Below are 72089 nucleotides of genomic sequence, written 5' to 3'. Positions count from 1 at the left end.
TGGGGTGCCTTTTAAATAAAAAGGTTCTAAAACAATTTGTAATTAGTAGAATATTATAAAATTGTTAAATAAAAACAGTTGCTTTTAAATAGTGTTATTTCTTTTTTAGGGTTTTGAAGTTTTGAGGCATCTCATATATGATCTTTGTGTTTATATGTGTGTGTGCATTGGTTAATAATGGTTGTTCTAAGCATTGCCATTTTCTTTGCATACTTTTTCATAAGTTTGAGGTAACTACATGTGCTTGTTCGGGTAAACACTAGTGTCTAAAAATATGTGTTGGGTAATGGATCGGCCACTTTAAGCCTGACAGACCTCTAGCCCCGATCCAGTCCGCAAGCCCAATAGAAACAGGTCCAGGCCGAGACATAGTCGGCCTAGATCGAATCATGGCCAGCCCACCAAGGGCATAACAATCTTTCCACCGAAGGTACAATGGTCTTTCGGCAAGTGAAGGAAACCAACACTCACTAACGAACATGTGATGCGCTCAGTGCCCAAGCTAAAGTCCCATGTTCACCAGAACGTGGCCCAGTTGTCAGTGCCAAACCGAGACACGTACACCTGAGGATAACTTGGGAGCCCACATCCAACACAAGCGTGGCCGAGCCACCCACTAACACACTTCACGATCTCATGATCATGGAGTAACCCACGACCCACTTCGCCAGCATTGCACACGTGGATCCTCGGGAACGTGGGGCCGAGAATTCTGGGGCAACAACTACTACCTGATGGCTATAAATGGGAAGCTCCAATTCATTATTTGGTAATCACAATTCTCTCTCAAGCTGTCATTGCCCCATTTGCTCTCCCTATCTTAAAACAAACATTGGCTTAGGCATCAGAGCTATTTCTTGCCGGCACACCTCGACAGCTCTTATCCTATTTTCTATTTTGCAGACTGACGATTCCTCGAACTTCGTGCCACGTCACTCCTCGAAAAACTGTCATCAACAATTTGGCTTTGTCTTTGGGAACTTTCATTTTTATCAGTTCTCAGTATTCAAAATCTGACATAGTGACTACACGTTCGTATCTTGAGCCAAATGTTCAAGCTGGCATTCCTGGAACATCAAATGATCAGAATGGTTGAATTGCTTCATTGGAAGGTCACATGAAGCGTATGACTGAGACCATGGGTGCCTTGAAGAAGTAGAATGAAGATCTCATAAAGAGAGATGCATAGGGAAGCGAGCTGAAGGTCATGGAGATCACGAGAGTTCTGTTCAGGGTGGCCATGACACAACCGTTCAAGCTGGTGAAGGATATCATCTCGAGAGGTCTCGTCATGGAAGATCTCGTCATGAAGAATCTCAGCATGAGAGATCTCGTCATGAAAGATCTCATTACAAGAGATCCCATCGCGAAAGGCATCATGAGACTAGTGTGGATGCAGAAGTGAGAGACTTAAAGTAGAAGTATGCGGAAATGGCTCATTAAATGGCTAATGGAGAAGATCAATCGATGGCAGAGGACCTGATGCAAAACACGAACTTGTCGTTCATTGATCGGGTGATGAGGTTTCCTCTTCCCAATAAGTTTAAGGTACCCCGTGTCGACAAGTACAATGGCTGTGGAGATCCAACCAATCATATGGAGAGCTTCCAAGCCCACCTCATCGTCCATGACACTTCTGGCGAAATCGCATGTTGAGCCTCCCCTATGACCTTGAAGGGAGTCGTCAAAGAATGGTTCAAGAGGCTGCTTCCCAAGTTTGTTGATAGCTTTAATTCCCTTGGATGACAGTTTTTATGTCAATTTCTGGCTATCCGGAAGAGAAAGAAGTCCCTTGCCTACTTGTTGTCCCTTGTGCAAGGGAAGAATGACTCCTTAAGGGACTTCCTGATTAGGTTCAACTGGGAGAAGTTGAGTGTAGAAAGCCCGAAGGAAGAGACGGTGCTCTCGGCTTTGTTGAATGAGATTAGAACTGGAGGGCCGCTGATGGCCGAGTTAGCCTGGAGACCTACGTTGGTAACTCTTCGTCAGTTTATGAACAAAGCCAAAGAGTTCATAAACCAGGTGGAAACCATCAAAGCCCTGATGTAGTCCAAACGGGAGAGTGGTCAGGGTGGAGCGGCATGGTGGCACCGGAGAGCTATAGGAAGAAGAAAAAGGAGGAAAAATGCCCAAAGAGTTCAGGAAAGAAGATAAAACCTTTCCGCCAGCACGACCAGAGATTGACTCCTAGGAATACCTGTGTCACCGAGGTATTTATGGAAATAAAAAAGGACCCTAACTTCAGATGGCCAACAAAAATGAGGACTCCTTTGAAGAGGCCCAATAACCAGAAGTTTTGCTAATACCATAAGGACCACGGTCAGCTGACCGAGGATTGTATATCCCTGCAGATGGAGATTGAGAACTTAATAAAAAATGGTAGATTGGTGAGGTTCTTGGCCGAAGAAAGAGAGAGGGGGAGGAATCCTCAGGAGCACCAGCGTCTGCGACTGGAGGCGAATAATGAAGGCTTCGAAAGAGGACGAGATCATATAAGAAGACTTGATGAGCCAAGGAGAGATTGAGATGACCACCAAAATCCTCGTAATCAAGATGTGATAGGTGAAATTGACACGATTTCTGGGGGATTAGCTGGTGGAGGAGAGTCCAACTCTGCGTGGAAGGCTCACGCGAGAAAGGTAAACATAGAAGAGGTTCTTCTTCTTGAAAGGCCTCAAAGGCCCAAAAGAAGGACCCGATGATTCTATCATTTTTGGAAGAAGATGCAGAGGGGGTTGGACTACCCCGCGATGATGCATTAGTGGTAACGGTGACGATGGCCAGCGGCGGATATATGTAGAGCTACGCAGGGGTGCCCGCCCCTCCAAAATTTTTGGAAAATTTTTTTCCTAAGGTAAATTTTTTGTTTGTTTAACCTTAGCCCCTGCTCTTACTTCTCCCGACCCTACTAGTTCTCTTCTTGTTGACAGTTTCTTCCTCTTTCTTATCTAGACTCTGGTTCTTTCTTGTTGACAGACCCATTCCAAGATCTACCCTATTCCAAGAGTACCCAGAAACACAAACCCATTCCAAGATCAAGAATCAAAATCAAATAATGATTCGAAACTTAACCATTTATTGTTCAAAAAATCGTCCCCCACTTCCGCTGTCAATGCCCTCCCACTTTCTTTCTCAATCCCGTCTTCTCTGTTCTCTCTCTCTCTCTCAATCTTCCTCTTGATTTTATCTCTCACGCCCATCCTCCCTCTCCATTATGCTTTTCTCCATTTCTAGCCCATTTTTTATTTATCCAATCTATCACGAGATGAGAGATGGTCTGATCAAATTTTTATCCCTACATTTTATGGTCTGATATGAGGAGAGCTTCCCATCTCTAGTTTGACGAGAGAGAGAGAGAGAGAGAGAGAGGAGAAAATGAAGGATAAAAAATATTAAAAATAACAATAAAAAAATAATTTTTTTAAAAAGTGAAGAGTTAGAGGAGGATGTAGTGAAAAATTAGTAGCTAAAACGAAAAAAAGTTGATTTTGAGTGGCTAAAATAGCCATCAACTGCTGGAGATGCTCTTAGACAACAAAATATTGGTTTGCTAACAAAATTTTAAAAATGCTTTTTTCTTTAAAAACTTTGAAAATTGCATTCAAGGAAAAGCTTGAAAATGTTATATTTTCCAACAAGTTCTTTAATGCTTTTTCTATAAACAAAAATTTTATTTCTAAACACAATCACAAATAGGCTCTTAATAGTGCACACTAAAGAGTGCTTTCACAAAACGCAATCACAATTTTATACGCTTTGTATTTTATACTTTTGTACTAGTGCTTTCATGTTAAATTATTGATATATCAATTATGACATATATTTTTGAAGTCTGATATATATACTTTTTGTTACACACATATTGAATTATAATTTTTATTTTGAATTGTGTTTATCATATTTTTATATATTATAATAAAAATAATATATAAAGAGAAAAATTTATTAATTTGGTTCCGCCCCCGGTAAGACAAACTTTTGGATCCGCCAATGATGATGGCTAACCATGCCATCCATTGGATTTTGGTGAACAATGGAAACTTGGCTGACAACTGACCCCAAAAATTTGAGAATGCCTCATCAGCTTTCTTCAGGAAAATATGGAGGTGTTTACTTAGACACACGAAGACATGCCAGGGATTAGCCCCGAGGAGATTGTCCATCAGTTGAATGTAGACTCGGTGATGAAGCCAGTGAAGCAAAAGAGAAGGAAGTTCGCTCCCGAGCAAAACATGGCCATCACTGAAGAGGTAGAGAAGTTGCTCAAAGTTGGGTTCATCGAAGAGGTGTACTATCCCGATTGGTTGGCCAACGTAGTATTGGTAAAGAAGTACAATGGAAAATTTAGGATGTGTGTGGACTTCATTGACCTGAACAAGGCATGCCCGAAGGACAGCTTTCCACTACCGTGAATTGATGTGTTGGTGGATTCAATAGCTGGATATGGGTTACTCGATTTCATGGATGCTTTTTTTAGTTACAACCTGATTTACACGCATGAGGTTGGCCGACAAGAAGAAAGCAGTCTAGCTGAGGACTAAGGCTGCTTGGTTTACCATGGTAAATGGAAACCTCTACAAACAAGGTTTCATGTTACCCATTCTCAAGTGTATCTCTAAGGAGGAAGGCGATTACATCCTCCGAGAGATTCATGAAGGAATCTACGGCAGCCTTTTAGAAGCAAGAGTATTGGCACACAAAGTTGTTCGAGTAGGGTTCTACTGGCCAAACATGAGTTGGGACTCGATGAAAATGGTCAGAACTTGCGACAATTGCCAACACTTTGCAAATGTTTCCAAGCAATCCTCTGAGGAGCTAAGTTCCATTTCCTCACCTTGGCCCTTCTCTCAATGGGGGGTGGTTATAGTAGGACCATTGCTTCGAGGAAAGGGGGGGTGTTCGGTTCGCAGTGGTAGCTATGGATTACTTCACCAAATGGGCAGAAGTGGAAGCATTAGTGAACATAACAACCAAATGCATGGAGTGGTTATTCTGGAAGAATGTCATTTGTTAGTATGGCATTTCACACGCATTTATCACTGACAATGGAAAGCAATTTGATTGTGATTCATTCCAAGAACGGTGTTCGAAGCTCCATGTCAGAAACTATTTTTCATCTCCGGGACATCCCCAAGCGAATGGGCAAGTTGAAGCCACCAACAAGACCATCTTCAAAATTCTGAAGAAAAAACTTGGTGAGTGCAAAGGAGACTAGGCCGAGGATCTCTTGGAAGTTCTGTGGGCATATCGAACCATGAAGAGGACTCCAACTGAATAAACTCCATACGCTCTAGCCTTTGGGACTGAAGTAGTTATCCTCGCCGAGGTTGGCTTGGGAAGCTTTCGCGTGGGGAGACCTTTCGACCAGAAAGCAACGATGTAGGCATCAGGCTACACCTTGACTTGCTGTAGGAGAAACAGAACCAGGTCCAAGTAACCATGGTAGCATACCAAGAAAATGTGTTCTCGGTACTTCAACCAAAAGGTCAAGCACCGAAGCTTCAAGCTAGGAGGCATGGTCTTGTGAAAAATCACCATCGCCACAAAAGACCCAGTCGAGGGGAAGCTAGCTCCAAAATGGGAAGGACCTTACAAGGTAGTTGGATGCCGTAGAGCGAGAGCCTATCATCTTGAATATGGCGAGGGAAAAACACTCTTGAGGCCATGGAACGCCGAGCATCTGAAGAAGTACTTTCCCTAAAACTACTTTGCTTCAATATCAATTTAATTTGATTTTGATTATAAAAGCATCGTATCAATCAAAAAAATCTTGAAAAATTCTTGCGTTTAAAAATACCTCGGTGAAATATAGCACTAGAGGCGCTTTCCCGAGCCCAAGTATTTGAGAAAAATAGCCGTAAAGGCGCTTTCCAAACTTAGCCTAATTAAAGAACTAAAAACCTTTTGACGTAGGCTAATTCTAAGGCTAAAATACCTCGGTGAAATATAGCCAATAAGGCACTTTTCCGAGGCCAACGTTAGTGAAATATAGCCGTAAAGGCGCTTTCCGAACTTAACCCATTTTAAGAACAAAAGCCTCTGAAGATGGATTGTTCAAACGTTAAACTACTTTGGAGAAATATAGCCAATAAGGTGCTTTCCCAAGGCCAACGTTCAAGAAAAATAGCCGTAAAGACGCTTTCTGAACTTAGCCCATTTTAAGAATGAAAAGCCTCGGAAGAAGGCTAATTTGAAAGTTAAAATACCCCGGCGAAATACAACCGCAAGGGTGCTTTCCCAAGGCCAAGCATTCGTCCAAGCATTCAAAAAATTAAACTTTGTAGGTTTATATTTAAAGATTGCAAAAAGAAAGTGAAAAATACGCAAGGCAAAGTGATAAGCGCCGAATGTTGCACATTCAAGCCCCTTAATTTCCATATATTAATTCCTTAGCATTGTTATTTGTTTGATTTTTGTTTTGTTTTTGTGTTTCAGGTTTTATTTGGCAAACCATTGAAAATTAGGCTTAAAAGGCAAAAGCTAGAGGCATTCTGGACTTAGGATCGAGTGCAGCTGCTCTTGAGATCGAGCACGCTTGCGCTCGAGCCCCTGCGGCTCAGGATCGAGCGCACGCCTACGCTCGTGCACACATCAGCTAAGCTCGAGCGTACTGCGCTCGAACGCACATCCTTCGGATCGAGTGCACACGGGCGTACAATGCACGGCAAGAATCCTTTTCCAGCTTGGAATTGGTTTTCGGTCTCCCATTTGGACTGGGAGACTGACCTCTGGTTTTCCTTGGGATTTTAGGGTTTTTAGGGTTCTCCTAATCCCTATAAATAGGCCTCTAAACATTGTAAACAGACACACCGCATCCTAGAGCTAGAAATCAGATAATTGTCTTTGGAGGTTAGATGATCATGAGCGGCTAAACTCCTTCGTGGGGTGTTTATGTAACCCTATCCAAACACAATGGTTTGATTCTTTTTAATTTCTAGATTTTCAATTTATGGATGTTGATTGTATAACTATGAGAATTGCTACCTTTTGATTCTATTCTTAATTATTAAATGCAATTGTTCTAAAATTCCAAAATCAATATTTGTGAAATTCTTCTCTTGTCTTAGAAAGTATTTTACTTTTGTTTATCTCAAATCATTCTTGTTTTCTGTGATTATGAGGATGATGGTTATACAATAGGTTTAATTGACATATGATCAATAGGATTTGATAGGCCATGCCTAGAGAAGACGGATTGTACTACACCCTAATTTAGTGTAATTTAGGTAGACAGTCCGTGCCAACCGAAGATGGGTTACACCTATTCATTGATTGTATGTATCCTGTTAAAGAATTTGATAATTTATACCTAGGAAAGACGGGGTCATACCGCATCTTAGTGGTTAGGTGGACGATCCGTGCCAACCGAAGATAGATTATGCTTATTCTTTAATAAGGTAGTTTCTTGTTTATTTATAACATGCATATAATGAATTTCTGGGATTAATTATGATTAGCCATTGTTGTGCGGATAGAGGTGAAGTCAATACCCTACTCTCTCTCTCTCATATATTTTTTCTTTCTTTTCGTTTATTTCATGCACTTTGAATTGACACAAACAAATCAAATCTCTTTTAATTAAGTTAATTTTAATCTTTCGAATTTCAATAATAAAACCCATACAGTCCTTGAGGTTCGACACCTTCAATATAGCCCTATCTTACGGGATTCGTCCTATTGCGAGTGGTAATTTTATAATTGATATTTTGGTCACAAAAATACCACATCACAAAGTGTCATGCAAAATACATTTTTCTCATTAAAAGAGTTATAAAAGTTTACAAGTCTTTAGCATCGGAAGGGCCAGCATTACCGGACAAGTCCTTTACCCGACAATCAAGAGTTACATTTTGTTTTGGAGCTTCCTCAGTAGGCTGATAGCCGAATGCAGTAAGGCCGGAGCATCCAGCATCTACTCTTGACCTAGGCGAACCAGCTCTTCAGTAGCCTCAGCTTCGGGAGGAAAGGCTTCGGGTTAGACGATGTCTAGGTTGAAAAAACTTGAAGGGTTAAAAGCCAGATTTTGGAAAGTCTCGAAATCCATTGCATATCCACGGGCCTAGCCTTGATCTCGTGTCCAAGAGGCAAAGGATAGCTGCTTGAAGTAGTTCTGAGCCTTCTCCTTAGCATGTCGTAGTTGCTTCTTCATGCGGTAAAATTTCTCCTTGAAACCCTCGGCCCTAGTCTCAGCAGCTTTTTGCTTTACAGCTGACTCCTCGTCCTTTCATCGTTCAGCCAAGGCTTTACCTTGGGCCCCTTGAAGCTGTTTCGATAGTATAGTACACCGAAGATCAACCTTGGTGAACTTCTTTTCCAACTGCTTTAGATCCTCCTTAACAGTGGAATGATCTTCTTCAAGTCACCAGTAATCTTCCTAAAGAGCCTTCAGTTTAGCTTCCAAGCCCAAGATTTGAGAGTTAGCTTTGGTGTTGGACTCGGTGGCTTGGGTGGCTTTAGTTTGCAACAAAGATTGTTGTTGATCCACGAGGATGAGGTCATTGTCCTGTTGAGCCATGAGTTCTCTCAACTTGGCGTTCTCAGCCTCGGACTCCTCCAGTTTCTTCTTCAACTCCTCGGTCTCCAGAGCCTAGCTTTGTAAAAATTTTCTGAAGTCACAGTATAGACATATTCTCTTCATAACACTCTGTAAAAAAGAAGCATAATGAGCCAAGTTATGAAAAAGCATAAGCCGAGGAAAAGAAAAGTGATAAGTGCCAAATATTGTATACTTGGACCCCTTTATTTACATTAGTTAATCCTTTAGTTATGTCGTTATTTAATGTTTTGTGTTAATTTTGTGTTTTTAATATTTTGTAGGTCTTTAAAGAAAAATTACAGCTTTAAAGGGAAAAATGTAAAATTTGGAAGAAATCATACTTTGAGAAGACCTAGATGATATGATTAAGTTTAATCAAATCCAAGAAAATGTTAAATCGGATTAAAAGATCAGATTGGATTAAAGATTAGATTGGATAAAATTTCGGATTGGATTCAAATTCAGATTTTGCACCTGCCTTAGTATTTTGACCATAACTTTCCACTCAAATATTGGACTGAAGTTATTCAAGCTACATTGGAAAGCTAACTCAAAATACTACAATTTGTTGTGAAATAGGATTTTCCTAATTCGGAAGGTTACTATGCCAAAATCGCCCCGCAATAAAAGGACACAAATCTGGACGAATCCTATTCCAGACTTCTATTTTGACTGGAGACTGACCTCCGAATTATCTAGGTTTACTTGGGCTTCTAGGACTTCCCAAAGCCTATAAATAGACCTCTTTGTATTCAAGAAAAGACACAATTCCAGAGACTAGTTTTGGGATACAATTTCGGAGACAGAATGTAATCCACAACTTTTCTTTTAGTGTAGTTTTTCTTTAGGTTTAGGTTTAGGGTTTAGTTTCATAGTCATGTGGAGCTAAATTCTCAACTAAGGTTGGGTATGAAGCCTCACCGATGAAGAACAACATTGCTTTATTGTAAGGTTTTATTATTCCGATTTTATTGGTTTATTATTTCAATTGTTTTACTTCTAATCAATTGTGTGGAGTGATTCTTGGATATCTATTTTGATTCAAGGATACTTGTGATGATTTGAGACAGTTTCATATGATTGATTGCTTGGTTTTTAACTCATAAAATTGGATATCCCTTGTGATTTGTTCTACGGATACATCTAATGTTTCAATTGAATTGGATTCCTTCTGTGATTTTGTTAATGAGTGGATACAGGGGATGATTTTGATTAATTATTTGAAGCATAGTAAAACATACATAAGATTTAAATTGTGAGAACTTCGGATTAATATTGATGAATATAAAATATGTTGTTATGATTTGGTGAGTGTAGATTCTGCATCCTTAGTGCCTTTATCTATTGATTTACTTAGTTTATTTAGTTTATGTTTAGTCTTTTAATTTTCAAAACCAAAATCAAAACCCTTTTGGAACTAGGTTAGGGTAAAATTAATTTAGATATAAGTTGATCTTTAAAAAATACAATTTTTTGTGGGTTCGACCTCGCACTTGCAATCCATTAAACTACAATCGATTCGTGCACTTGCGAGTTAAATAAATTTGTACAACAAAAAGCACTTACGATGAGCTCGTAGAAAATCATCCGCTCCATTATTTCCTTGGGAGACTTGTCACCAACACCCTTAGGCGATCCAATGGGATCAAACCCACTAAAGTACTAAAGGGATTCCCCAAGAAATCCTCGCCCAAATCTGAGTGGGGTCTCCCAAATGTCCAGCTGATCGTGTTGGGATTCGCTGAGGGGCCTAGTTGCGATGCTTCGGCAGTATTACTTGCAGTTGGGATAGTGGTGTGATCCCAGGTCGAATGAAGTGCCTCTACAGTATCAGTCTCACGAGACAACCCCTCGGAACAAGACCCAGCCTCAGGTTGGCAAGGCGTCTTTTCGATACCTTCGGCAGGCTCTTCAGCAGGCTCGGTGTCCATAGCCTTGGGGGCCACTGGGGAACTTCTAGACCGAATTTGTTCCGGGATCAGCGTGGTCGCCCTATCGCTCTCAACTATCCCTATAACTGGCTCCTCTACCGAGGCTTCAGTTCCGAGCGTTTAGGGTTGTGAGTAGTGACTTCCTTAAGGAGGTGCTCCACGTGACCCAGAGACTCCTCGTCTGAGCCAGAAACCAAAGGAGTCATGAGCTCCCTGGGCACCTCAGAAACCGGGATAGCATCAATCAACCGAGCTTCTAACGGTCTTTTAGATCTGATTCCGAGGGTAGTCTCAAAATTCGCCACAATTCGAACCTTCGGCCTCAAAGGAAAATTCTTCTTGGAGCCATCCTTAACTTGGGCAAAAGCATTAAGAAATGGGGCAGGCTTCGCCACCCCCGAGTCGACCTCAGGCTTCTCGGACTTCTTCCTCTTCAGTGAAGGGACATTTGGATCCTTGGGTTCATCCGCTAGCCTCAGCGGAGTTGCGGAAAAGGCTTGATTTTTGACTGCTACAGGAATTCTCGGAGAAGCCTCGGTCACTTCATTTTACCCAGATCTGCGGCAGATTTCTTGGAGGAGTTGCCGGCCTTGTCTTTGCCCCTCTTGGCGACATCTCCCCTCGGAGGCTCAGCAATTACCCTCCTCGAAGGTTCGATAGGGGCTCTCTTCTTCAGCAAGGCATTTTTCCCTGACCGACCAGCTGGGGGGTACCCCAAGTACTTCTCCAAATTGGAAATAGTGTCCAGAAGACCGAAGTCTAGTCTGGTTCTTCTTATTCCGAGCAAAGGCTAGGATTCTTGCCACTCTGTCCTCCTCCTCGTCGGTCAGGTCGGGACGTTTGTATGCTGAAGAAAACACAAGGGTTATTAGCATGATATGAACATGTGTGGTATAAGATCAATATCAACAAGTATTTCCCTTCGGCAGAGGCAATGCTGGTAAAAGTAGTAATATTGATGAAAGTAGTAATATTGATGAAAGAAAATTCCAATCATTTAATTTAAAAACAATGACTTGGATTTATGAAATTCTATATATATATATAATGGAATAATTAACCTAATTCTAAAAGATTCTGATCCTGGTAAACTATTTAGATTACTTTTTGTTGTTCAGTCCAAGCCCTATCTTGTTTGAGTAGAATGAAAAGGTTTTGGTGGTTGTTGAGTCCAACACACAAAGCATGCATGGGAAGAATACAAAAGAGACCACAAAATTAAGAAGCCAAAAAGTAAATTTGCTTCTCTCTCAAGTAATGTTCTTAATTTGGTCTACAAAATCGACAAAGTCTCATCTCCAATTTTGAATTCTACATGCCTTGAATTCAAGAAACTTGTAAGCCAAAGAACAATTCGAATCTGATTCTGTGATAGTTATGCTTATGATTTTCTGACAATTGAATCTTCGTTGAAGTTTCCCATATAAATGAGATTCCTTTTTATATACCACTTGCAAGAATCCTAGCTTTTCACAAATATCTTGCTTTGCTTCTTCCTGGAAGTAACAGTTGATATTCAGCTGCTTTATCCATAAACACCCCTTGACTAAGCTGATGGGCAGTTAGGTCTTTACTTGACTAGTTTGCTTTCCTTTCTCTGCTTTTCTTGGGTGCAAAGTTTGGGATAAACTTTAAACCCATTTGTCATGACTTATAGAATTGATAAATTAGAAAAAATTACCACTTAATATTCCTTAGTTTGGTGTTATAAAAGATGTTCAAAAAGGTTTCTTGAGAGTGGTCCTCCTAGGCAGCATTCTTTGAAGTGTTACGTTACCAAATGGTTAGCAGTATGTAGAATGTTTAAGGGAAAGTAATTTCCATTAACAAAATATGGTCCACCAAAAGAAAAAGAATATGCTAATAAAAAAAAAAAAATCATCAGTACATAAAGTTACAATAATATTATTCAACTCTGAGAAGAAAAAAGATGGCGTGCTTTGTATCCAATGAGCAACGTAGTAGTTATATATATATACAGGATTTGCATCCAATGGGCAAGAATAATCTTGTAGTGTTAGAGTCAGAAAAAAAAAAAAAAAAACCTCAGAAAAATCTAGTAGTATTAGAATTAGGCGAGAGGATAAGTACATCAGAGCAACTTCCACGAAGTAATGGTTTTTAAATAGGAGTTTTAATGTATCTTCATCTCCTATTAAATTAACTATTTCAAATAATAAAATAAGAGTAATTTAACGACATAATTGGGCGTGGTGAATTTTGGTATGGTGGACCAATGTAAATAAAATAAGAGGTTTGAGGTTTGTCTTTATGAAACTTTCATAATTTACAATTGAATAAAAAAAAATAAAAAAATTGAACTAGATCGAATTGGGGAAAGGGAAAGGCCGCCAGTTGAATAGATCAAGTTAAACTAAGATGCTGCTGTAGTCAACAAATAGAAAAAAAGAAAAAAAGAAAAAAAGAAAAAATGTAGATGGGCGTGAGGAGCTCAAGATTACGAAGGAGATGTGTTGGCATCGATGTGCACGATTAAGCCTTATATTACTGATCTGGCGGTCACAGAGGCTCTAGCGGTGTGGAAGGTGGTAAAATTTAGTAGAGATTTGTGATTCTAGAAAATTATTATGGAGGGAGATGTGTTGGAGATCGTTCATGCTCTGTGGAAAGAATGGTGTTTTTGTAATAGATATAGGCATTTGATGGAAGTGTTGACCGGATCGCTCGCCTGATTTGTTAGCCCATTCATATATCTTGTATATATATACAAATATATATTAATATATTACTAAAAAATAGTTATATAAATTTAAGTATGTATATTAGTAATTAAGTAATATATGTTGTTTAGGCTACTTAATATTTATATATGTGTATTAGTTAACATACTACTTTTGGTTTTTTTTTTTGAAAGGAGTAGAGCGACTTTTATATATAGCAAAACAAACATTAAGCACAACGCTCTACAGAGATAATATCTGAAAAACAATGGGGGATTTCCTCAATAAAACCTTGCTCCACGAAGAGGGAAAGCACTTCTTTTGCAAGGCGATGGGCTGTTTCATCGAGGTGTCGTCTAACATGATTAACCTTCCATCTTTGTAGACAATTTAATACCCCTCAGGCTTCCTCAATAAGATGTCCATACTGACGCCAACTCCTTTCATCTTTCCTGAGGGCCTGCACCACTTGGAGAGCTTCGCCTTTCAGAACCACTCTATAAAATCATAGCTCACAACATAGGTGGGCTGCTCTCAAAGCCGCAAAAGCCTCTGGTATATCTGGTTCAGTGATGTGATCTCTTGGCGAAGACAGAATTGCCAAAACCTTTCCATTCTCATCTCTAACTATCACCCCAATCCCCATCTTCATTCTATTTTTTTCCACAGCGGCATCCCAATTTACTTTAACAAAGTCATTATTAGGGGCTTCCCATCTAAGATCATTTGTACACACCTTTGTGACTGCTTCATCTTTTTGAGAATTTGCTTGTTGATATGCCTCTAGCGAATCCACGGCACCCTCGACCACATTGATAAAGGGATTGATCTTATTACCATGAACAAAAGCGTTTTGACGAAGCCATAATTGTCGTGCAACCATCGCCATAAATTCCATGTCCTCTATGTTCAGGCATCGTTGAAGCTCCTCCCATATGAACCAAAATTCGTCGTGATTTAAGCTCCTTTTTGTATTTGACCATTGCACCTACTCCATATGTCCTTTGCTGCCGGACAGCTCCATAGAACATGCCCCGTAGGTTCTGCCTCTATACCACAAATGGGACATAAAGGATCCTATGTAATCCTCCTTTGATACAAATCTGACTTCGTTGCTAGAGCATTGCGAGATGCTCGCCACATAAACACCTTCACGGCATTGGGAGTATTCATCTGCCAGATCTGTTTCCACAAAGTACTATTTTGTCGTGCCCGGGAACATTCCCCTTTTGTAGATGTGATTAACTCTCTCTGTAGGTGGTAGGTACTCCTTACCATGAACTCTCCATGAGATGAAGCATTCCAAGTTAGCATGTCACTATTATTGATAGAGCTAATAGAAATTTGGTATATAGCCTCAACCGTACCCACATCAAATAGCTCCCGCAGATGATTGGTCTGTCACCGTTGAGAGGTCCAATCAATGAGTTTAGCTACCCGTGCCTCCTTGTTGAGCTCTTTTCTTGGTTGCAGGCTGACAATATCCTTTTTGTGTGGTAACCACTTATCTTTCCGAATACATATTTGACATCCATTACCGGCCAGCTAGTATAAATCCCACATTAAGGAGACCTTGTGCCGACCAAATGCTTCTCCAAACATAGGATGGATTTCGGCCCAATTTTGCATTTAGGATTGTACCTTGTTGGAAATACTTTGCTTTGAGGATCCTAGTAGGGAGAGAATCAGGCTTCTGTAGAATACGCCAACACTGCTTCGCCAATAAGGCTTTATTGAAACTCTCCAGGTCAAGAAAGCCCATCCCACCTTGGCTTTTTGACATACCCATTTCCTCCCACCTAATCCAATGAATTTTCGAGTCTCTTTCGTAATGGCCCCACCAAAAGTGCTGCATCATGGCATTGATATCTCTGCCTAGATTCTTTGGAAGAAGGAAAATGCTCATAGTATAAGTAGGAATACCTGAGCCACTACTTTTAGTAAAATTTCTTTCCTTGCCTAGGAGAGGAATTTATTCTTCCAAGTACAAATGTTGCTCCAAATGTTATCTTTCACAAAAGTAAACGCCTTTCTTCGAGATCTTCCTACTATAACTAGCAAACCCAAATATTTCTCATCACATTGAGTGACTTGTAGCCCTGAAGCTAGCAAAATTTGCCTTTTTATACTTTCCTATGTGTTTTGGCTAAAAAAGAGCGAGGTTTTCTCTTTATTTTATCGTTGCACCGATGCTTTTTCATATTTTTCTAACACATTCTGTAGTTGAGACCATTCATGGAAGGTTGCCTTGTAGAAAAGAAGACTATCATCTGCAAAGAACAAGTGATGAGTTTTCACCCTTCCACGAGCAATAGGGAAGCCTGTAATTTCCCAATTCCTTTCGGCCATTTGCAACATGGCACTAAAAGCCTCTGCACAAATAATGAATAGGTAACGGGATATGGGGGTCACCCTGGCTAATACCACATGATGGGTTGATATGACCATTTGGGCTCCCATTGATTAGGATTGAGTACGAGACTGAGCTTATGCACTTCATTATTAAAGAAACCCATCTGCTTGAAAAACCCAATCTATTCATAACACATTCTAAAAAGCTCCATTCCACTCGGTCATATACTTTACTCATATCGAGTTTCAGCACCATGAAACATGTCTTCCCTTTCATGCGAGTTTTCATAGTGTGCATGAGCTCATAGGTAACTATAACATTGTCAGTAATATGTCTACCAACAACAAATGCACTTTGGTTTGGAGCGATAATATAAGGTAAAAACCCGTTTGAGTCTATTAGCAATCACTTTAGCCACCAATTTGTAGATTACATTACACAAGCTAATAGGTCTAAAATCCGTAACCCTAGTGATGAGTGCTAAAATATACATATTTTAGCCCCTTAATTTATATGTGTTAATCTATTAGTTGTGCTATTTTGTGTTGTTTTACTTCCTTTTTGTGTTTATGTCTATTTTTAGGTGTTTGAAGGAAAATGAAGCGTTTTTGTAAGTTTTGAGCATAAAAGATCAAATTTGGGAAAAACTGGAGCATGGGATTGATCACACTAGAAATAGGCTTGAGCGTATCTGCGATCGAGCGCATCAGACATAGGATCGAGCGCAAGGCAGTGATCGAGCATACCCCATGCGATTGAGCGGATTCGGGCGACCCAGATGCGGAAAGACCTATTTTCCACTTAAAATTAGGTTTTACAAAACCTAATTGGATTAGGGTTTTGTCCTCCGATTTTATTAGGTTTCACAAGAGCCTATAAATAGACCTCTAAGCCTCACAATTTATATATTTAATTTTGGATAGAGGAAAATGAGGCTACTTCATGAGCGTTTTTTCGGTTTCTTCTTTCCCTTTTCTTTTTTAGTTTTAGTTTAATTATGTGTAACTAAACTCTTTGCTAGGGCTAGATTGAAGCTCTAAACATGTCTTTTTAACTTTAATAGTAGTGCCTTTGTTTCAATTATATTGTGGTTTATTTTAATTGATTATGTCTATGTGATTGAGTTCCTTATATTTTATGGTATGGATTTATTGATTAAGTCAATTTAGATGACATAATCTTGGGCTTAATAAAGTGACAAAAGAACCTCATCATGGGTTCTTGGCTTAATCAACATGGGAACTAGGAGTAGATACCATGCCCTAGAACTCATGTGTTTGTCGATCTCCATAGAATTATGTTTCCCTAAGGAACAACTTACTAGTTACCATGCTAAGTCCTTTAGGGAAGAAACGAATTAGAGTAGATACCATGCCTAATTCATTGCTTAGGGAGATCAATAACTTAAGGTGTAGATACCATGCCCTTAGGTTGACAAGCATTAATTATACCATATGATGGGAACATTGGCTTAGTTTTTTCTTAATTAGTCGGATTAGTAGTAGATATCAAAACCTTAACCTTTTCATTATCTTTATCTTTTTCAACATTACGAATCTGTGACAATTTGGCAATTTAATTTGCAAAATTAGTTTGAAACAAAATCATCAATCCTTGAGGGAATGATCTTGTATTTGCCGCACTATATTATCGTTTGATCTTGTGCACTTGCGAGTAAAACATACAAAGTATTTTCCTATTAATGTAGGTGGATATTTGGCACAACACCTAGCACACACTTTCTTTTTAGGAATGAGCACAATATTTGTATCATTTATCGACTTAAGAGATCTACCCGAAGTTAAACAAAATATGAACCACCGGCCAAAATTTCTGGTAGAAGCACGGAGCAAACCCATCTTGGCTTGGGGACTTATACGGCGCCATCTGCGATATAGCAATGCAAACTTCCTCTATTGTAAAGTCCAATGCAAGCTGACCATTCATCTCGGCCGTGACTTTTTTCATCCAACACCCCAGGTACTTATCCCCTCTTGTCGGATCTGAGGACGTGAAAAGAGACTGGTAGTATTCCAGTAAAGCACTACATATATTGTCTGGATTACTACATTTAACCCCTTCCGCATTCATGACTTCATCTATGTGGTTTCTTTTCCTTTGTTGGTTTGCATGCATATGGGAAAAACTTGGTATTTCTATCCCCCTTCTGTACCCAGTGGATTTTCGCCCTTTGCTTCCATTTTAAATCTTCTCTTTCGAGCTTATCATCTATAGCTTTCTGAAGCAATTTTATCTCACCCACAGTCTCTGGATCAGTTTGACCCTGAAGCAGCTCAATTATGTCTGTTTTCTTTTTTACCCAGTCAGCCGTCCTCCTATAACCTTGCCGTTTACTCTATCTCATCAATTGAAGTTTACATTGTTTGAGCTTACTCAAAACAATATTTGGTGGATCCCCCTCGTTCACTCCTCCTTCCCACGCATCCTTAACCAATTGACAGCAAGAATCATTGACCATCCAGCTAGCTTGAAATTTAAAAGCCTCTTCCCTCCCTGAATCCCCACTTTTCCTCTCCCATAACTTACAAGAAAAGGAGAATGGTCAGAGTTAGTGGGAGCGAGAACGAAGACATCCGCCTCCCTGAACTTCTCACACTAGTCCAAGTTAGCCACAACTCTATCAAGCCTCTCTCTTGTAAAGTATGCATCCTCTCTATTATTGCACCAAGTGAATTTGGACCCAATAAATCTGAGATCACTAAGCTGACATGCCTCTAGTACTTCTCTAAACCCTTCCATCTGTCTATTAGGCCTAAGCACTGCACCGAATTTTTTCAAAATTTTTGTGATCTCATTAAAGTCCCCTTCACATAACCACGGTAGTGGGGTAAAGTCACGAAGATGACGTAGTAGGCTCCACCCTTCCTTTCTGCAGGTTGTTTCCGAATTGCCATAGAATCTTGTCAATTTGCATTGAAAGTCCCTGCCCACCTCTTTTATTACCGTATTGATGTGTCGAAGAAAGGAGCGGCAAACCACCACTGCGCCCAATACAATCAACCACGAACACACAATCAAAGCCTAATTTCCCTTGTAAATATGATATTTTATTTCTCTGCATTTTTGTCTCCATGAGAAATAACATATTAACCAGTTAATTAAGATGAATGCTACACTTACTCCAATTTTTTTAAACAATTTTTCACACTCACAGGTGGCCTTTAAAACCACAATTTGATCAAAATCCAATAAAGATCTATCTCATATCCAATGATGGTTTTAAAAGTCATTTATGAGTGTGAAAAAATTGTGTAAAGAAGTGGAAGTATATCATTATTTGTTAATTAATATATACTAAGTAAATATAATTAACCACAGGTTACTCAATATTCCTATGTATGTTAATTATGTTATTATATGTGTGTGTGTGTGTTTAATATTAACATACTAATTAGTGGAGTATCTCTAAGAGACACTACAAAAATATTAGGGTGTAGTGACGTGGCAACTGTTCATACGAATGGTGCCACGTCACTATATTGTAACGTGTTAAAAGATAACACGTTACCATAATTTATAGTAACGTGGTATTTTTTACACGTTACAATATAGTGACGTGCAAAAATAGCACGTTACCATAATAGTAACGTGGCAAAATGCCACGTTACCATATTGTAACGTGGTAAAATGCCACGTTACCATATGCTAACGTGGCATTTTACCACGTTACCATATTGTAACGTGGCATTTTACCACGTTACAATATGGTAACGTGGCATTTTACCACGTTACAATATGGTAACGTGGCATTTTGCCACGTTACTATATTGTAACGTGGTAAAATGCCACGTTACAATTTGTCCAAAAATAATTACTATAGTTGTAATTGTAATTATTTGTCCAAAAAATAATTACAATTTGTCCAAAAAATAATTTTACCACGTTATCTTGATAAAAAAATTATTTATTTACCAAGATAAATATTAATAATAATTTGTCCAAAAAATTATTTAAAAAAATATTAATAATAATTTTGATTAAAAAAATATTGGGGCTTACAACTTTGTGATAATTGCCCTAGAAAGATCTCATGCTAAATATTAATATTGTGAGTCCCCAGAGAAAGATCAAAACTTAAAAAATATATAGCTAAGATATGCCTCTACAACAGAATATGCATTAGTGGTTGTGTTTTACAACACTAAATGCATCATTACTACTTCTTATGTGTCAAGCATGGTAGACGCTATCAGTTCTATAATATTAACACTATGCTTTATTTCATAGGATATGCAGTAATTGATAAGATTAACCCTATCAATTAATTAACCAAATTAAGGAATTGGCAAATGTATATCAATCCCTTAATTAAGCATGGTGAAAATATATATATATATATCAATTTGATTATGTGTAATCAAGTTGATAATTATCAATTAATTAACTTAAAATAAATTTAGTTTAATTTCATAATTGCAAGTATTATGTAATATGATGTTTAAATATATCAAGAACTATGATTATATATTAAGCTTGATTAGTAATTTGCAAGTATATATATTAATATAAATTACAGGTTTATATCAAATAATTATATATATATATATATATATATATATATATATATATATATATATATTAAGAGTTATAATATATATATATATATATATATTAAGCTTAATTATCAACTTAATATCATATATTTATATCAATTAATTATATATATATATATATATATATAATATATATTAAGAGTTATAATATATATATATTAAGCTTAATAATCAACTTAATATCATATATTTATATCAATTAATTATATATATATATATATATATAATATATATTAAGAGTTATAATATATATATATTAAGCTTAATTATATCAACTTAATATCATATATTTAAATCAATTAATTATATATATATATAATATATATTAAGAGTTATAATATATATATATTAAGCTTAATTATATCAACTTAATATCATATATTTAAATCAATTAATTATATATGTATATATATATATATATCTATTATTAATATATATATATATAATTTTAGTAACGTGCCACATAGGCACGTTACAATTTGGTAACGTGCTTATGTGGCACGTTACCATTTGGTAACGTGTCTATGTGACACGTTACCATTGTTTCATCGGGACCATGCGCTTCGATCTGGCCTGCAGCTGTTTCAATTTTTTTTTCTTTTTTCCCTGCGCGCCCCTCTTTCTTCTTCTCCTTCTCTGGTTTTGTTCTTCTTTTCTCTGGTTTTTTTCAGAGAGGGAGAAGCATCGTCACGAAATGGATGAGCGGCTGACGCAGCAGAGTGAGGAAATTACTGCTTCGGTGACTGCGGCGGTGTCTGCACGGGTTGCTGAGCAGGTGGCTGCTCAGATGGCTACTCAGATGGCTGCTCAGATGGCAGCGTATGAGGCCCGGATTCGCAGCCTTGAGGGGTCGAGACGTATGGGCTCCGATTTGGAGGTGACGACTACCCGGAATCCGCAAGATGCGGAGTCCCCAGCCCGAGTGATTGTGAGATCCTCAGTTGATAGCAGATCAGGTAACAATATATTTTTATTGTTTTTATTTGATTAACACAGTTATCTTATGAGTCAAATAAACTTTGTTCGCATTTAACACAATTGCAACGTAATATGTGTAGATGACGTAAGAGTAGAAGCTGAGGACGATCATAATGACACCACACTTCAGACGCCGGTTGGTCAGAAGTCTCGTTTGTCAATACATTATACCCGTCGTTCAGGCACCCCGTAAGTATATATATATATATATAGATATATATGTGCATGGAGCATGAAGCTTTGTATAGTTACCATATTTGTTGAAGTTGTCTCATTGAATAAACATGTATTGTTCGTACAGTTAATATGTGTTTGTGCTTTGTATAATTAATATGTGTTTGTGCATACATAGTTAATATGTATGTCGAGGTTGTATATGCATGTGATAATTATTTATTAGGAGTTTAAAGTTACAAATGTTCACTAATTAGCTAATTGATTGTTCGTTTTATCTTTTTGCAGTTAATGCGGCGCAGATGATTGATCACGATGATTTGTGTATTATGATGTTGTATTGATCACGTTAGTTGTATTGTATTTTACTTTTTATTACAAATTTGTACGTTAGTTGTTTGTATAAAGTTATAATTACTTAGTTACACGATGTTAGTTATGATTATGCATGGGTTGATTATTGATGTTGGATGTGGGTTATATATGTTGGATGTTGGGTCGTTGGTTGGATGCAGGAGAGTAGAAATGTATGCTGGTTGGTTGGATTTTTGGTTGGTTGGATGCAAGAGAGTAAAAATGTATGCTGGAGAAAAATTACAAAAAAAAAAAATTTTCTTCCCTGTAAATTTTAGTGACGTGGCATACATGCCACGTCACAAAAGATTGTAACGTGGCACATATGCCACGTTACTACTAGTGGTAACGTGGCTGCATGTGCCACGTTACTACCAGTAGTAACGTGGCACATGCAGCCACGTTACCACTAGTTGTAACGTGGGAAATCTGCCACGTTACAACCAGTAGTAACGTGGCACATGTGCCACGTTACTACTAGTGGTAACGTGGCTGCATGTGCCACGTTACTACTGGTTGTAACGTGGCAGATTTCCCACGTTACAACTCGTAGTAACGTGGCATTAACCACGTTATAACCAGTAGTAACGTGTAATTTTACTAAACGTTACCAAATAGTAACGTGTTGTTTCTGACACGTTACAAAATTTCATTTTGTTACGTCCAATTTCACTACGCCCCAGACACGTTACAAACAACACGTTACAATACTTTAGTAACGTGGTAACCCCATATACACGTTACTACTTGTCCGTAACTAAAAAAATAAATTTTTGTAGTGAGAGTAGCGCCAAATGACTCTTAATAGTCAAATTTGAGCCAAATTTGACTATTATGAGCCATTTTTCATCTCCAACAGAATAGCCAAGTATAGTTATATATTATATTTGTACTATAGTTAATTAGTTATACATAGTATACTATACTTATAACTTGCTCACATTATACATATACTATAGTTTCTATTATCTAGTTATATATAGTAACATATTGTTAATTTGCTACCTATCGACTATAGTTATATGCTACATTGTATAATATGTCTTAATAGTTACGTATTATATATTTGTACTATAGATAAATGCATAGAGGTTGTTAAAAAATTCGGACTGCTCAGATCATACATTAAAGAATTTAATAGCCTAGCTCAAGCTCGAGTTGAGCATGACTTAGCTCCAATAGCATTCTCAACGAGCTCAAGTTTGAGCTGAAGCTCACTCGAGCTTGCAATAAGTTGAGCTTGAACACACATTTCATAGCTCGGCTCGAACTTGAACTTGGCTCGAATATGCATCACCATAAATGAGTTAGTCTTGAAATCCTAAAGCTCGGCTCGGCTTGGCTTGATTACTGCCCTAGATGATGCCAAAGTTCTTTTGAATAGTTTGAAGTCAAGGTCTTTGTATCACGTCAAAAGGTCTACTAATGCAACAACTCATAGTTTAGCAAAGATGACTATATTATCTCAATCTCTAAAGCAGGTTTGGATGGATGACTTTCCTATTATTATTCGTGACATTGTACTTGTTGAGCAAGACTTTATTTGATTAATGAAAGCGTCTAAAATTTCTTTTAAAAAATCAGATTGAGGCATCTAAATGTTGTTTTTTTTTTTTTTTTAAGGAGATTCAAGTCCTTTGTGATTTGCTACAGGTAGTACCAACGATTAAAGCCAACATACAAAATTGGAGTAGATATGGGCAGATTGTAGAGGATACTAAATGAGTGTTAAATAACCTAAGGAGCGAGCAAATATGTTATACCAAGAGAGAGGCTAACTACGCTACACATGGAGTAGCAAAGGCCATAGTCAAACGCGTTATGGATTGTGTATGGATGGAAGAAATTCATATTTGTATCTATGACGTTGTGATTTTAGATAGGGGTGTCAAAAAATACTGGGAAACCATGACCGGAATTGGGAAACCGGGAAACTGGGGAACCGGTTGGAAAAAACCAAAAACTGAAGACCCCGGTTTCGATTCCTGTTCAAGTTCTTGGCACCCGGTTATAACTGGATAACCGGGTGCATATATATATATATATTTACTTTTTAGTGTTTAGTTTAGTTTTTAGTTTAGGTTTTTATTTTAGTTTTTAGTTTTGGTTGCATTGTGTTTGTAATATGTTTATGAACTATTTTTATTGCAAGTGAGTATTTCTTTTGGTTGGTAGTTTATTTAAATACTTGTTTTATTGATTTTTTTTTTTTTTTGGGGGGGGGGGGGGGGGGTAGTTTAAATTGTTGTAGTAAAGGGGTATTTCTTGTGGTTGTTGGTTTGTTTAAATACTTGTTTTTATTATTTTCTTTAGGTTTGTAGTTGTGACGAGATATCTCTTTTTGTTGTTGGTTTGTTTACATATATTATGTATTAGCCTATTAGGTATGCTTTTAAAATGATTTTTAGGGCATTAAAAAAAATTAGATTTTTATTTTAAAGGCCCCAATAGGCAAAAACATTGATATTGTCATGATTTTTGGGCTTTTTAAAGTTTTTACTTTATTTTTTTTATTATTATTTGGAACAATCACAACAAAGCCCAATTTAGTGGGACAAAAAGGCTAAAAGTTTTTTTAAAAAAATGGGCCAATTGTGTGCAAAAAATGGGCTTATTTTAGGCCCAATACCTAAAATAAGCCCAAAATACAATTTTTTTTTAAAAAAAAAACAGTTACTCGGTCCGAATAACCGGGTACAAATCAGAACCGGCCGGTTAACCGGGAATCAATTACCCAGTTCTGGTTTCCCGATTCCCAGTTTTGGCCAATAACTGGGAACTGGGACTAGGTTGACACCCCTAATTTAGAACAATTTTGTAACACCCCAACTTTAAGGCCATAACAAATTTACATGTTATGATGTTAGCCTCGAGGATGGGTTAGAGTTGCAGGCTCGACTTGTTGGGCCTAAGATAGCTTAGTAAAATGGATCAAAAGCCCAAGAATGAATTAATAAAATTTATTTGTCATTATAATTTTCAAATATTTTATTTGCTAATTTAACTTTAGATAATTACAAAAAATTTAAAAGATTCCACAAATCTTGCAAATTTTCGGTAATGCAATTTGTTGACAGTTTCTTACTTTAAAATTTGAGTTTAAATCTATAAATTAAAGACTGCATTATTTATAGGAATTCAAAATTTTATAAAATCTCCTAAGGCTTAATAAAACCCACGTATGCACTATTTGAAAATATCTTATTCTCATTATCTCACCTATTATCTACATGATTTTAAATTTAAATTCCTAGAAGTTATCTAAATGAATTAAACCACCTACACTCAAAACACTCCTTCTATCATTCACTCAAAATACACGTTTTCTTTCTCATTTATCAAAACAAATGTACAAGCTCTCTCATTTACCAAAGCACAAGTTCTCCTTCCCTTATCAAAATACACCTATACGTTCTCGCACCCAACCCCATACCATATTCTTATTTTTTCTCTCAACCATCTTTGAAAAGAAAATCGCAGAGAATCTTCTCTCCCAAGTTTCTTGATCCAAGTAAGTATTATTGGAAACTTTTATTTTCTTTTGTTCTCTTTTTGTTCTTTAGATCTATCAACTGGTGTAATTTTGAACATTTTTCTTGTTAATCATAGAAAAGTTAAATGTTTTGAATTGTACAAAAATATTCTTCATGACTGTAGCATTTAGAGTTGAAATATCTTTGTTACACATAAATTTGGGACTTAGATCCATGGGCCTAGACCTGGCAAGGTCTACTCTACATATCATTTAGTACGATAGCTACAAGAATAAAACATACTGATCACATCGACGGTTACATGTATTCTCGGATACTCATTGATTACGGTTACAATTCATCATTGGATTGACATTGAATGCAATAACAGTTACGTGCTACTCTCGGGATATGTATCAATTGCAGGAACCATCAAATTGATATTGATCGCAGTAGTAGTTACGCGCCATTCTCGAGACTCATATTGATTGCAGGAGTAGTTTCACATTAACCATAACAGTCAGGGAACAGTAATATCAGCCTTCCCGTTCATCACGGTCAAATCCCGGATCCTCCGTTCAGTCACCACAACTACGTGTGCAAATTCAATCTATAAAAGGGCCAGGATATCAAGAAGACAGGTACATGATTCCTTCTCATTAAACACGAAAGGAGCTAACTTTAGTATCGGAGGAGGATTCACCGGAACACTCCTGGCATATTCTCTTAGCCCCGTTTTTGTTTTTGCCTTGCAGATTGAAGGAGAAGAAGCATCTAGAATTACAATTTCACCCCTTGGGTCCACCATACCGGAAAATGTACCAACACATACCATCTATGAAAGCACACGCTTAATAATTGAATGTTACAAAATGTTCCTTAAGACTCATTGCAAACTTAATAGTTGGTTTTGTTTTTTAAATTGGAAGCCAAAAGAACTATTGTCGAAAAACATATTTTGATTCCTCTAGCAGCTGTCGATTTTGTAGCTGTTTCACATGTTTTTGATGGAGATCGAAAGAGAAGCCATTGAACCCACCAAAACCACCATAGTCGTTGTTGACAGCAAAATATGACCAACTTCCTGATCACAAATGGATCAAATAATAAGTAGCTGAAAATGATGATGAGAATCTCCCTGTAAATAGATATTCATACAAGTTATGTGTAGAACATGATTCGAAATTCAAAGATAATTTTTCTTTTAAGATATCAATGAAACTCACAATTTGTTTTTATTTATTTATTTTTTTTTGCTTTACAGATTATTAATTCCCATGCACGTTTATCATATTAACCCTCTACTAATTTTGATTCGTTTTGCTTTACAATATATTTGGCCTTTCTTCTTCATCAAGTAACCAGGCCGGCCACACAACCCAGACAACCCTCGCATGTTAAAATCATTACAGACAATTTTATATATATATATATATATATATATATATATATATAAGTAGAATATATTTGACGTCTTCATCATATCCTTATTTGTCATAATAAGCTATGGGGTTTGTCGTTGTATCAATTTTTTTTTTTTTTGGTATGTCCACACGAGAAGGGATAAATGATTCAAATTAGTGATCTCTGCTTTATGAAACGTAATCCCCAACCAATTGAGTCCGCAAATCTTCAATTCCCTGTTGAATAACTTTTAATTGGTTCAACGCACGGCTGCACATAGAAATGCAAAAAAGGGGTATTTGATGTAATACTCTTTCCAAGTGTTGATCACAACATCTCTTTTTATATTTCATGTAGACCGGTACCACAACCACATTGTTGTCCAATTGCAATCAGAGGTTTTTGGTCCGGCTTTCACATACAATTAATGTGGACGTAAGCTTTCTTTCTTCTTCTTGTGGTTGATATATACTAGGCCTGGTCAAATCACCTTTTATATATCCCATGCCGACCAAAAACAAAAGAAAGGATAAACTCATAAAGACTAACAAAGAAACAAAGGTCAAATTTTAGATAGTCTGGAAACATGAGGAAAATTATGGAAAGTGCTTTAAGGAACATAGTTTTTAAAGGACTTACCTATAAGAAACATAGTTGCTTTAAGGAACAGAGTTTTTAAAGGACCGTTCAGCTGAGTAAGTCTAAATGGCCTACTTGTGTCCTACTAAAAATGATGTGGCTATTAAAATTACTATTGGGTTTGTGATTGATCATTATTGAGTTTTGATCCAAGAGTAATTTTAATAGTCACATCATTCTTAGTATAACACAAGTAGGCCTCTTAGAATTACTCTCATTCAACTATCTTGCCACCCTTCATCTCCGTTCAGCTATCTCATTTTTTATGGCAAGTGGTGATAACCAACATGGGGAAGAGCCTCATAATTTCAACAGGGTTGTCATCATGGGCCCTGTCCAACTCGTTGTTCACCAAGGAAGTTCATGGCGTTCAAAGACAACACCACAATTGATGGAATCATTACGGCGTGAGTATAGCAATCTAGATTCGATCAAGCATTGGGTTCCTGAGCTCGACGAGGGTGCCCTCGCTCCTAAGGGGAGGTACGAAGTTTGCATTTACGAAGAAATGAAGAGGGTTGATCTTAGATTTCTAGCCAAGTTCAAGAGGTACTATCTTTCCTCAACCTCGATCCCTCCAAATTAAGTTGGAGGATGTTTATAGCTTATTGCGTTCTTGGAAAGATGGTGTTCAAGAAAGATAAACACGATTTGACTGTGAAGGAGTTCCTGTACTTTTGTCGTCCGAGTTGGAGGAAGTGAGCATTATGAAGGCCAAGATGGGGGAAGCGTTCAACTCTTGCCAAGGCCAAGTTGGAGTCCATCGAGAAGGAAGTTTGTGTTCTGAAGGCTAGCTTGTTCCGTACGACCAAAGTAGTTGCGGCTTGCAACGAGCTAAAGGACGTCTGTAAGGATCTTTTCAACTACTAGGTGGAGGTTGATCTAGCCTAAGCTCAATTGGAGAGCACCTTCAAGGAGTTGGAGGATGAATAGGCCTCTCCATGGGCCCTCAAGAATCAATTGAAGCCTGAGAAGGATGAGTTGAAAAGTCTGCAAGCGGTCCGATTGATTTTTAGAATTCAGCCTCACAAAAGTTTGGACCAAAAGCTTAGGCTATTTGGGAGCTCGACGATTTTGGAAGAGACATCACTACAAACACCTTTTCGAGATCGATGAGCGTCTTGCGGTTTAAGGGTGCCTTTTGAAGGTATTGCCAGGGCAGAGGATCCATTCCTTGATGAGCATGACGAGGTAGAAGATCCGTTGTGAATAAAACTTTCTTTAGTTATCATCTATCAAGATGGGTGATCATGGGATTGTCGAGGGGTTGGTTTGTGGAATCTAAGGAGTTTGAAGTGACAGTGAAGGATGGAGATACGGTGTTGAAGCTACAAGAGCGGTGCAGAGGCAAGACGCGATCGATACGATTGGATTGGACAGAAGCGGTATGGCTCTTGAGGATTTTTGACGAGTTGATGGCTGTGGAGGATTCAAGGGTCTTTAGGGACGAGTCCATTAGAAGCTTTCCGAGTGTGTTAGTCCAGAAATGCTTCAATAGGCACGGGAGTTTTCTGGTTTTGGAGGAGAACGATGACAGAGAAAGACGAGGGAGAGTTTTCGTGCCTGAAGGATGGAATAGGAAGGGATGGAACCGGTTACAGTCAGAGCTTCGGATTGCTGTGGATTTTGTACAGCCATTCGTAGGGGATGCTAGGAAGCTTTTATCAGGGAAACAACGACGGAGTTTCTCGGAGGTTCTGATGTCTAAAGCCAACCAGGAAGAGGAACTCTTCGGGTCCTTCGAAGAACCTATTGCAAGAGTCCCCAAATGGCTGTTGGGGGGAGCCATTGAGAATGGTAAGACAATGGGGCCAACTTTCTATGCACTTTGCCAAGCCAAGGAAGTCGAAGCTGGCCCGGAGGTTCAGAAGCCTGCTCCGACGGTAGTACCGGTGGAGAGAACTGTAGTGAACAGTGATGTCAGAATTGAGGCAGTGCAGAAGAAACTTTCAAGTCCCGAGGAGCAAGAGTACGAAGCGGGTTGTTCTGGAGCGTGCTGTCCAGGTTGCGTGTCGGCGGGAGGAAAGGAAAAGCTGAAGATATCTTTGTTGAAGTTACAGGAGGAGATCAGGATCTGCCTCGAAGGATTCGAAGCTATCTCTCGCTCCTCTTGTAGCGGTGAGGCCAGACACACTGGGCCTACAAGGATGAGGATTTCAAAGGAGGCCCAACCCATGTACCTGTCTGATAGTCAGTTCAAAAGTCAGCCCAAGGTTCCCTTCAAGATATCGATAGGCTGAAAGGATAAGGCCCCAGTTGTGGGTTCTAGGCCCAGTAGAACAATGAAGTTTTATAGGAGGAAGGCTGTGAAGCCAAGTATTCCTGGGCCATCGGGTCCTTCTTCCCTCTCGAGCTTGTCGCTTCAAGCTACGCCGGTCACCCTTTCGTCGCCGGTAGAGGTGCCGGTGAAGGAATCGTTGAGAATTCAGGGGCCGAGGAAGATAGTGTCGTCGAGGGAAGGCGTGCGGGAAGTGGACAAAACTGAGGGGTCTTCTCCGGCGAGCGATTCTGAAGAGCCACGGGAAGGCCAGTGGGGAGCTGACAGATTCGATGGGTCTATTCCGGCGATCGTTTCTGTGGAACCTTCAGACTTGTCGGAGCAGCGGCGAGATCTAGCCCGGGGTATTTTGGGCATAGCGCCGATAGCTCTTCTTGCATGCGCCGGCAAGGAGGGTTCGTCCAAACCTGTGATGCCGGCTCCTTCGAGGTCTACTATCGATGATCGTGAGAAGTTGAAGAGGTCGATGAGCGGGAGGGGGATGGAAAAAGGGGAGAGAAGTGGGTCAGGTCAATCAGTCCCAGTCACGCAGGGGCAATTGGAGCTATCGCCTGATAAGGAGGGGCCCGATACTCAGGGAGAACTCTCGCCGGGGCTCGAGAAATGGGATATGCCGAGCTTGGGGCAGGAGATGGTGGGGAAGGTTTTGGAGGATGGAACAGATGCTGGGCAGAGGATTCTCGAGGAGCAGGGGGAGATCCCTCCGGGGTTTGAGAAGTGGGAGATGGCAGGCTCGTTTCATTCTTTGAGGTCGATTGGGGGTGTGGTTAGCGTGCATGAGGAGAGTCCATTGTCTGCTTCAGAATCACTAGCGGTGGTACCCTTTGAAGCTCAGGAGCCGATTACGGTGGAATTTGTTACTGAATTCAGCAAGCTTGTGGGCGTCTCTTGTGATGGAGAAGATAGGAAGCTGTCAGAAGTTTTTGGGTTTATCATGGCTGAAACTGAGGACAATGGCAAGGAAGAGGGAGAGGTAGTGGAAGAGGGAGTGGGTTTGGCAGCCCTCTCGGGTAAAAAAGGTAAGCGAGAGCTCAACAATCTTAATTTTTCCATTAATTATGAGGGGCACAATGGTAGCTCTTCGAGGGGCAGACGCACAGGGAGGGGTCTTCGAGTTATTAAATGAAGCCTAAGATTCTTTCCTGGAACGTGAGAGGGTTGAATGAAAGGGGCAAAAGGCTGAGGGTTAGAAGTCTTCTTAGAAATTGGAAGGTGGATATAGTGTGCTTCCAGGAGACTAAGGTGGATTTTATTTCTTATCACTTTGTGAGGAGTTTGTGGGGATGTTCTTATGTGGAGTGGTGCTATGTTCCGTACAGAGGGGCCTCGGGAGGAATTCTGGTTATGTGGGATAGAAGGGTTGTTACGAAGGTTGAGGTTGCTTTGGGCAGGTTTGTGGCAGCTGTTTCCTTTAGGAATGTTGATGATGGGTTTGTGTGGGCTTTTGGGGGGGTGTATGGTCCAAACAAAGACAACATTAGCCGTTATCTTTGGGAGGAACTGGTGGGCCTTATGAGTTGGTGGGACATGCCTTGGTGTATTGGAGGGGACTTTAATGTTACTCTTCTCCTTAGTGAAAGGTCGAGGGGACTTCATTCTCGCCCCGCTATGAGGGAATTTGCAGATTTCATTGCGGAGCAGGGTCTTATGGATCTTCCTTTAGCTGGGGGGGTTTCTACTTGGTCTAATAATCACTCTTGGTCAAGGCTAGATCGATTCCTAGTCTCTACTGATTGGGAAGTTCATTACCCAGGTGTGCGACAAAAAAGGATGCTTCGTGTTTGTTCGGATCATGCTCCTATTGTTCTTGATTGTAACTGTTTTTTGGGCGGCAAGAGACCATTCAAGTTTGAAAATATGTGGCTTAAAGCGGAGGGGTTTGTGGACAAAGTTAGAAGCTGGTGGGGTTCTTATCATTTCCTTGGTACTCCAAGTTTTATCTTGGCAAAAAAGATGCGGGCTCTCAAGGAGGATATTAAGAGATGGAATAATCAGGTTTTTGGCAATGTGGAAGGGCACATCAAGGCTCGGATGGAGGATTTAAAGATTCTTGATAGGGTGGAGGAAGAGGGAGGTTTATCCTCTGAAGATATTGAGAGGAAGGAGTCACTAATAAGAGAATTGGAGACCTTACTGTTACAAGAAGAAATTAGTTGGAGGCAAAAATCTAGGGTCCGGTGGTTGAAAGAGGGAGATAAATGTACGAAATTTTTTCATCGGATGGCCAATGCAAATCGAAGACATAATACTATAGAGACGTTAATTGTGGATGGCTCAACCACTTCAGATCAAGAGGTTATTAGTGACCATGTTACCCATTTCTACGAGGCCCTCTTCAAAGAGAGTCTCACTTGGAGACCGAGGCTAGATGACCTTGATTTTGACATGTTGGATGTTGGGGAGGCCACTAGGTTGGGGGCCCCGTTTGAGGAAAGGGAGGTATGAGAGGTAGTAAAAGGGATGGATAGGGACAAGGCTCCAGGTCCGGACGGCTTCTCTATGGCTTTCTTCCAGGATTGTTGGGATGTGATCAAGGGGGACATTATGGCGGTCTTTGCGGAGTTTCATGATCGAGGTAAATTTGAAAAAAGTTTAAATGCCACTTTCATCTCTCTTATTCCGAAGTCTCATGGAGCTAATGTTATTAAGGATTTTCGTCCAATTAGCCTTGTGGGAGGGACATACAAGATTATTGCCAAGGTCTTGGCCAATAGAATGAAGAGAGTAATGAACATGGTTATCTCTGAACCCCAGAATGCTTTTGTTAAAGGCAGGCAAATACTAGACTCAGTTCTCATCGCCAATGAGTGTCTGGATAGTCGTATCAGATCAGGGGAACCCGGCTTATTGTGCAAATTGGACATGGAAAAGGCCTATGATCATATGAATTGGAAGTTCCTCCTTTATCTTCTGAGAAGGTGCGGTTTTGGAGATAAATGGTGCTCCTGGATCGAGCATTGCATTTCGTCTATGAGATTCTCGGTCTTGATTAATGGATCTCCTTCCGGATTCTTTGATAGTTCACGTGGAGTGAGGCAAGGCGACCCTCTTTCTCCATTCCTATTTGTTTTGGTCATGGAGGCCTTCAGCAGGTTGATTGATGCCTCGATAGATAGGGGTCTCATTTCTGGGTTTTCTGTGGGGGCTAGAGAAGCGGATCAGGTAATCGTCTCTCATCTCCTCTTTGCTGATGATACTCTGGTTTTTTGTGGGGCAGACCCTACTCAAGTAAGAAATATTGGTGCCTTACTTGTATGCTTTGAAGCTGTCTCTGGGTTAAAGGTGAACTTGGCCAAATCCGTTCTGGTCCCTGTAGGCACTACGGAAAATGCGGACATGTTGGCTGGTATTTTGGGATGTGGTACAGCTACTATGCCGTTAAAGTATTTGGGTCTCCCTCTGGGGGCCTCGTTCAAGGTCAAGACCATTTGGGAGGATGTGTTGGAGAAATATGTCAGAAGGTTGGCCTCTTGGAAACGATTGTATTTATCTAAGGGGGGGAGGATCACTCTTATTAAGAGCACCTTATCCAATCTCCCCACCTACTTTCTGTCTCTGTTTCCTATTCCGGCATCAGTGGTGAAGCGCATTGAGAAGATTCAACGTGATTTCTTATGGGGTGGGATTGATGAAGAGTTTAAGTTTCATCTGGTCAGTTGGGATAAGGTTTGTTCTCCGATCACTGAGGGAGGTTTAGGCATTCGGAATTTGCGTTTGATGAATCAAGCTTTATTGGGAAAATGGTTGTGGAGATTTGCTCATGAGAAAGAGGCTTGGTGGAGAAAGATCCTAGTGGCAAAGTATGGTGTGGCTTGGGGTGGTTGGTGCTCCAGGGTTCCCAGAGGATCGCACGGGGTAGGGTTATGGAAGCACATTTGTAGGGGGTGGAGGTCGTTCCAAGGCCACATTAGATTTGTCCCAGGTCTTGGGTCCAATATCAGTTTTTGGGAGGATATCTGGTGCGGTGACATGCCTTTCAAGGAGGTTTTTCCGGGACTTTTCAGTATTGCCGCTAATAAGGATGCGTCTATTGCAGACAATAGGGAATGCTCAAATGGCTCTGTTCAGTGGAATGTTTCCTTCACTCGCAGGGTACATGATTGGGAAGTGCAGGTTTTGGCCTCTTTTTATTCGCTATTGTATTCGCATCCATTTGGTGGGGAAGGGGAGGATAGAATAAGTTGGATTTCTTCTCGGAAAGGTAATTTCGAAGTAAGATCTTATTATAGGATCCTTGCACCTAAAGATCCCACTCCTTTCCCTTGGAAAAGCATTTGGCGCACCAAGGCTCCCTCGAAAGTGGCTTTTTTTGCTTGGACGACCACGCTTGGAAAGATTCTTACTTTGGACAATGTTCGGAAGAGAGGTATTGTGGTGATAAATCGTTGTTGCATGTGTGAATCAGATGGGGAGTCTGTTGATCACCTCTTTCTACACTGTGGGGTGGCGCGTACCTTATGGAACGCCATTTTCATTCGGTTTGGTTTGTGTTGGGTTATGCCGGGTAACGTTAAGGAGATGTTCGATTCTTGGTGGACGGGTGGTAAAACTAGCAGCGCCGTCGTGTGGAAGATGGTACCTCTTTGCCTCATGTGGTGCATTTGGAACGAGATAAATGCAAAAAGTTTCGAAGACTTGGCTTGGAATTTAGAGGACCTTATGCATTTTTTCTTGTACACTCTCTTTACTTGGACTGCTGGTTGGCTTGCGCCTATAGTAATCAGCTTCCAAGATTTTCTTGTTATGTTCTCTTCTTCTTTCTCTTCTTCTTAGTCGCTCTCTTGTATACTCCCGGTGTACTAGGGTTGCGCCCCTCTGCGCCTTTGATATATATATCTTTATTTATCAAAAAAAAAATAAAACTTTCTTTTGTGATTTTTTGAGTTTTCTTCCACTTTTTTGGTCTCTCTTGTATGCTTCCATCTATTATTCATGTTAGTAGAAATTGTGTGGAAATTCTTTTTTAAGTGTGGGTGACCTTCGACTCGAGAGTGATTCGATGGAGACTATTTTAGAAAAAAGTTTGGAACTATAAGCTCCCTCAAAATTTATCTGAGGGAGGTTCTTTAAGAAAAATCTCTCATTAGCTCCCTCGGTAGTCATCTGAGGGAGGCCTTTTAGGACAGCTTAGCTCGAGTTATCTTATAGCCTTCCTTGGATTGCTGTCAATCATTGGGTATTGTGTTGGTTTTCAACTATTGTACCATGTCTGTTCGTAATTGAGGCAAAGTCTTGGGCCATTGTCGTTCGTGCTCGAGGCAAGGTATTTGTGCCTTGTCGGTTCGTGAATAAGGTAAGGTCTTCTTGCCCAGCTGGTCCATGCCTGAGGCAAGGTCTTTGTTTCTAGTTAGTTCATGCTCGAGGCAAGGTCTTTGTGAATTGTTGGTTCGTGCCCGAGCCAAGGTTTCCGTGCCTTGTCTGTAACACCCCACCCCATTGACACACAATATTGTCCGTTTTTGGCTCCCCCAAACCAGATTTCTCAGGAGGTCACCAATCTTCATATTACAAGAAGCTCACTTAACTGCGGAGTTCTGATGGGATCATGACCATCACGGCTTTAAAAAACGTTGTTGTCATGAAGTCTGTAAGTATACATATAAGCATATATCTCTATCTACATACCCAGGAGATGTGGGACCTCACATTGTCAGTTGTCATTAAGGTAAGGTCTTCGTGTTCTATTAGTTTGTGCCTAAGGCAGAGTCTTTGTGCCCAAAGAAAGGTCTTTGTGACATCAGTTCATGCTCGTGGCAATGTCTTTGTACCTTGTTGGTTCATGCTCGAGGCAAGGTCTTTGTGCCTTGTTGGTTCATGCCTGAGGCAGGGTCTTTGTGCCATTTCAGTTCATGCTCGAGGCGATGTCTTCGTACCTTGTCAGTTTGTGACCAAGGTAAGGTCTTCGTGCCTTGTCGGTTCATGCGCAAGGTCTTCATGCCTTGTTGGTTCTAGCCCGAGGAAGGGCAGGGTTACTCAACGATGACATGTAGCATTTTCGAGTAGTCACCTGGTCACCCATTACTTCCCCGCTCTCGATCAATAATAATTTCACTTTTAGGTCATAGGTGGAAGTAATGGCCCTTGTGTTGTTCAGTGTTGTGTAACCTATGATGGCATTGTAGGCTAAATGGCAGTCTACCACTAAGAAATTGACCAATGTGGTGATCTACATAAGGTGGCTCTGATCAACCCCACAAGGTATACCTTGTCACCTGCGAAACCAACCAATGGTGAACTCACGGACTGAAGCTTCTCTTATCTGAGCCTCATCTATAAAATGTAGGTTGAGTTGCCATTATCTACCAAAATTTGTCGCATGGTGTAATTAGCGACAAGCATCGATACTACCAAGGCATCGTCATGTGGATATTGCACACCTCTGGCATCCTCTTTTGTGAAAGTGAAGGGCTCAAATTTCGATTTAAGTGCCTTCGTGAAACTCTCAAAAGCGAAGACATCACCCATTAAGGTTCTTCTTGCATGGGCCTTTCAAGACGAACTGGACTGTCTGCCTTTAGCGAATCCCCTGGCAATTGTTGGGATCTCTCCGAAGAGTACCAAGTTTCTTAGGGCGCTCGTTGTCTGTATTCCAGTCGGGGCTCTCAGTGATCCTATTGTAGTTTTAGTGGTGTTGTTGATTGGCCACGAACTTTAGCAGCTTTCCATGTTAGATCAAAGCTCTAGCTAACTTCGAAGGTCATTGGACTCTTCAGTGTCATGTCCATGATCCTAGAGAGATTGGTAGTACTTGTCTCAAGGTCTAGTGTGGGAGGGTGATTTCAACCTTTCGAGCAATTGTTGGTTTGGATCATCTCGAAGATGCATAAGCACTTTTACCACTGGGGTATTAAGCGGCGTCAAATCGAATGGCAGATGGAGAGGCAGTCCCTACCTTTGTTGCTGGGCCTATGTTGCTCCTCAACCTTCCTCGGCCTACTCTCTACTCCATGCCCCTCCAATTGAGAAGGCTCTTTGCTCTTTTTGTTCAAGTTGTTGCTTCCTCTCTAACTTTGATATGTAAAGGCTTTGATTGTATCCTCAGCATTCATGAACTCCTTTGCTTTGTCCATAAAATACTGCAGGGTGGAAGGAGTTCTTCTAGGAAGGGCTCTATGAAGAAGTTGTGCGGCCACAAGGACTACACTCTTGTAATGGTCATCTACAGATAGTTTCTCTCGATTGAAGTAGACCATGAAGTCTCTAAAAGGCTCTATTTCGCCTTGCTTGAGAGTGAGAAGATAAATCAATGGTCTCCTACACTTTTGTCCTTTGATGAATTGTTTACAAATCTTTGAAATGAGTTGATTGAACCAGGTTGTAGGCTCTTGAACCACTGCCGAGTTGGCCCTTTAAGCATGATGGGAAACGCCTGTCACATGATCTTGTTCGGGGTTCCATGTAGAAGCATGTGGCCTTATAAGTATTAATGTGGTCCACGAGATCCTTCGAGCCATCATACATTTTGATCCGAGGCATTTTGAACTTAAGGGTAAGTGTCAGCTCCATAACTTCGGTAGTGACAAAGAGGTTTGTGCCCCAAGGAAGGCTCTCAATGGTAGAGGAGTGTTTACTGTTCATCATTTTAACCATCTCGTCAAACTTGGCTTGGAAATCATGTAGACGGACATTCACACTGCTTGCCTCTTAGTGCTCTACACATTTCCCTTTCGAGTTTTGATGGTTCCCCCTCCTTGGTCAAGAATGGCTCTTGCTCGCAGTGACCTGACGCCTGACGCCTTCATGTTCTGCCATTGAAATTGCTGCATTATCCATGATTTTGTTGAATGATGATGTTCATATTCTCAAAGAGTTACAGTAACTTCTTGTATTATAACTCATTGTTCCCGAGGGTTTGGCTAGTTGGCTGTGCTAGCATTGTTGCCCCCGACACTTATCAACCTCGTGTTCAACATACAATCATTGTCCAAGGGATTTATGAATCAATTTCCCATTGATGGCACCAATTAATGGTATAGATGACCGCACATCGAGATCCAAATCAAGAGTACCTACAAAAGAGTTAATGGTAAGTTAGGAAAGCTTGTCAGGTATACTAGCAGGAAATGCCTTCAATAGCTGCGTCAGTTGGGGTATTCTTTGAGAGTAGAGAGCAAAAAGAATTTATGTGAAATGGATATTCAAAGAGTGTCCTTACCTACGATGGGTGTGGCTTCTTTCTCAGATAATCATTTTGCCCAGATGTCACCCTTGGATTGTTTCATCTCTAGTTGTACGAGGCGTGTCATGTCATGTATTCTTGCCCTTTGCCACACATCCGTAATCATGGGAGGGCAACAAAAATGCCCTGTGTTCCTTGTGTTTTAGTGAACTGTTATGGTGACATGGCCAGGCAATGATCCTCTTTAGTGCATCACCTACTAGTCTTAGAATGGCCAATGGGTCAAGATACAGCGTTTACTGGGCCCTTTGCCCTAGGCATCTACAATGGTTAGAGGCCATCGCAGTCTTTATTGAACAATCACATCTATTACTTTTTTATGCCATTTTGCACCAACGCCTCAAAGGATTTTGCAACACAATGAACATTTACTATGATAAGAATTTATATAAAAGTATTCATTCTGTTATACGACTTATCTCATACAATACTTCTGCTATATTACAAACTAAAAGATCCCCCATTATCATTAACTTACAATATTTGACAGTACAAGCATGATAAAAATAAGTCCCAGAAATACTAATATAGTATGATATCATAACAACACAATATCACTAGTGTCAAACAACTAATCTATAAATATTGTCCTAATTTGAAAATCATTATATGCCTGCCTACTTTTACACAAACAATCTCTTAACATGATGAAGGGAGCAAGACATTTGCTTCAGGGTTTCAAGTTTGTCTCAAACCACAAATTTGGTGACCACTAATTCAACTCAGCTATCAACCAATATGTTCATGCACATTATTAATGCATACAAACCCAAAAACAAAAAAAAAAAAAAACAAAAAAACAAATTAGAAACACACTGAAAAAATCAATCAGTACCTATTTTGTACTTCACATATGATATCTTGAAGAAATTCATCATCAATGCCATTGAATTGGTGCACCATACAACTGTGAGTGTCGGCCAACAATTGATATATTATTCTTAAGCTGTCCCTGACAAGCCAAAATAGTTATGTCACTTTTGCTTTTACTATGGTAATTGTACCTCATAAATCCTGTATGCAACATAGTTAAAACCTAGCTACTAAAATTTCATAGTGATATGCATGACCAGGCAAATTAAGGTTTCAAAATGGTAGCAGTTTATCGATTTAAATGGCTGCTTTACTTTTCTTAGCATTGCAGTCAGAGATATATTATAACATCAGGCACTCCCAAAACTGAAAATCGCAGACACCGAAATGGCATATATGAGCTATAAAGTGCAAACATCAGCCAGATAATCAACCACATCTCATGAACGTAAGAAAGCTTGAATATTATTTATCAAAGGAGTATTCACTCACATCATTAAAGATAATTTCTGTGAATCTCACCAGTTTGGTAACAAAAAAATAACATTAAAAATGTGTTTATCCAGCCAAATATTCAAATAATAATTAATCAAACTGCAAAATTACTTTGTTTTAAGATGATTCGAAGAATATATTTTTACATTGTATTTTAGTATCATACTGTCCTCAAGCTACAAAGCTTCTAATCTAGTAGTTGAAAATATGAGAATTGATATCCAAAAACCAGGAGGATGAAGTTGCAGCTATAAATGCAGCCAACTATGAAACCCCAGAAAATGTCCTTCCCTAGTACCATTTAGTTTACATGAATTACATAGCCTGCCCGGCAATGGACTAGGCCATTGATCTTGATAGCACAACGTTATAAAATGATGGTCACCAATCCATATTATTTATAGCGAGTAAAAATAAGTTAAAGAACCAAGTTATGCAGAAGAATGTTTATATTTACATTTATTCGGAAAGACATCCACAATGACAACCATTTGAACTTGGAATTTTAGAATGTTTGACACAATATGCCCATAAAAGAAATAACATTAGGAACTCTGTTATTTATTTTTCAGTAGTTGTTGGGTATTGTCAAGATTATTGTTTTTCACAAAAGAGGCACAGTATCTCCATCTCCGACCCTCCTCATTCATATATATATATATATATATATATATATATATATATATATATATATTTTAAAATATGGATACCTCACCAAAAGAAAAGTCATAAGGATACCACATATGGACACCTCACCACCTTCTAGAATAGAGGCACTTGTCCCTTTCTTTCTATCTGGTATCAAGTAATCATAGGAGACCTCATTTCTGATTCTTAGTTTCCTTCATTTAGTCCATGAGTTTTGAACATTCATTGCCATCCAGAAATGGCAGAATAAAAAAAGAAACAGTTCTACCACCAATAATAGCAGGAGTTTAGAATTGACCTAAATGAGATTCATAAGTATACCTTGAGCACTTTGAGCTTCCAATACTTTTTGCATTGCATAATGACATCTGAAAAATATTAAACCAGATAAGTAAATGGCATCAGAGCAACTTCTCAAACATTCCATATCAAGTATAGAGACTAAGCGATTAAGAAAGAATCAAAGAACTCAGTTGTAATACCTCCAAGGGAGATGGTCGAGAAACATAGATGGTGACACAATAATATCTTTGAAGCTTTCTCTGTTTGCTATGTAAGCTTTGTAACTTGCCTTCTCTGGCATGGTATAGCCTTCACGCAAAGATATATGTAAGCTTCTTTGATGTGGTACTATATGAATTACAAGGCCTGGTAGAAACATTTCTGGTGGATCCTCAGCTGAAGTGTTTTCAGATCTTCGGACAGTCTCCATAAACTGAGAAATGGGGTCATCTAATGTATTTATATTGGTTGCAAAAGGAACAGTGAATTCATGATGATCAACTTTAATAACAACATCCTTCTTGTCAGCCTCATTCCAGAGGGAAAACCCTTGCTCCTCTCCCTCGCTCCCTGCAGTGGAAGTCAAAATCATTTTGTTAAACAAGCAAGTATAGTGACAGTGCTAATTGTGTGAAAGTGATAATTATGCATTTTTTCAGCATGAAAAAAATTAAATTAGAAACAAAGAAGGCTATCTCGAGAATCATTCTGATACTGACTTCCATAATTGGGGTGGCTGAGATCTTCGGCCATGATGGTCCCAGAGTACGCATCCTTGACCTCAGTCCTGTTTCTCTGGTACTTGCTCACATACAGAAACCGACGTGCAAGTCGGAAAATCATGGCTGTATCAGTTTTGGTATCTTGTGACAGTGCAGTAATTGCAGCTGCACGAAGACGCAGGATTGATCCAACTGAAAGGCGAGAAGAAAATTCACTGTTGTGTACAATGCTGCAGAAAATTCGAAGACTTAAAACATAGACATAGAAAACCAATAACAAAAGGGCATCATTTGCCTCAAAACTATCAGTGGCATGATTCACAATTACATTTACCTTGTAACAAATTCTGAACAAGCATTTGCTACAACTGAATCCACACATGGAAGGGGCCCATATGCGTAGACGTGTAAATTTTTGTATTGGCGATAAAGCTGACCACAAAAGATCAGGAAAAAAAAAATCAAAACAAAGGAATTAAGGATTTCCAAAGCAATTATAACAGAGATGGCATTATGGCCTTTAAGACTGATTTAAGTAAGCACTTTCACCTGAAGGACTTGAAGAGTTGCAATACATTCTTAGTATTGTGATAAGGAGATCAAACAAGGGTATTTATTTTTCATTGAGGAAGCATGTCACCAGTATCCTTATGGAGACAGGCATGTTGTGTGTCAAACGAGTCAACGTCCAAGTAAATTTAGTACAGAAAGGGGTAAGAATTTAACAATCCTATAATGACGATAATACTTGAAGGGAAGTTGATCGACTTGACTGTGACTAGGCGTGACATCACTTTTGTTGTTGAAATAGTAAGTTCATGCAAGCCCCAAGGTCACAACATCGAATTGCTATGTAAGGTGCTTCTGGTAAGGGTTTAATGTTCAAATCCTCCAAGGATCTTGACTTTGTCACATTTTTAGTGCAGCATGGACCATCGATCATCTTGATAGAAGTTCCATGCTTGACTTTCGGACTTCGAATAAGGTAATCTTGTTACTAGGAAAAGTGAGAAGCAAAATATGGTCACATGGTTCAGTGCAAAAGAAGAGTACAAGACTATGCCCCATATAGCTTATGAGATGTTAATAGTGGTATCTCTCCTAGGGGAGGTGGGTTTTCTTATCTATAAAAATAAAAAAATAAAAAAAAACCTAAGCAGCAATTTATAAGCCATTCATGTGAGATGCATGAAAAAGAAAACAGCAACACCCTATGTCGCACAAAATCAATTAAAAGATACTATTAGCAAGGAATTAAGGAAGAATCTTTGTAAAAAGCCTGGGATGACAGATATCTTCACTCCAGCTTGAGGAGGTATGCTCTGTGGTAAGTAATGATATATAGAGTAACTAAATGCTCTGTGGTATGCTCTATCATTCTATCTTTTCTCATCTGACAATCTTTTAGTAGCCATGAAATACAGTACATGCCAAACTAAAGGTAAACAACTCCATTGCTTTCAAGTAAGAAAGGCCATACTTTGATTCCTAGCAATGCACCAATAGCACCTCCAAGAGAATGCCCCACTATGCGAACATCGTAACCATCACACTCACATCCAGCTCCAAGCAATGAGGAAAGAAAGCCACTTGATTTAGACTCTGCATCTCAATTAAACCATTGTCCAAAGAGGAAAAGAAGTTAGGCAGAAATGTTAAATGATATAAGCCATCCCATATCATAATTATCACAAGATATCAGCACCTTAAACTTTACAGTTAAGATAACACAATTTGAAATATTTAACTTCTACAAATTAGAACAAAACAATCTATAACCCAGCATTCTCATTCCTCTCATATACCTCTTTGGAAGACAGCATAAACACACCAAACAGGGAGCAAGTGACTAATAGTCCAATTCAAGGAATACGTTTATTTTAAGGAACTACCATTAAATTATTTTCAACAACTTGTTTTCTACTAGAGATACAACTTTGCACTTACTTTCATACTTCAAAGAGAAAACTTATATTACATGACATGTGATAAATGCAGGGCTAAAGCAAGGGTACTATGGGCTAAAGCAGAGGTACTATGGGAAAGTAGATAAAAATAATATTTGACTTTTAACTATGGACAAACAATTTGGGTAATGTATGAAACGATTTGGCTACAAGTACTTCAGCATAATCTTTTTGGAGCTTCTAAATGATATCTTATTTCTAGAAGATTGTGAGAGAACAGTGATAGAGTGAAAAACTATTTGTTAGCGTGTGTTTTCTCAATGGGGTTTTTGAGTTGGTTTTTTGTTCAGTCCAAAACTTTTGAGTTATCGGTAGTGGAAGGGGGTCTTTACTTCAGTTGGTTGAAAATAGTCCTGGTTTATCCAGTAACACCATATTGGGGAAGGAGAGTGCGGCGCGGTTGTATTCCACAGTGGAGGATCTAATTCATAAGGCCGAGGTTTAGGAATTCTGTAAGTCGACTAGGGAGGGGAGTAAGGTGCTTATAGCCCAACGACGAATGAATAAGTATGGTTGTTTCTTGGTGGTGGAGGCGTATGGGGGTGGTGGTCGCCAAGGCTCCATTGGAGATTTTTCGCTGCGGAACTAGGTATGGTGGTGGCTTTCTTCGATTCCATCCACAATGAGGAGATTTCTCGGCAGCCAAGAGGTGGAAGGCATGTTAATGGAATAGATCAAGCCTTAGTGGCACCTCAGTATAAGTAGTTTAAGGAAGATGGCCCTTCCTTCACAGAAATGCTAGGCAGAGCATGGAATATCCCAAAGTGTTCAACGGTGACTAAGCAAAAGAATAAGGAGTTTAAGGAAGATGGCCCTTCCATCACGGCGGTGCTAGGCGGAGAGGGGAAGATCACAAAGTATTCAGTTAAAATGTGCGTTTTGGCTGAAGACTTCTCGGAAATGGGCTAAGAAGCCCACTCATGCTACAACTATTCCGCATGAAGTCACATTTATGGTTTTTGACTCAACTAGGGATACAAGTCGAAGATTTGAGTCAGATCCCAATAGCGACGTCCTTGATCCAGTGGGTCACCTAGACATGACGGCTATGGGCTTCTATTTCAGCACGCTGCCGTGTGGAGAGCGCAGCTCGGCTCCCTCTCGTCGTGACCCAGTCCACACTAAGAAGGATGGGAGGGTGAAAAGGGGGTCAGGCTTCTCACAGCCAGGCAATCCTCTGGCGGGTTGCCCAGACTGGGAGGTGCTGCAATTGGATGGGAAGGCTAGACTTCGACGGTGGTCCTCTCCAACAAGTAGCGTGGTCTCATAAGTTGCCAGATTTTGACAAGTGATTGTCACAACAATTTTTCTACCTGCCAAGGCCAATGTTCTCGCCGGTAGTAGCCCAGAACTCGCCGACAGAATGATATCTCTCCCAAAACTCGTCGGCGATGGCATCAGCATCCTTTTAGCATCCTTCATCTTCAAGGGGTGTGATTACGGCTATGTGGCACTGGCTTTGGGCTCTTATTCGGGTGTCTTTTAGTTCAATGGACCTACTCCGACTAGTGTGATATGGTTAGTTGTTACTGGTGGCCTTCCCAGCTCTCGCCAAGGCCAGTGTCATTTTTGCCGATTGATCAGGCCTCTCAGCACCCGCCAATGCATCTTTCCCAAGCATCTCTAGTCTATTCAATGGTGCCTGATAGCTTTCCATATTTGGTTGTGATTCCTAAGGGGGTGAACAACAAGAGGGAGAGATAGGGAAAGATTCTGCCCTCAGTGCCCTGTGCCTCTTGGATTGGTTAGATGGGGCTGGTGTTGGTGAGGTTAGAGAGGAGGTCGTGTAATGTGTGAAGGAGATCTATCCTATTGTGGGGATCTCATGTGCATGGCCTCCTAGCACCCGCTAGTGCATCTTTCCCAAGAATCCTCAGTCTTCTCAATGGTGCCTGATAGCTTGCCATATTTGGTTGTGATTGCTAAGGGGGTGAACAACAAGAGGGAGAGATAGGGAAAGATGCTGCCCTTAGAGTTGTGTGCCTCTTGGATGGGTTGTATGGGGCTCGTGTTGGTGAGGTTGGAGAGGAGGTCATGCAATGTGTGAAGGAGATCTATCCTATTGTGGGGATCTCATATGCATGTCATGAGAAATAGCTTTTGGCTCTTTTGACAGTTCATGAAGAGGAACACCGTCGTAAGGATTGGGCGTCTCCATCTAAACTTGGTACGAAAGGTAGTATTGGGGTTTCAAGGGGTTTTTTTTGTTTTTTGTGGGACTTAAGGGTGGTGGATTAGTGTGTGGGGGATTTCGTGGAGGATTTCGTCTCAGGTGTCTTAGGTTGGGTTTTCCTTGTTCTTTTTTCTCCTTCTTTGGTGGTCCTTTTGTATACTTCTCGTATACATGGGGTCGCCATATGCTTTTAATGATATTTGTCGATTAGTTATCTGTTAGAAGAGTTAGGGTTTGAGTCATTACGGTTTTGGGGGTAGTTTAGTCTTTATGGTATTTCCCTAATCCTATATAATAGGATTCTTGTAATAAGTTGAATAAGTTGAATAATATAGTAGCCTCCACCTTTTGTATCTAAACCGTTCATACAAACTATAAGGTTTAAATCCTTGGCCCTTTGTTTGTAGTAGTTGTTTTCCGCTCTATTTGTTCTTTTTTTTGTGAATATTGTTCTAGTGGCTGCACTGCCCATGTGGGCTGAGTGCCCTGAAAGAAGAGCTGTTCATGGTTGTTTTTTTTTTTTTTTTGAAGAAAAAAAAATTGTCGTCAATCAGTCACGGCTTCTTGGTGTGTTGGTCTCTGACGGCGTCTGGGTGTGTTGGCCGGAGTGTTCTGTGGTGACCGGCGTAGTCTATAGCGGTTGGTGTAAGGTGGTCGGCATGGTGCAGTGGCCATCGGAAAAAAAAAAAAGTTGCTGGCGTGAGTGTTTGTGTAGTTGAAACGTTGATTTGTGGTCATCGTTTGATTCTGTTGTTGTTTTTGGAGTGGCCAGAGATTTTTGTCTTCTTCAGCAAGTTCCGGTGAGCTTCGGTGATACTCTGGCAAGTCTACGGCAAAGCTCCAGTGACAGTTCTGTTTGGTTTTTCAGCAGTTTTTCAAATTAGTTTTTGTGTCTCCGGCGTGTTCTGCCTGCCGCTGGCATGTTCAGTCTGGCTCCTACAATTTCCGGCTAGTTTAGGAGCTCCGATGAAGTTTTTTTTTTCCCAGTAGTTGTTTTGTCGCAAAACTCGTTGGTTGATCACATGAAATGTGATTGTTGTTGTTAATGATCGTTGTATCCAACCGACCTTGGTGTTTTGCAGCAAGATTCGATCAAATCTTGGTTGTTGGCGATCGATGTATCCGACCGGCCTTGGTGTTTTGTAGTGAGACCCGATCACATCTGTTGTTAGTGATCGTTGTATCCGATCGACCTTGGTGTTTAGCGGTGAGATCCGATCGAGTTTCCAACGAGTTTTCGACCGGCCTTGAAGTTTTATTGAATTATCTTGTTATTTGTATCAGTCTTTGTGTTGTGTGTTCCAAGCTGTTCTAGCTTGAGAGAGAGTGTTAGAAGAGTTAGGGTTTGAGTCATTAGGGTTTTGGGGGTAGTTTAGTCTTTATGGTATTTCCCTAATCCTATATAATAGGATCCTTGTAATAAGTTGAATAAGTTGAATAATATAATAGCCTCCACGTTTTGTGTCTAAACCATTCATACAAACTATAATATTATCAAAAAAAAAAAATGTGTGAGAAGATTGTGATACAATTTGCCAACATGTATTGTAATGTGAATTAAGCTACAATATGATTAGGTAAACATTGTGCTCTTTTTTTAAATGCCCTTCCTTTTTGGTGTAAGATTAATTGAAGAAAGAAAACTCTAATGATGAGTTGTCATTGTACCAAATGAAGGTCGAGTAACCATTGCCAGCATAATTCTATGCAGGCCACGTAAGATCAAGTAATTATATGCACGCATCCGTTTTCTTGCTGGATGAACACAAATAGAACAAATCTATGTCAACTTAGAGAGTTACCAATTCTTCACCCAACACCTAAGTTGCACAAGAAAGGTCCAAAGCCAATCCTAGGGAACAGTGAAGCTTTAACAGGTCTTTTTGTCCTAGTGCATTGGGCCTTTTCTTGCATAATGTAGGATGTTGGGTGCACAGTAACGCCAAACCTATCCATGGGGTTTCCACCTTCATTTGGTCTTGCTGCTATGATGTAACTGGTCATCCCAAGGCAGCAAGATTTATGGTATAGGGCCTGCATTTTCTCTCCCTTAAAGTCCTTTATAGATTTCAAGTCAGAAATAGAGCAACAACTTATTCAACGCTATATCACAACGAGTATAGCTATTCATGAAAAGTGGGATGGGACATATGTCGATGGCGAGACTCTAGCATCTGAGCGAGAGGTCAATCCCATTCATCCTAGTCTAATCCGAACAGATCTTGTTGAATGAATTGATCCATTGTTGTATGCCCTACCTTTTAGTGATTTTTTTCTTACTTGGAGCCATCATACTTCCATTGACTACTCTTGAGATATAGTGGAAACATTTTGTCGTGGTGGAGAGTGGGGAGCGAGAACACCAATGCAGCAAAGAACGACTGCATGAATAAGATCCATTTATATCAAGGAAGACGACTGAGAAAGAAAGGCTCCACGCTTTCCAAGTGGTTAATCTTAGCATGCTAGTCGCTGCTTCATTTCGTTTAGTGATAACGCTTTCTCTTTCTTGCGCTCCTCTTCTTTAGTAAGGGGAACTCTGCTTGCGCGGCTTTCTCTTATTGGGGTCTATTTTCTCTGACTTGACACGGGCACTACTTCATCCCACACATAATTGGTCTAAGTCGATCTTAAGAAAAATCCCACAAGATAGAACTTTCGATCAACCTGCACCTCTACGCTGGTTGAAGGGTTGCATGAAGGTAAGATCTTATGATTTATCTTTTGCAACTGACCGCTTTCCTCTTTTCTTAAGTTCCAAAGGACAATCATTGAGTCTTTGTTTAACAAGGTAGTTGTTAGAGAAGAGAAGAATGCCCACAGGAGTGGAGCTCCCTTTTTTTACATAAATCAAAATGGCAAATTGGAGTATTGTTAGTAGGAAATGGTGATGGATGCAAGAAAGGTATTTCTTACTTACTGGATTCCTTTTTCATGCCGGTCCAAATAGGAGGTAGCAGAACAATCAACACACAGGAGGTGTCTCAAGATCAAACTATCTCAAGGTTAGCAGCCATAAGTAAGCTCTCACTAGCAAGAATCTGATCTTCAAACCTGTTAGAGTAGGTTTTTATATGTGTTTTTTGTTTGCTTGTTTCTTCCAAGCTGGATTTATATGATCCAGCTTGAGGGGAAGTGTTAGAAGAGTCATTAGGGTTAGTAAGTCATTAGGGTTTGAGGGTAGTTTGGTCATTGAGATATTTCCACAATCCTATATATTAGGATGTTTGTATTAGGTAAAGAATAAGCTGAATAATACAGCAGCCTCCTTTTCTCCCTCTAATCTTCTTATTACAAAACTCTTAGCATAGTATCAAAGCCTTAGGGTTTAGATCCGTGTTCCTTTGATTGTAGTCTTAGTTTTCCACTATTTTTTTATTTTTGGTAAGTGTTCTTCTGGTGGCAGCACTACCCATAGAGCCCACATGGGTAGTGCCTTGAAAGATGTTGTCCGTAGTTGAGTTTGAATAAAAATAAAAATTAAAAAAAAAAAAAAAAAGTTTGTCATGTGCTTTCACGGTCGGTTTTGTGGTGTTTTCTACTAGTTTTCTAAATTTTTGGTATTTTCTGTGATGTTTGGTGCCATCTGTGGTGGCTGGCATGTTGCAGTGGCCATCGGAAAAATAAAATAAAAATAAAAATTCTATTAGTGTTGGCGTAGTCTGTGTTGTTGAGAAGTTGCTCTGTAGTCGTCGATTGATTATGTGGCTGCTGTGTTTGGAGTCGCTAGCATGTTTTATCTATCTCTAGCGAAGTTTCGGTGAGCTCCGACGAAGTCTGATTTTTCAGTAGTATTTTGACTTGGTTTTGGTGTCTCCGACGTGTTCTGCATATATCCTGCGAGATTTGTTGGTTGATCACATGAAATGTGATTGTTGTTAATTGTTGAGATCTGACCGGCCTTGGTGTTTTGCACTGAGATCCAACCAGCCTTGGTGTTTTGCGGTGGTTTCCGACCCGTTGTTGTTGTCCAGCGAGATTCTACTGGCCTTGATGTTTTGCGGTGAGATCCAACCGGCCTTGATGTTTAACGGTGAGATCCAATCTACCCTTGGTGTTTTGCGGCGAGATCCGACAAGCCTTGGTGTTTTGCGATGGGTTCCGACCGGTCCTTGTTGTTTTCTGGCAATATCCTTTCGGCCTTGGTGTTTTTCGGCGAGATCTGACCGCTTGTTGCAGTTTTCAACCGGCATTGAAGTTTTAGCAAATTTCAGATTTTCTTGTTATTGTTATGGGTCTTTGTATTGTGTGCTCCAAGCTTATCCAGCTTGAGGGAGAGTGTTTTTCGTTTGCTTGTTTCTTCCAAGTTGGATTTATATGATCCAACTTGAGGGGGAGTGTTAGAAGAGTCATTAGGGTTAGTAAGTCATTAGGGTTTGAGGGTAGTTTGGTCAGTGTGATATTTCCATAATCCTATATATTAAGATGTGTGTATTATTAGTTTAAGAATAAGCTGAACAATACAGCAGCCTCCTCTTCTCCCTCTAATCTTCTTACTACAAAACTCTTAACAGAACCCAAGTAGATTAGAGTCTAAACTAGATAGCTAGGAAGCAATCATAAATTACTCCCAATGCCTTCTATTGCTCCAAATCAATAGTAAAGGGATGATATTGCAATAATTGATCCAAAAAAACTGTAAGAGTACTATAGTATTCAGGCAATGGTCTCCCAAACTGCTTAGTTAAAATATTCTTATATATCTCATATACCCGAGACACATTACTCTGATGCCAATAAAAAATAAAAATAAAAAGATTCTGCAATAAATTCCCAAATCTTTTTATAAGAATAACAAAATTCAACCCTGGTAGCAATGTGGGGTTCCAAACTATGCCACAATCATCCCATAACAGCGAAATCCTCGCCCATCAAATCCTCATAAATTGGATCACTCTTATCAAGTGAGTTATCTATTAAATATTTTAATTTTCGTTTTCCACTAACGGAAAATTTTCACACCATGTGCCACAGCTAGATAATTTAGACCATTCTATTTTTTTCAAGGTAATTGATTTAGGTATGTCATCATCATGGAGTAGTGGTGTTTTTCCCTCAGCCAGAACAACCAATTTTTCTTCAGCCATACCAAACACAACTAAGCCAAACTAGAACAATAACAAAATTCAATCAACCAACAGGGAATCAACAAGAACCACAAAAAAAATTCCACAAACCAACAAAAGAACTTGCACCAAAACTTCAACAAAACGAACCCCATGTAAGATCTAAAGTCCCAAATTCATAGAAAAAGAAAAGAAAAAACACCAACAAATCATCAAACCAGCCTTCCTACACTCCTAACCCAAACAGCTCCAGATTTACAAACCAAAAAAAAAGTTTGAAGTTCCAGAAAAATATTGAAAAGTAGAAGACTAACATTTCAAAAAATTCCGGAAAAAAAAATCACCATAATTACCAGGAGGCTCCATCGACTCAAACCATATGGATGCCAGAGTTCGGGTGCTGACATCAGTGTATGGATGCTGATGTCAGCACACCTCTGTCAGCCGACGACCACCTTCAGATCAAGTTGACACCTTTTATGAGTGGATCGGACACTCTGATACCAAGTTCGATTGTAAAGTTTAAGAGATTAGGGTTAGGAAAGAGGGAACAAGAAGAAAAGAGAAGACGGAGACATTCTAGAAAATTTAAATGTATAGGACTGTATTTTAGTCCCTTCACCATAGCATATATTTATGTTAGGGTAAATATAACATGATTACAAGAATTCCCTTATGCGTAATTACATTTCAGCCATGTTTTACACATAGGGCTAGCTGCTTTCTTTATCTCACTTGCCTTTAGTTCATGTAGTGCCTTTCAGTTGGGGTCCGCCCCGGGGGGTATAAGAATAACAAGCTAAAATATAACAACTCGAACAATATATAGATTAAATTTAAGACATAAAAGGGTAATTTTGTTGAAGCAAAGAAATAACCAGTAGTCATAAAATGGTAACTTTGTTGAATCTAAGAATGACTCAAAGGATTGTCAAAAATTAAAATAATCAGCAAAACAAAGCACAATAAGTTTGAACGAAAATAAGTCATCTCTTTACCAGTGTCACCAGGATTCCCATCAATTTGCATGAAAAGCTCTCGTGCAGCCTCTAGTATACCTGAGTGCCCATAGTGTGGGAGAGATGAGTCCACACTATGCTTCACATCTGGGTGAACATGACTGCTACTGCGAGCAAGAAAAAAAAAAGTTTTAAATCCAATGCCACTACGTGCAGAACCGAAAACCGCAACAGAGGCAAAAGGAGCAAATAAACACATATATCCAGCAAATGGGAAATCTAGTTGAGAACGATCATGTAATAAATCAAGTTAGAGAATGTTGAAAAGCCTTATTTGACTTTGGTCCATTAACTCAATTGCAAAATCCAAAGTAAGCAGAGGAGAGGTTGCTTTAGCAGCAGATACTAGCCCCTTTCTCTATATGCGGCTCCTCCTAGTTCATTTTCCAATTAAACACTTACTCTCCTCTTCTCTTATACTAAAGGTGACAAACCAGACGCATGAAGAATGTAAAGTATCTCCATATTCCTGGATGTTGAAAGATTGCATTAACCAGGCATTTGGTTCAGGAAATCCAACATTACCCGCTAAAATCAAAAGTTCTGGGAATGTAATGCCATGGAATTTGAATGCCCAGAAATATAATGATGTGAATGTTTGGTTTGACAAGGACTCTTATCAGATTCCTAAATTTGAGATTCTAATATTTGGCTTATTCCCATGAATCCAGGAAGAATTTCTTCTGATCCCAAAATACCCTTATATAAGGGTCATTTGAATATCTTTTCATCTTCTTGTATAAATAACTCGCTTTAAAATAAATTTCTATAGAAGACCACCAATAGATTATCTATTTGTAAATAAAATATGGGGATTGTTTGATTATTATTCGTTCCAAAATGATCAGAGTTGAGTGTTACTTGGTATACATCGAGCTAAATTAATGATTAGACTGCAGAGGTAAAAACTAACATACAAACTGACTGCAACAAGAAGTTACAACGTAGAATATATAATCAAGAAATGTTTGTAGTTGTAGAAGTTATGCACATGTATGAAGTAATTGGTAGAGTTCCTAACTCGGCCAATTATTGCAGAAGTTCATAAGCCCATTGGTTAGAGAGACCTGAAAAAATAAATAAAATAAAATAAAATAAAAAGCGCTACCCCAAGGAATATAGGAACATCCCTAGTCATGTATATTTCTATGTTATATATTCTGAATAAAATAGAACATATTATAAGGGCCAGCTATAATATCTTGTGTGTTGCCAATTTACCAACAATTAATTTCTTATTTTGCTATTTTTCTTCTACATTAATGCCAGGCATCTAGATTCCCCGTAAAGGAAGCAAGAGTTTCCTCTAATAAAATAAATGATAGAAACTCTTGACGTGAGAACACCTGGAAATGAAAAGGAAAACAGGAATGAAGCAGCTGGTGAAGGCAGAGCAAGCAGTAGCTAAAGTTGTTGGCGTGGCACTCAGCTTTAATGGGGGTGATAAAGAGAGAATAAGGAAGAAAGTATATTACCCAAAGCTAATACTGCCATTTTACCAAGAATTAAACTTTCTCAAGCCCAGGGAATGTAGATACCCATCTGTTTTAAAGGGAATCCATGTAGCCACAAACTGACAATTTCAAGGGCAGCCAGCTTCCCTTGAGCAATTGGCAATTACCTTGCGCAATTGGCGACTAAACAATGGTATCCCGGAATCACTGCCAAACAATGTGATTCCCACCATTCTTAAAATATGACCTGAACCACACCACCTACGTTCATAGACCACTAAAATGTGATGAAATACAAATCCCATTTTTGAAACTTTTGAAATTTTATTGATTTGTTGAGGTCAAGGTTATAAAGAATCCAAGAATTGAGCTTTCAGTCAATTGATATGGAAATTGAAACAGTTGATTAGTGCCAGATATACTGCAAGAATTTTGATGGCTGTTACTTTTTCCCCTTTCCGTTTATTTTACATATGCCTTGGAGGTGCATTAGCCTTACTGTAATAGAGCCAATAAGTATGACCTTCAATTAGAACGCCTCATATCTCGTAAAGAATTTTGATTGCCAATATTTTTTCCCCCTTTCTGATTATTTTACATATGCCTTAGCAGGATCCTGATTTATGTGGATGTTGAAACAATCTAGTATTGTCGTAGAAGCTAATAGAATACAAGTCTCAAATTTCGAACTCTTTAAATTCATCAGGGTTGAGGCCCAGAAAGATTTAGGACAATATAATTTTACATTTAGTATATGCTTTCAGAAATTGAAACAGCAGATTAATGCCAGATTTGAAGCAAGAACTTTAATCAGCTTCCTGATTTCTCTACTTCTTAAATGCTGCCCTTGTATGAGCTAGGTGAGCAGAGTAAGATACTCAGATAAGATTTTAAAAAATGCATAACAGGATTAAATACAAGTCCATATCTTATCTATTTGTAATTCAGAACAAAAATTGACACTAAAAGCTCTAAGAAAGGCAGGTTTGATTTAACCTTGTCTACAGTGCAATATTCAATTGCTGAAGTTTTGAGGATCACCTAAGCAATGAATCATCACCCACACAGACACTACCATAAACACACATAAGTCAAGATAAATTAATAGAGAGAGAGAGAGAGAGAAAGAGAGAGATACTTCATCAATCCATCCAAGTCTTCTGAAGAAAGGATGCATTCCTTACATAACCCATCGGTGATGAGATCTTCAGGGGTCTCAGTTCCTCTTACAGCAATCACTACCAATCTTAACTGATGCAGAACCACAATGAAGTATGCAGCTTCACATTTTGCCTGGAACAGAAAGGGAAGAGAAAGAACAAAATTAAAAATGTAAATTGGGCTAGTGAGCATAAGAAACCTGAGAGTGACATACTTAAGAACAAAGAGGGAATATATAATTGTAACATGAATAGAGACTTCGGGATTTCAAAACCACAAACTTCAAAGAAATTAAGCACCATTTAAGACCATAAACTCAAGAAACTCTCAATTAGAGCCAACTTGAATAGAAGACATAACGTTGTGGATACCCTTATGATTGGGGATAACACTTCGTTCGATCCCTCAGAGATTAGTGAGCACATTGTTGAGTTCTATTAGAAACTTTTTTCGGAGCAAAGCCGATGGAGACTTGTGGTTGACGGCATTTCCTTTGATTCCATTTCAGAGGAGGAGGCTAGTTGGTTGGAGAGAGGTTTCGAAGAGGAGGAGGTTAGGAAGGTAGTTTTTAAAATGAATGGCAACAAGGCGTCGGGCCCCGATGGGTTTTCTATGGCTTTTTTCCAATCTTGCTTGGAGGTTGTGAAGGAGGACGTTATGAAGGTTTTTAGCGCTTTTCATGCAGGAGGGCTGTTTGAGAAAAGTCTCAATGCCTCTTTCATCTCGCTTATTCCGAAGGTGCCCGGTGCTATCAATCTCAAAGATTTTCGGCCAATTAGCCTTGTGGGAAGTATCTACAAAATCATAGCCAAGGTATTAGTGAATAGATTAAAGGTAGTTTTGGATAAGATTATTTCTCAGTCCCAAAGTGCTTTTATCAAGGGTAGGCAGATTCTAGACCCTATTTCTAATGAATGCCTTGATAGTCGGCTGAGATCGGGGGAGCCGGGGGTTATCTGCAAAATGGATTTGGAAAAAGCATATGACCATGTGAAATGGGACTTCTTGTTATACATGCTTAAGAGGTGTGGTTTTGGTGGGATTTGGTGCTCTTGGATAGAACATTGCATTTCCTCGGTGAGGTTCTCAGTTATGATCAATGGGTCTCCTAATGGCTTCTTTAGCAGTTCCAGGGGTTTGAGAAAAGGGGATCCCCTGTCTTTTTTGCTGTTTGTTTTTGTGATGGAAGCTTTAAGTAGGATGATCTCGGCGGCAGTTAATGGGGGGCTTTTAGAAGGTTTCCAAGTCGGCAATTTTATGCTCTCTCATCTTTTGTTTGCGGATGATACCTTGATTTTTTGCAAGGCATTGCCCAGTCAGCTTCGTTATTTGCGGAGTTTATTCTTGCTCTTTGAAGCTGCATCTGGGTTGAAGGTTAATTTGGCCAAGTCGGTGTTAATCCCAGTGGGGAATGTGGAACAAGTGGATAGGTTAGCCAGTATCCTAGGGTGTGATGTTGCTTCTTTGCCAGTAAAGTACCTTGGGTTGCCGCTGGCGGCCTCTTGTAAGGCTAAACATATTTGGGATGGAGTTATTGAGAAAGTAGAACATCGGTTGGCCGAGTGGAAAAGGTTGTATTTGTCGAAGGGGGTTCGAGTCACGTTGATCAAGAGCACTCTTGCCAATTTGCTTACATATTTTCTGTATCTTTTCCCCATTCCGGTTAGCGTTGCTAAGCGGATTGAGAAGCTACAGCGGGATTTCCTTTGGAGAGGTCTAAACGATGAGTGCAAGTACCATCTGGTGAAGTGGTCAAAGGTATGTACTCTGATTAAGGAGGGAGGCTTGGTTATCAGAAACTTATTGATGTTCAATCGCGCCCTGTTAGGGAAATGGTTGTGGCGCTATGGAGTTGAGAGATTCTTGGTGGAGGCGAAGTTTGGAAGTGTTTGGGGAGGGAGGGGCACATTGGAGTCGGGAGGATCTTTTGGGGTGGGGTTATGGAAAAACATTTGGAAAGGTTGGGACATCTTCAAAAGGTTTATTCGGTTTGAGGTGGGGGCTGGGACTAGGGTTAGATTCTGGCATGATTTGTGGTGTGGTAATACAGCCCTCAAGATTGCTTTCCCAGGCTTATTCAGTATTGCTTGTGCCAAGGACGCCTCAGTTGCGGATCAATTGGAGGTGTTGGGTGGCTCTATTCAGTGGAATGTTAGTTTTGCGAGAGAGGCTCACGATTGGGAGGTGGATGTTTTGGCCTACTTTTTTCAGGTGTTACATTCTGCTAGAGTAAGTCGAGGGTGTAAAGATAGGTTGTGGTGGAACTCTTCCAAAAGAGGTGGCTTTGAGGTCAAACTCTTATACACTTCACTGGCGTGCACCGAAGGGAGGGGTTTTCCTTGGAAGAGTGTGTGGCAAACACAAGCGCCGCCGAGGGCGAGCTTCTTTGTATGGTCGGCGGCTTTGGGCAAAATTCTAACCCTAGATAACCTCAGGGAGTGTCAGGTGATTGTAACGAACAGATGTTATATGTGCAAAAGGAGTGAGGAGACGGTGGATCATCTTCTCCTTCATTGCGAGGTTGCCTATGCCCTATGGTGTACTTTTTTTGGTTGGTTTGGGTTGTCTTGGGTGATGCCGAGGCGGATTTCAGACCTACTCGCTTGTTGGTGGTCCTCGGGGAGGAGGGGGAGTGTCGCGGTTTGGAAGATGGTGCCCACTTGCTTTTTCTGGTGTTTATGGAGAGAAAGGAATAGAAGGTGTTTTGAGGATTTAGAGGGGACTTTGGAAGACATCCTCGCCTCTCGTTTTCATACTTTGTATCTCTGGACTGTGGCACATGTCTTTCCGGTGTCGATTACTTATGATGATTTTCTTTTTTGCTTTTCTTCTTCTCGTTAGGTGATTCCGCTGTATACTCCCAGTGTACTTTGGGGCGCCTATACGCTTTTAATAAAACTTTTTATTACCTATCAAAAAAGAGATGTATGTATATGCATGCCTGTGTGCATACCCATTATAGTACTCTGAGGAATCAAAACTACATCCCATAGAGGTTTCCTTTTTTGCGTCTTAAAGAAAAGAAGAAAAAAAAAAAAAAAAAAGTAAACCGACTTTAGCAACTACCAAGAGTCACATTCGTGTGCAGGTGGCTGCTGTCCAGCAATATTCTTACACCTAATAATTCGATTATAAGAGGGAAGAGCAATCTTTCAAAAATTACAATCGAATCAGAAAATTGAGAAGGTCAAGGGTAAGAGATCAAACATCAACCCGACCAGCGTCGAATAATGACATCCGAAATATTTAAAAATATTTACCTTCTTTGAAACACTTAGGAAGTGCTGCTTTTTCTTGGAATCAAATACTAAATAAAAGCATACAACTTATCATCTCTCTGTCAAGAAAAAAAATGGCTAACTGATATGTATATCAGTTGCTGAAAGAGTCCAATGCAAAAAAATAAAACATTGGGTCTTTGAAACACAATTCAAATCATTTTGATTAGTTTCATATTTTTTTACCTAGAAAGCCTATGGTTCGAGTCCGTACATCCCTTTTAATGCTATAATGATAATGATAATAATAAAATATAACTATAATATAAAAAATATAGAGATTAATTTCTATTTAGAATATATTCTATAAAAATTTAAAAAAAAAAAAAAAAAATTAATTAATTAATTAAAAAAAAAAAAAAAAAAGGGGAAAACTCTCCTAAACTTTCAACGCTTTTGCAATTATCCCCTAAACTTTAAAAACTCTTAATTTAGTATATCCAACTTTAAAAGTTTGTAATGTCACCCCAGTCATTAAGGTTTGGGGTTAAATCAGACAGACTATAGGTGAAATGTCCACACCTATATGTAAAAATTGGAGAAACTTAACTTAACCTCCTTGAACTTCCACCACTTTTGCAATTACTCCCCAAATTTAAAAAACACTCAATTTAGTGTATCAAATTTTCAATTTTTTGCAATGATGTCAAAAACATTTCATTAAATCCTAATGGAATGGTATCAAAATTACCAAAATACCTTCCATTAAAAAAATAATAATAAATTTAAAAAAAAAACATTTGCAAAGACTCAAGCATTGGTCAGGATTTAATGGAATTTGCAAAAATACTCATGCTTGAATCTTTGCAACTTTTCTATTCTTTAATAATAATAAAAAGAACATGGATATTTAGGGAATTTTGATAGAATTTAACAAAAAAACCTAATGGATGGGTGACATCGCAAAAAATTAGAAGTTTCATACACTAAATTGAGAGTTTTTTAACTTTAGAGATAATTGCAAAAGTAATGTTAGTTCAGGAGGGTTAAGTAAAATTTTCCCCTAAAAATTTATTTAATTTTTAAATAATTAAAAATTCTTTTAAAAAAAATGCAACACATGGCTTAACCATGGATCAGCCCGACGGCAAATTTTTTTCTTTTTTTAATAATTTTTGAATAAGGGAACTTTAGGTATTTTGCCATTCTTCGTTAAGATTTAACAAAAAATTCTAATGGATGAGTAAAATTGCAAATTTTTTAACGTTTGATAGATCAAATTGAGAGTTTTTGAAAGTTTAGGAGAATGATTGCAAAAGCGTTGAAAGTTCAGAGAAGGTTAAGTGAAGTTTCCCCTAAAAATAAACATAATTATAATTCATAACAAAGATCAAACATCAAGTTGAACAAGGTCAACCTCAGCCCTTGATGTCACAATTAAAACATTTAATCCAAATAATAAATAAAACAATTATTATATTCATATAATCAAACTGATGATTAATGCTGAAAAAAGCTTTGGCCTAATGGTCAAAGTGTTTGTAAAATGATTATGAAGTTAGGGGTTCAATTTGAAACATTTACAAGTTTAATAGTATTTATATATATATATATACATACGCAACTTGATGCAGTGTGATGGAATAAGAGTCAAGATGTAGTCTTTAAAGTAATTTTCATGTGTAGGGTTCATGCATGCCATTGGAATGAGACGATTTTTATATAATTTTGAATGACAAGCCTTCAGGATTCTAGAGTTAAAACAATTGCTCTTGAATTGAGTCATGAGTTATGGGCCAACTAATCAAAAAAAAGGTTTATGAGTTATGGGCTAAGTGCAAGGACAAAAGTAAAATTTTAGATAAGTCATAAGCATAATAAAAGGGGAAACTTTACTTACCCCCAACAAACTTACGCGCCTTTTGCAAACACCCCTTCATTGTTTAAAATCTCTCACTTTGGTGTATCCAACTTTAATTTCCTTCCACTTTCCCCATTATGCTAACATTTTCTGTGAAATCTTAACAGAGTAGTGTAAAATACTTAAAATGCCCTTATTTTTTATTAAATTTTTTTTTTTTTTTTTTTTTTAAATCTTGACCCGTGGGTTCACCAGTGGACCTAACCCACCCGTATTGCGACCCACATGTCATTTTATTATTATTATTATAAAAAAAATAAAATAAAAAATAAAATAAAATAAAAAAAGACTGATGACCCACAATGTGGGTCACCTTGGTGACCCGCCAGTGGGTCACTTTTTTCTTTTTTTTTTTAATATAATAATTATAATAATAATTTTTTATTTATAAATAAGAGTAAATTTATAATTTTTTAAAATTTTAGGGGTATAATGGTCTTTTACTCATTTCACCGTTTGATTTAATTGCAATATCTAACAGTAAGGGGGTCTTTGGAACTAAACGAAAGTTAGATACACCAAAATGAGAGATTTTGAACAATGGAGAGGTGTTTGCAAAAGGCGCATAAGTTTGTGGAGGGTAAGTGAAGTTTCCCCATAATTTTATTTTTAGGACTTAATTATGTTCGATTTAAATTATTCTAGAATTTATAATATTATTAGGAGTTTTTATAGGGATTTCTAATATCTTTAGATCACTAGTCAGATTAAGAGTCTTAATTCTAGTAGATTAAGAGTCAATGAGTCTATATAAATATGTTTCATATATTTGAAGAATTCAGACTTTGATTTAGAGTATTGCGTTTCTCTCTCCTTCCTCTTCCTTCTGTGCATTTGCACACTTGGCATTGATCAGAGGTTTTCACGGCCATCAACAGTCACAATTTTTTCTCTTTCCTTCTTTCTTTTCCAACCCCAAATTAAGTCCTTCACATTAGCTATTAAAACCCTACATACTCTACCTACCAAATAGCCACTACATAACCTATCACAGTAGGAACAAATTCCCAAACATGGCCGTTGTCCAGAATTTTCTAGCAACCTGTTCGTTTCGAGAAACATTGCTCTTGGCCTTTTCTAGCAACCTGTTTGCTTCAAGAAAGATTGCTCTTGGCCTAATTCCCCATCTTTTCAAAATCCTAGTCAATCTTTAAACCTTAATGCTTGCTTGTAAAATTATAAACACTAGATTCACAAGTCCATCACATACACATTTAGACAAACTCCCTAAATCTATCCAACATCACAATTCTGGTGCAAACACCATAAAAAACACTAAGATAGCCAAGTGACCAGCACTCACATATCGATTGCTGTGTTTGTGGTCAAATCTTGCCAGTTAAGAAGTTTTACATTTTTCAATAAAACTCATGCCAATGAACTGATCAGTCCAAAAACCAGTCTGGTTCATGATTTAACAGGTTCAAATGGTCAGCTACTGGATCAATAATGGTTTTGAACTAGGTAGTAGAGACTTCAAAAGGGCTGAAGTATCCGTGTTGAACACTAACACAGCTCAGACACAGCCGATTATGTGTCCGACACTCCGGATACTTTGGGACACAGCAAGATACTTTGGTGATATGCTGAGATACGGTTCTAAGTGTTATTCTAAAATGCTTTAGGGCCAAATATTGGAAAAATAAGATCTAAATGCTTTATTTTAACCATTTGGAATACCAAAAAGCAAATTGATTAATGTTATTGTGGCGATATACATAAATATCAGAGCACCCAGAAGGCCTCTGTTTTTAGCTCAGCATGATTCATCTCCAAACTTTCTTTCTTTTGATACCCTTGCAGAAGTCGTAATTTCCAAAATTGTATCAAACTTTTCCCACCATCAATCGCTTAACCTAATACCCTCAAAGCCTGTTGGGATTGTGTTATGAAAGGTAAAAAGTACTTTTAATACTTAAAAAGCTGTTCCAAATCAAAAGCTAACCTGTTTGGTAAAAAATTATACTTCTTTGACATTTTAACTCTAAAAAGGCCAAAACACACTTTTGGCTAAAAAGTGTTTTTTGACTTAAAAGCTCTATTTCTCAAATACAATCCCAAACATGCTCGAAATGACCAAAGAATCCTGCTGCTAAAGAACATCAGAAGACCCTTGCTGCCAAAGAAAATCCTGTAACCACTTCTACCCCTCAAGATTCAATCCTTCTAAGCCCAATATAATATTGCAAACCTCAAACAAAATCCATCATAACTTTCAAACCTCTGCCCACTGAAACCTTCAAGAAACTACCCAAAAATTCATCTGATCCTGCTGTCTTAAAGTCAGATTTGGTATCCGTACATGCAAGTCATGAGTAGAAGTGAAATAAGTCATGCTGCCGCATGGCCTCATGGGGTCATGCTCACCCAATCTGATTTACTTCTTTCTGTCACGAATGGAAAATTAAGAGCACTAAAATAAATCACCTGGTTAACACGCCCTTGCCTAAGTACTTCTGGGGTTAAATTGACATATTTTAGAAAGGCTGCCGCATGGCCTCGCCACCAATTATCACCTCCAAGTATGGGCCGCCTAAGAAGAACATAGAATCATAAGCACCAAAAGTTTAAAGCAGTAGTTTCTAAGAGATCAAGGTCTCTACGAATGCCTTTATATTTAAAAAATAAAGATTGAAAAACAAAAGAAAACCAAAATAATTAACTCATGGTCCTAACATTTCTTAGCTATGTCCCATTATAATGTTGCCCATATACATCAAGCAGGAATACATGGATTAATGACCTGTTACGCATCCATGGAGTCAAAACCCCTTGCCTATAAAGCCATGCACAAGGGAATAAGAAAGGATTTCTTCCAAAATCGAGTAATGGACCCTGCACAATGTAGTACTTGTAAACAAAACTAAGATGATAAACTTGAAAAAGTTTATTTGATAAAATATTTTAATGCACTACCGTGTAGGCAGCTTCGGCAAATTTATGAAGAGCTGCAGCCTCCTGAATCCGTTCTTCAGGTGCCTCCATGGAATCTTCAAATGAGTTAGAGGGTTGACTTTGTCTCTGCAATAAGGCTAAACCTGGACAGGGATGCTCTCTGATGTCATGGGAAGTAATACCAGTTACATGAAACTCTGAAGAAGCAACTTGAGGCATAAATCATATATAGATGAAAAGTGAACTTACCACTGGGTGTGTGTGTGTGTAACTTACAAATCGAAAAAAAGAGTGAGAAGCTATAGGATGATGATAACGATATTTTTTTTATTTTTTTGATAAATAAGGCATTTCATTAAAAGCAATATGATAGTTATAATGATAGAAGAATAAATAAAATAAACTGCCATGAATCATTACCGCTGCTTAATTCCAGGAAATAAAGTTCATATATTTAAGGGTGCTAGATTGACCCAGATCAACACTGCCATATCTACCCACGTATTACTTGTCTCTTTTCCCTATTCCAGAGGGAGTGACCAATAGGCTTGAGAGACTTCGTAGGGATATTTTATGGGCTGGAATTGGGGATGAGTTTAAATTCAATTTAGTGAATTGGGCAAGGATTTGCACTCCGATAAATTCAGGTGGGTTGGGAGTTAAAAATCTGATTTAGTCCAATCAAGCCCGGTTGGGAAAGTGATTGTGGCGGTATGCTATAGATAGAGAGGCATTACAGAAAGTGGTGATAGAAACGAAATATGATAGTACAAGGGGAGGTTGGTAATCTTAACTCGCAGTCCTCAAAAAAGCATTGGTTTCTTTCTCTCCAGATGCTCCACATCAAGAGTGCAAGAATAGCTTTTGAGACAGCCACTTTGAGATGTCCCAGCAATTGAGTCTCCAACAAAGAAGTAACTCTAGAATGTTGCTAGGTATAGCCGACAAAACTCTAAATATGTTAAGAACCAAGTGCCAAATATCACAAGTGTACTCACAATGGATAAGGTGATTTACAGTCTCCTCATTCTTTTTGCATAGGCAACACCAGTTTACGAGGGTGAAACCTCGCCTTCTAAGGTTATCAAGTGTCAAGATTCTACCGAAAGCTGTCATCCAAGTAAAGAAAGCAATGTGTGGATGGGCCTTAACCCTCCAAACACTTTTATAGTGAAACAAATCAGGATGTCCAGACTGTAAAGATTTATCGTAGCCCTTGATGTTAAAGTCATGATTGCTAGATTAAATCCACAACATTCTATTTATCTCCCCTCAAATGAGCTTTTCGAGGAGTATAATAGATTCAAGAAAGAGTCAAGAGATTCCAGCTCTTAGTCAGGGACTGCCCTAGTAAAATTTGGATTCCAATGTATAGAAGTGCCTGAGGATACCAAGAAATCCGACACCAAGGCCTCTTTGTCCCAAGCTACAGAATAAAGTTCTGGGAAAGCGGACTTGAGAGCGGCTACGCCACATCACACATCATGCCAAAAATGGATGCATGATCCATCCCCAACCTTGAAGAAACAAAGTTGAAGAAATATCCCTTTATCATTCCTAATAATCTTCCAGAGGCACTCCCATAGGACCCACAAACTTCCTCCTAACTCCAGCCCCCTCTCTCCATAAAGAATTCTCCTCATGCACAAATCTCCAAAGCCATTCCCAAGAAGAGCATTGTTGAACAGCATGAGAATCTTAACTCCCAACCCTCCTCTAAAAACCTAGGAGCATACAGTCTTCCAATTCCCTAGAAGAAACTTAGGCTAACCTCATGGTCCATCCCAAAGAAGTCTCTTTGGAGACGCTCCAATCTCCTAGCTACATCACCTGACAAAGGAAAAAGGGGAAAGAAATATGTTGGTAAACTGGATAACGTACTCTTAATTAGAGTAAGGTGTCCACCCCAAGACATATAAATCTTCTTCCATCTAGCTAGTCTTTTCTTCATCTTCTCAACTACCCTCTCCCAAATAGCTTTTGACTTGAAAGATGCTCCCAAAGAAAGTCACAAATGTTTCATTTGAAGAGAAGAGATACTATAATTGAGAATGTCAGCCAGCTCTTTCTGATGTGGAACCTCCTTTACTGCAACTAATTCAGGTTTTTGAAGGCTGACCTTCAAGCCCGAAATTGCCTCAAAACAGTGCAGAATGTGACAAAATATAGATTTTCTCAGCCTCTACAGTACACATAATGAGTGTATCATTTGCAAAGAGGAGGTGGGATATTACTGGGGGCAGTGTTTTGGGTGTCTACCCGGAATCTCGACAAATGACCCCCAACCATAGCTCTAGTTAGCATCCAACTCAGGACCTCCATAACAATCACGAAGAGAAGAGGTGAAAGAGGGTCCCCTTGGTGAAAAGAAGCTATGTGTGCTTCCATTAATCAAAATAGAGAAGCGGGCCATGGCAATACAAGCAGACATCCATTTCCTCCATTTAGAACCAAAGCCAAGATGTACCATGAGGTAGGAGAGGAACTCTCAGTAGACATGGTCGTAGGCTTTTTCCAAGTCCAGCTTGCAGATAACGCCAAGAATACCCAATTTCAGCCTATTGTCCAGACATTCATTAACTATAAGAACTGAGTTTAGAATTTGTCTTTCCCCTATGAAGGCATTTTGTATGTTCAATAAAAGCACTACCAACACCTATTTCATTCTGATACCAAGGACTTTCGCCAAAATTCTATAAACACTCCCCACCAGCCTTATAGGTTTGAAATCCTTTACTTCCAACTGCCCAACCTTTTTAGGGATGAGAGAAATAAATAAGCATTGAGGCTCTTTTCGAACATCTCATGCTCATGAAAATTGTGAAAATTTTGAAACAACTAGTGAGTTAACAATTGTATCAAAGCAGTGGTCCTGAATTTGAACCATGACTATGCAATTTATCTATCATTTATGTTAAATATTTCACATGTTATGACTCACTTTTGGACGAAAAGCTTGAGCCCAAACGTGATAGAGAGTGTTTTTTTTTTTATAAGTAAAAATATATATCAAAAGCGCAGAGGGGCGCAACCCATATACACGGGAAGTATACAAGAGAGCGCCTAAGAAGAGGAGAAATGAAAGAGGAAATCAGAGAAGCTAATTACTAAAGGAGCTAGCCAAGCGGCTGTCCAAGAGTAAAGAGTAAAGAAGAAAAGATGAATCAGTTCCTCTATAGTCCTAGTAGAGTTCTCAAAACATCTAGCATTTCTTTCAATCCATATACACCACATAAGACAAAGAGGAACCATCTTCCAAACTACCGCACTTCTAGCACGGCCTCCCGACCACCAACAAGAGAACAAGTCCCTTACTCTGCCAGGCATAACCCAATGCAACCCAAACCGACTGAAAATAGTGTGCCAAAGAGCTCTTGCGGTTTCACAATGGAGGAGAAGATGATCTACTGACTCTCCTGACTTTTTGCACATACAACACCACTCCACTACCACAAGGTTCCTCTTCCGCAGATTATCATGAGTCAAAATTTTGCCAAGGGCCGCGGACCACCCAAAAAAAGCCACTCTCAAAGGCACCTTAGAGCGCCAAATACTCTTCCAAGGAAACATCTCATGGCCAAAATTAGACAAGGCCTTGAAGAGCGACTTAACCTCGAAATTACCTTTCCTAGACGAGGCCCAGCAAATACGATCCACCGTACCTACAGAGATCTTGCACGAGTACAATTGCTCAAAAAAAGGAGCAACCAACTCCATCTCCCAATCCTGAACATGTCGCACAAAAGTGACATTCTACTCTATAACCCCACTCCTCCAAACGTGATAGAGAGTGTTAAAATGTTAATTAAATAATTAAATTTGCAATTTCCTATTAACCCAAGGTTTAGGGACAACTAGTGATTTAACAATAGAGAAGCACAAATAATTATTTAATTTTACAATACAATAGCATATTGATACATCGTTTAAAAATCTAGGAGTTATGACATGCAGCAACCATGAAACAACATAAAAGCATAACAAAGTATGCAACAGCACAATATCCAAACAAACCTGCCAAGATTTCCAAATGCCCAGTTCCTGATGCACGGTAAGCAACAAGATCACCCAATAGTCTTGCAACAGAATAAACTTCATCTTCCTCTAACACACTCCTGGACAAATGAGATCAAAAAGTAGAAGATCAGAGAGTTAACATACACTAAATCAGAAAGGTGTATGTATAGAAATTCTGTAGGTCAACAAAAATGAAGGTAAGCCTACAAGTATTTGACACGCCCCATACAGCACAAAGCCTCACGCATGCCATTATCGAATACTTCCCTGTAGTGAGCTTTCCAAGCATTATCTTGGGTTGCATAGTAAGATCTCCATTTAAGAATATCAGATCCCGTAAAACACGGAACTAGTGTGACAAAACACACCATGATCATAAATAAAACCAGTAATATTTGCTTCCACCAGATACTGTTTGAAAAAATCCCTGCATTACATAAATTGCCAAAGATATTCATTACATTTCACAAGAACCCAGGAAAAGTCCTTGACAACAAGAATGAGAAAGTTATAAATAGGAAAAGTAACAGGACAGATATCTAATGTTATAAATAAGAAAAATAACAGGACAGATATCCGAAGTTATAAATAAGAAAAATAACAGGCCAGATATCCAAAAGTCTATATACCCTAAGAATCCCAAGTATGCCTTTCAATGGCAAATTTATACCCAAACACCCAACCACCCGAGAACCAATTAGTGGATTTTTTATTATTTAAACTTCCTAACTTAGTCAAAATTTAAAAGCCTACAGATACCTTGATTCCTAACCAACCAAGAACCATTAATGAGACAATTCTATTTTCAACTAGATTCCCCTTTTATGACATTTTAATCTGTATCTTTTGGCCTATAGAATCAATATTCAATCCTATAGTCATTATGATAAGGACCATTATATGAGATGATGTGTCAAGATACCTTGATTTTTGGCTAAATTTTTTTCAGAAAGTAGACACTGGCAGAAGATACGGAAAATACATGAAAAATAGACCCTTGCTGCAATTTTACCTCTTCATTTATTTTCTTTTTTCATTTAAGTGAGATATAATTAGAAGGGACAAAAAGGAGTGCAACCCAGTTTGCATGGAAGCACGTAAATGCACATGAAGATAGGTAAAAGGCAAAAAAAAAAAATAAAATAAATAAATAAATAAAGGGGGTTACAAAACAAATCCTAAAGTTCAACTTAATAATAAACTCTAAAAGGGAATCTAAGGCTAGATGAGATAGATGAAAGAATCTTAAATCCCCACTTATCCCAAAAGCTTAAGCTAATAGGAAGAGATGAATTTAATCATTTAATTTATATTCTAACATTCATTTAACGTGTGGGCTCAAACTCCCCCTTAATTGGTAGAACCCAACAAGTAGAATATTTAATTGAAATTGGAGGTAAATGACAGAATTAATGTTCAAACTTAGGACCTTTGGCTATACCAAGTTAAATCACCACTTATCCCAAAAGCTTAAGCTGATAGGATAAGTTGAATTTAATCTTTTATCACCACTTATCCCAAAAAGTTAAACTAATAGGAAAAGATTAATCATTTTAATATTCTAACATCCTCACTCACTGGTGGGCTCAAACTCCCCATTAATTGGTGAAACCCAACACGTGAAATATTTAATTGAAATAGGAGATGAATGACGGAGTCAACGTCCGAACTCAAGACCTTTGGCTTTGATACCATATTAAACCACCACTTATCCCAAGAGCTTAAGCTAATTGGAAATGGTAAATCTAGTAATTTAATCAATACTTTAACACTCTCTTCCACATATGAGCTCAAACTCTCTTTTAATAGGTGAGGCATAAACACATGAAACATTTAATTTAAATTGGGGTAAATTGTGGAGTCATGGCTTGAACTCATGACCTCTAACTCTGATATCATGTTAAATCACCTCTTATCCCAAAAGCTTAAACTGATAAGAGGAGAAGAATCTAATCATTTAATTTATATTCTAACAAAGAATGCAACGAGAAGTCTTTATCTCCCAAAGGATAGTTTGTTTCCTTCAATTGTTTGCCAATTCCTCTCCAACCAAAAACTCCGTCAAACAAGAAGGTACAACTCTCCAATTAGCTAAACCCATTCCACTACCAAATTTCATGTTCCAATAGGCCAGCAAATCAACTAGCAAGTCACCAGACAATAAAGAATCAATTGTCTATGGTTTCCTCATCCCATTGCCACATGTAACACCAGCTAAAAAACAAATAAAATATTCTGCAACCACAAATTTTTAGCCATCAAATTATGAATCAAGGTTGCCATCATACAAAGATTAGATTAGGAAACCATCAATACAAAGAATGCAAATTTAGTTGGATCCCTTACACACCAAACACCATCCAGAACTCATCTCTTCTAATACCGCAAAGGTCCAAATGAAAAACTTTGACCTGAAAGTTGTAACTTCTACTTGGTCTCCAACACATCACATCTTCACCCAACACACCTGAACAACATATGAAATCAACTGACTGACTCCATTACCAAATCCTGAACAAGCCGAACACACCTCAAATATCAACCTCCTGCCCAACCTACATACTTAACCAGTTTCGCTTTAATTCACAGCCAATAGACAGTAATATATCAAGGAATAACTCCTTCACAGCCACTTCTGCATACCACACAATCTATCAATATGCTAAAAGAGAAAAGGTTAAACAATATTTCTTCACCGACCCACCTACTCCGTATTCGGTTTCCGCAAGTCACCCCATTTTTGTCTACACCAACCACCCTCCTCCAAAAACCATCCCTCTCAAACAGTAACCTCCATAGTCAATTACTTAAGAAACTTGATTGAGTTCATGCAGGTGGCTCAAACTTAAGCCCCTTTCTTTGTTAGTGAACAAACATCCTCCCACTAAACCATATGTAAATTCAACACCCTTCCAATTCCAAAGGAAATTCTATGGAGTTTTGCAAGTCTACCAATCACGGAAGCAGAAATATAGAGAAAGGAGATGAAGGAGGCCTAGAAAGCATACTCTTAAAAAGAGCAAACCCTTTCAAGAGTAAATTTCCCCAATTTGGAGAGGTACCACCTCTTCTAATTAATGAGTGTCCCCTTTATTAAATTCCAATATTCAAGATTAGACTTAGGATGTATTCCGTAATAAAATGCATAATATTATATATATAAATACACGCACGCATATATATTGGTTGGAAATGCTTATTTTCAGCTAAAAAGAATAAGCACACAACATAAAGATAACTACAAGAAGGCCAATGGTGCCTAGAAATGGTCTGTGGACCAAATGGTATCTGCTTCTCCATACAAATAAGGTGTGGAGAATGAGGTCGGTATGAGTATGGAAGTTATATTTACCTACCCAAAAGAAAAAAGATAATTAGAAGAAGGAACCCACCTTACCTAAAACACAATCATTCGATGTTCCATCATGAGATATATGTTTAGTGATATGGAACATAAGATAAGTTGCACCAACAACTTGCAGCACTGTAATTACCATCGCAAACCGGGTCCACCAAAGCCATTTTTTATACCTCATCTGTTCATCAAGAAAATTAACAATAATTTCACATTTGCACCACAGACATTAGTGATTAAAAGAAAAGAAAAAAGGAGAACACTTAAGTTTGTTTCCGCTTTTCGTTCAAAAATTATTCTTTACTTCTCATTGGTCCACAATGTCCTTGATTATCGTCTGCATCATATTTCTTACAAGGTAGCTGCTACCAGTAGATCATTTTGTGGTTTTAATGGGTTATGTCAGAATAGTTGGTGGATGTGGTTATGAATACTGTTGGAGTTTAATTGCTCCGTTGGGTGCACCACCTGTGAAATTATTACTCCTCTGGAATTGTTTCTCTTGTGAATAATTGATGAATCTCAGGTTACACATTGCATGCTTGTGGAACAGACCTCTATTAGGTGTGCTGCTGTTGTCGCGCCCCTGGTTCGCCCTATTAAGACCAACCCACAAAGAATTCATCCCACCATTGAGAACCCACCTACCTGAATTCAACCTACACCAGAATATACGATGCAGAGCATCGTTGAGCCCCACCCTCACAACTCAATGCTATAAAACAAACGTTTAATTTATCTAAACAGGTCCCGAGTGCTTTATATCAAAGATCTGGGTCTCTAACTTCCCCATCACAACTAATCATCTCAACTTTCATGGCAACCAAACAGAACCCAGAAAGAGAAAAAAAAGCCAAATAGTCAACGGCTTCGTACCCGTCTCTTGTGGCGAATGACGGCGTCGAGGACGGCAGGGGGGCTCTCAGCGGGAGACTCGAGAATGGTCTTGGCGGTGGCTTCTTGGGCGATCCCGCTCGGCACGATTGCCACAATTCTGATCCCAGCGATCAACGAGACGGCCACGAACGGAAATACGTGTCGCCGGTCACAAGACCGGTAAGCGAGAATCACGAGAAACCCACCCAGAAGGACCACCGCCGCGTTGGAAAGTCCCAATACCATGACCGCCCATCTCAGGTTCTTCAGCGTGGACACACACATTGCATTTGCCCTTCAATGCTAAGATTGAATGGGGATTATTGTGGAAAATTCTCCAGGCACCTTGGGATTTTCATGGCGTGGGCTTTCGTATCGTTTCTACGAAATGGGATAGTTTTCAAGTGGAGGGCTATTTTATAGGGGGCGGGGAATCTGGTGATTGTGTATGATTTTGATGCTGTCAGCTCAATGCCATTGAAATCATGTTTTGCATGGTTGTTTATTATTAGGAAAACAACCTTTTGCCCAATAAACTACGACCTCTTTGTACTTTTTCTCTATGAACTATCAACTGTAACACCTGACCCACATGAACTATTATTTTGTGTTCAAAACTCCCCTTTCGTCAGTCAAAGGCTAATTTCATCAGTCAAAGGTGTTAACTCGGAAGGTCTACCCGTCACTTTGCCTCATAAATTATAATGCATTGTCACTTTGACCGTCTGAGTTAACAACTTTGATTAACATAAGGGGCCTTTGACGGATGGAAGGGGGATTTTGGGCACAAAATGGTAGTTCATGGGGGTCAAGTGTCACAGTTGGTAGTTCATGGGGGCAAAGTGAAAATGTATTGTAATTCATGGGGTCAAAATATAGTTTCCCCTTATTATTATTATTTACTGATCTTTTAATGGAAGGAACGGTCGAAGGGGAATAGGATCCTTTCCAGTCCATTATGGACGGGAGGATAGTCAGTTCATGGCTAAGATTTCTTTAAAGAAATTCTAGCGTCACAAATATGACATGTGTCCTCTAATAATAAAATATTAATTAAAACTTAAAAAATAAATTAAAAAATTAAAAAAAAAAAAAAAAAAAAAAAAAAAAAAAAAAGATGGTGGCTGGCCACCCCATACGGGATGGCTGGCTACCACGGTTGGACCTAGGGTGGCTTCGGCCACCCCAGACCGGGGGGTGGCCAGCCACACATCTTTTTCCCCTAAATCTCAACCATATATATTCATTTTGGCCCTTGGGGGTGGCCAGATCACCCCCAAGGGCCATGGGGTGGCTTCGGCCACCCCAGACCAGCTTTGGTCCAACTGTGGTGCTGGGGTGTCCGGCCACCCTTTTTTGTATTATTATTTTAGTTTTTATTTATTGTTTAAGTTTTAATTAATATTTTATTTTATTGAGATGCCACATGGCATATTTGTGGCGCTAGGATTTCTTCAACCATGAACCGGATCTGGATCCGGTAGGAGGAGGGCGGTAATCGAGCCAAGTTGAATCAAGTTGATATCAAGGATTATGCCTTAAATTTCAAAAAAAAAAAAAATTAATGGCGTTTTGAGTTTGTAATGAATAAAGTTATTACTTACTGATTTATTTAATTGAGCATATGACATATATTCCTTCTAACATGCTTATTGTATTGTTTACATTATGCATGTAAATGGTCCTTACATTACATTGAATATGATCTATGGTATGAGTAATGAGGTTATCAAACAAGGTTTGATAAATTTGGTTTATCGGCCATTAAACTTGGTTTTCCTTTGATGTGGCTTTTAGTCTTTCTTCTTTTTTGATCCAATGGTTGTTTATTTGATCTTTGTTATTTGGAAGTGCGTTCTTAACGAAGGTAGATGCTATAGTCTAATCCTGAAAAGTTGCTTATCAAGAGATCTGATCACACCAAGTTATATACTCTGGGAGGCACAAAATCAACCTTTAATGATAACGCTCTTGCGTGATTCTATACCTTTGTGAGATTTTTCATTGCTCTATTTTTATTTATTGTATTCTATTTATCTTAATATTAATTGTTCGGATTAATATTATTTAGCATCAGTTAGAATTTTTGCACCATCCATTTTAATTTTCCAACAATCTTAAAAGGTTGATTATGGATGTACAAATTCTTGCTGCTACTAAAGTTCTTCCAGATTCTACAAAAATTGAACGTTTTGATGAAAATAATTTTAAACGTTGGCAACAAAAGGTTCTTGCAGTTTTAGATTTTGCAAAAAATTTTAGTCCTCTAATCAAGCCAAGACCGAATGAAGAATCTGAAGAATTAAGAAATTGGGAGATGGCTAATAAATTATGTGTGAATACTATATTGAATTCTTTATCTAATGAATTGTTTGATGTTTATTGCAATTTTAATATTGCGAGAGATTTATGTGATGAATTAGTTGGTAGATATGTGATTGAGAATGAGGGCA

At 38.9% G+C, this 72089-nt stretch overlaps 2 protein-coding genes across 8 annotated transcripts; one reads left to right on the top strand and one right to left on the bottom strand.

The window, feature by feature from the left end:
• The first annotated feature begins 20769 nt into the window (after window positions 1–20769).
• On the top strand, window positions 20770–21570 carry LOC148586437 (uncharacterized). The gene is made up of 3 exons (XM_088515636.1): window positions 20770–21031; window positions 21134–21242; window positions 21516–21570. The coding sequence occupies exons 1-3, from the start codon at window positions 20770–20772 to the stop codon at window positions 21517–21519; spliced, it is 375 nt and encodes a 124-aa protein (XP_088371762.1). The 3' UTR covers window positions 21520–21570.
• A 3541-nt stretch (window positions 21571–25111) lies between these two features.
• Window positions 25112–70123, bottom strand: LOC132179091 (lipase class 3 family protein). Of its 7 annotated transcripts, XR_009439882.2 has the most exons (16): window positions 69637–70120; window positions 68803–68941; window positions 65613–65832; window positions 65403–65503; window positions 61410–61531; window positions 61237–61328; window positions 60921–61026; window positions 53332–53486; window positions 50719–50846; window positions 41995–42122; window positions 40849–40946; window positions 40512–40744; window positions 39993–40362; window positions 39832–39878; window positions 38390–38506; window positions 26049–26138 (listed from the first exon to the last, which is right to left on the bottom strand). XR_009439882.2 is itself a non-coding variant. In XM_059591723.2 (15 exons), the coding sequence occupies exons 1-15, from the start codon at window positions 69919–69921 to the stop codon at window positions 25993–25995; spliced, it is 2370 nt and encodes a 789-aa protein (XP_059447706.1). In that variant the 5' UTR covers window positions 69922–70121; the 3' UTR covers window positions 25113–25992. The 7 variants fall into 7 exon arrangements, 6 of the variants coding, with proteins under 6 accessions (XP_059447709.1, XP_059447706.1, XP_059447707.1 ...); XM_059591723.2 differs by lacking the exon at window positions 38390–38506 and having other exon boundaries at window positions 25113–26138; window positions 69637–70121; XM_059591724.2 differs by lacking the exon at window positions 38390–38506 and having other exon boundaries at window positions 25114–26138; window positions 41995–42116.
• Window positions 70124–72089: the final 1966 nt, after the last annotated feature.

The sequence above is a fragment of the Corylus avellana genome, chromosome 4 (assembly GCF_965113065.1).
Source record: "Corylus avellana chromosome 4, dhCorAvel1.hap1.2, whole genome shotgun sequence".
In the NCBI taxonomy this organism is placed as follows: Eukaryota; Viridiplantae; Streptophyta; class Magnoliopsida; order Fagales; family Betulaceae; genus Corylus; species Corylus avellana.
Note: the sequence above shows the minus strand (reverse complement) of the source record. Positions and strands in the feature narration are given on the sequence as shown.

Bases quoted from the DNA above. Each gene is read 5' to 3' on its own strand.
- LOC132179091 (XM_059591723.2), bottom strand. From the start codon at position 69,921: ATGTGTGTGTCCACGCTGAAGAACCTGAGATGGGCGGTCATGGTATTG. The intron at 53,487-60,920 runs GTGATTTATTTT...TTTCTGTTCCAG, and splicing joins GGCAAGGGCGTGTTAACCAG to GCAAAATGTGAAGCTGCATA. The intron at 42,123-50,718 runs GTAAAGAGATGA...GGTTTAATTGAG, and splicing joins TGGGAATCCTGGTGACACTG to ATGCAGAGTCTAAATCAAGT.
- LOC148586437 (XM_088515636.1), top strand. From the start codon at position 20,770: ATGGATGAGCGGCTGACGCAGCAGAGTGAGGAAATTACTGCTTCGGTG. The intron at 21,032-21,133 runs GTAACAATATAT...TAATATGTGTAG, and splicing joins CTCAGTTGATAGCAGATCAG to ATGACGTAAGAGTAGAAGCT.